This window comes from Diadema setosum, chromosome 12 (assembly GCF_964275005.1).
Source record: "Diadema setosum chromosome 12, eeDiaSeto1, whole genome shotgun sequence".
Taxonomy (NCBI): domain Eukaryota; kingdom Metazoa; phylum Echinodermata; class Echinoidea; order Diadematoida; family Diadematidae; genus Diadema; species Diadema setosum.
In genome coordinates, this window is record NC_092696.1 from 15432991 (window position 1) to 15505079 (window position 72089).

Below are 72089 nucleotides of genomic sequence, written 5' to 3' on the forward strand. Positions count from 1 at the left end.
TAAGTTTAGAACTTTATAAATCAGTGTTTTGTGTCCTACAGATATCGATGACTGCAACCCCAACCCGTGCATGAATGGAGGCATTTGCAGCGATGGTATAGATTCACACACCTGCTCATGCTTACCAGGCTTCACTGGAGGAGACTGTGAGATTGGTATGGTGTTATGTTAATCCTCATACTCAGACCTTAAGCTGAATTCAGAACATACTAACAAGAATACAGAACAACAGCAGTAAGAATTTTTATCTATTCATGTTATTTTTTTGCATTTATTCCACTTGTAGAGGAGCAAGGGAGCTCAAGCCCTTACGGGTCAACTGTGCCATTACAGTTAATATAAACGTGTTTTCAATATAATTATATATACACGCACACAGACACACACACACAGAGACACACACACACATATATATATATATATATATATATATATATATATGAAGAGCTTGCATCCAAAAGGCTCTAAATCCACTGAAAAAAGATGGATTTGGCGCTTTTTGGATGCAAGCTCATCATATGATATATGTATATATATATATATATATATACATATTCATTTCTCCATGATTCATCTCATAATTATATATATATTTTATATATATATATATATATATATATATATATATGTCAGAGCGTATCAAAAAAAAAAGTTACACTTGTGAAAAAAAATTTCATGATTACGTTTCAAAATGTATCGGAGATTTTTTTCATATCTATGGATGCCCAATAGTGTCATCTATCAAGTGCCATCAACAAAACAATTTTTTATTCACACTTGGCTGAACACTGACGCTCTTTGTTCAGAGTGTGAAAAATGACTAGCGCCAAATTGAAAAAAAGATGGAAAATTCAGCCAGCGGTCCAAACAAGTGCTCCCATTCAAACATTGCTCTTTTGCTTGAAAGCTTTATGTTATGAGAGTCTCTTTTTTTTGTCAGCTTTATCGTAATTTTAATGATTTCATTTCTAAATTAATCGGTGAGAATTGGAGTGTGTAAGTACTTCAAAATCTTCAAAGCACAGTTTTCACAATACACGGACACATCAATATCAAACAACAAGGGAAGAGAGCAGTAAGCAGTGGCTATTTTGTATGAACAAAATACAAAAAACCTAAAAAAAAAAAAACAGCCTTTAAGCAGGGGGGGGGGGATGGGATGGGAAGGTGATATTCCCTATGTCGAGCTGTCACTTTAAACATGCATACAATTGTGACTGATTGATCGATTGATTGATTGATTGATTGATAGATCGATTGATTGATTAAATGATTGATTGATTGCTTGATTGAATGATTGATTGATTGATTGATTGATTGATTGATTGATTGATTGATTGATTGATTTGAATGATTAATTGGATTGATTGATTGATTGACTGGATTGCTTGAATGATCTGAGGATGCATTAATTTTGTATTTTTCTTGAGTGACTGGCATGTGGGTTCCATATGTCTGTGCATAATTTGTGATAACTGTGCTTAGAACATCTTGATGTTGTTAATCAACTTTCCATAACACAATGGAATCATTTAAAACGTGACAGAAAATCGCCAGAAAATTCCAAAAGCTATCATAACATAATCAAAACTGTGAGCAAAAGAGCAATTTGTTTGAATGAGATATATAAATAAATGACATTTATTAGTCCAAAGAAATGAAATTTATTTGGACTGCTGGCTGAATTTTCCATCTTCTTTCAATTTGGCGCAAGCCATTTTCACACTCTTGACAAAGAGCATCAGTGTTCAGCCAAGCGTGAAAAAAAAAAAGTTTTGTTGATTGCACTTGATAGATGAGACCATTGGGTATCCATAAATAAAAATCACTCAAATATATTGAAATGCAATTTAGCCATTTTTTTTTTTGTCAAAAGTGTAACTTTTTTTATAAGCCCTGTATATAAAAATATTCAATACACTAATATATGTATATTTCATTCTATTTTTCACGCATTGACGATCTCTTTTGTCCCTATAATTTTCATAAAAATAATCGAATTATCATTCATTTTAGTTTCTGTTTGCGGATGGTCATCGTCGCTTTGATATCAACTATTGCCGTTGATCGGTATTTTCATACTAATTAGGTCTCTAACAGTCAGCGATCAGTCTTTGAGTACGCATGGGGATAGAACACTTCTACCTTTGGATTCAGTATTATTGTCATTTGCCTATTCGTCGTCTAAATTCCAACTTTCACTATTGTGGAAACAAAGCTTGAATTTGAAGCTTGGAATTAATGTTTTTTTCAATCTTGAGAGAGCAAAGATCGATGATTGAAATGAACACGAATAGTAGGGAGAGGCGAAAGAGAGAGCGAGAAAGAGAGGGTGTCAAAAAACCCTTCTCAAAAGACAATTCTACAGTTAAATAAAGACTATAATTAGACTCTCCTTGGCCCGAGTTCAGGAAGGTTGTACAATTACAACTACAAGACTGTAGTTTTGTTTGGGGCGCCAATTGCCTATTTTATTACGAAATCAGTCATTTCGTCAACGAAATGTTAATTACGTTACAAAATGTTTTCATATAAATATGGACTATCCAGCCATATTCTCAGATGGAAATTAAACAAATAAACAAACAAACTAGGCCATTAGGCACACCAGTTTGACACTAGGCATAAAGATGATCATGATCGAGTTCGACATTTCCATCACGGCACCTGATGTGTCTGTCCCTTGGTCCTTTTGGTTTAGTGTCGAACTCGTGGGCCTTGTTTACCAGTCCGCTATGCCCTAGTGTCAGACTCATGATGGGTCTAAATTTGCCAAGACAAGAGTGTCGGATGTTGGTACGGTCGCATGATATATATACTGCAATCATGTTGATTGCTGACCTCATTGAACTTAACAACGTAATAATTAACTTTAGGAGTGAATTCCTCCTGGTTTCTTTTTTTTTTAAATAACAGCAACGTTTTGTTGTAATTAAAATATTGTATGCTTTTTCTCTATACTAGGTGTTACAAAAAAACCCAACATTCCCACTCTTGATCCTTAATAGTTTGAAAACTATTCATCATCTGATAACACTGTCATTAATATGAGTAATATCTGAATAGTGTGTAAAATTTAGTTGAAGGTGATTGAATATGAGAGCATGAGTCAGTTTCGTTAGATATATGATTAATTCTAAGGTTAAGTTCCAGATTTTAGTTCTCTATACTAGGTGTTACAAAAAAAAACCAACATTCCCACTCTTGATCCTTAATAGTTTGAAAACTATTCATCATCTGATAACACTGTCATTAATATTAGTAATAGCTGAATAGTGTGTAAAATTTAGTTGAAGGTGATTGAATATGAGAGCATGAGTCAGTTTCGTTAGATATATGATTAATTCTTAGGTTAAGTTCCAGATTTTAGTTCAAATTTGAACCCTCTGTACAAAATTGCACTTAACACAAGAAACAATCATGTGTATTGAGTGTGTAGCTTACAATGACCCGGAACAAAAGACATGAATACCACGAATGCCCCTTTTATCAGTCAGAACTGTGCTGACTAGGCTTCTGGCCTCTTGCTCCAATTTTCAATTTTCAATTCAATTTCAATTCAATCATAGTTTATTTCCAGTCAACGAAAATCAAAACATAGTACAAAGTATGCATGTCATGAAATGATATTGTTCAAACATTTGCAAAAGATTCATGTAGTATATATGACAACATATACAATAATTACGAGGAACAATGCATTTATATACTTCGTGGGCGTGCGGAAAAATAAATTCAATTATGGAAAATTGTGATCCACAAAAAAAGCAAAGCTTGTGGGACGTGGATCGCTAGATAAATAATGAGCGAACAATATATCATTCAAGTTTTTTTTTTTATAACTGTTGTATTTAATATAAATTATTTAAGTCATTTCTAAAAATAAACATGTATTTGTTATGAGATACGCAGGGTTACGCAGATACACATGAGTGCTTTATTAATAATTCATCACCGTTCATGATGGATTGCCCTGGGCAATGCTAGTCTGAAATGCATGCACATGAAAAAGAAATGATAATAAGCACACGTTTTCATATGTGCATGCATATACTATATTTCAGGATGAATAAAGACTAGCTGTGATAGTGGAATTTCTCATGAATTTGTAATAGAGCATTCCAATCCTAGCCATTGGTCAGGACCATGCACTGTCATGGTGTTAACCACACACTTCCATGCACATCAATAACCCCTGTGCAAAATTAAAATTTTGTACAGAGCTAGGGTTGAAAACAAAGCAAAATCTCCATTTAACTTTAAAAATAAATCTGAATTTAATGAAACTGATTTATGTTAAGATAACCTCCCACAAAATTGTACACTTTTCTGCTATTACTGATATCAATGTCAGTGTTATGTGCTATATAAATAGTTTTTGAACTATTAAGGATCAACAGTGGGAAATGCTTACTAAGCGATTAAAAGTCAATGACATAAACACTAGACACTTTTGGGGATGATGCAGGAAAGATATATATCACCTTGCCCTTCATTCATTACTGTTGCGAAGGATACGGTAATTTTATCATCGTTGTTTGATTTCTTTAATATTGTCCAGAGCTGGATCCATGTGATAGCCAGCCCTGTCTGAACGGAGGTTTCTGCTATAAATCACCGGTATCGTACAGCTACGACTGTATTTGTCTTTCAGGGTACGGAGGAATAAATTGTGAAACCGGTAAGTCCGATACATTTTGGATTTGGCTATTGCATCCACACTCCCAGTTGAATGAAGTTGCACTAGTTTTTGTCACATTTGCATTATCTGCCAGAAAACTCTAGCCATGCATCCTTGTATAGGACAACCAGAAAGGCATATTATGCTTCGATTTAGCATGATATCGGATCTGCGTTTGATACATTGGATTATCTTTATATCTCCGAAAACATTGCATATTTGTGGCTGATTACGTCGACGTAGGTTAATTGTCCAAACAGTTGTCCAAATCGTATAAATACGACCACGCCAAAGATCACGGCAGCAAAGGCCAAAATAATGAAACTGATTTATGCTATCATTTTTAAATACCTCCAACAAAATTGTACACTTTTCAGCTATTGCTCATATCGATGACAGTGTTATCTGATATATAGTTTTTGAAAGTGGGGATTTTTTTTTCTAGGTATATGGCTAAAAGCAGTGCTTTACAAATGTGTATATGTATTTCAGCTTAGAAACACTATGGGAACTATACTGCGGCTAGCAGCCCCATACGCATAACCGCGGCTAGTAGCCCCATACGCATAACTGCGGCCAGCAGCCCCATACGCATAGTGTCATGGGGCTGTGAACTGTAGCATACAGGATCATGACGGATATTTTATCGCGGACAAATATCAACTTAAAATCGGGAAAATTTTTCAATTTGAAGACTTATTAATAAATTTGAAGTATTGTTAACAGAGTTCGTGCAAGGTTTGCTTCTGCAAATAGTTTCTTTCTGTTCAAATTGATGACTAAATGTGACTCGGTCGAGAGGAAACTGGGAGAGCTACACTGAATTGACGGCCAGCGCATGCACACACAGACATCTAATATCCAGTCAATGGATACGAAATTTGTGCGCAGTGATGTGTGCGCCTGCGCTGACCGTCAATTCAGCGTAGCTCTCCCAGATTCCTCTCGACCTAGTCATATTAAGTCATCAAATCGAACAGAAAATGACTATATGTAGAACCAAACCTTGCACGAACCCTGTTGTCAATACTTCAACCTTACTTGTAAGTCTTCAAATTGAAGAATTTTTGTTCGATTTAAGGTTGACATTTGTCCGCGATACTTCTCTGTCATGATCCTAAATGCTACAATCCGCAGCCCCATTACGATATGTGTATTGGGCTGCTGGTCGCAGTTTATAAAATATGGATTTTCGCAAAAACTGCAGGATATTTCGAGGAGAACTTTTTACAGTATATTTAGGATGTACAAAACATCACATTTCCGCATTCAGAAAGTAGTGCCAGTGTTGCTGGAACGAAACCCATTTTCTAAGCCTCTTTTTCAGCTTCACCCCATGGCCTACTGGGCCACCAAGATAATCAGATATAATGGTAGCAGTGAGCAGTTTTGCGACATTTTTCGTGTGTTAAAAATCGTGTAAGGTTCAAGTCTGTTATTGTTGTTTGTTTGTTTGGTCGTTGTTGTTGTTGCTGCTGCTGTTGTAGTTTGGTATAGTTGCAGCTGGGATAATCTAGCAGGTCTGATTGGGTTATCAAAGGTCTTGTTGAATTTGAATGAGCTGTCAAAGTGTGGTGTTTCCTTGGTAGTTATCAGAAGGATGGTAATGGAGAAATTACATAGTGAAACTGAGTAACCACGTATATCCTCTCATGTACTTCATGTCAGTTTTTCGCTGTTTTAATGTCCTCTTCTCCTTTACGTATTTTTTCAAGATATCGATGCATGCATGAGCTACCCTTGCATGAACGGTGCCACGTGCCTTGATGGACCAGGCTCGTATTATTGCATCTGTGCGCTTGGATTCACTGGCGGCAATTGTGTGCTTAGTATGTTCATTAAGTATTCGTCTGTCCAGTAGTACATGTACATCTGCACGTAAAAGATAAAACCTAAAACCGCTGACAGTCAGGAAAAGGCTTGCATATAGGGGGATAAAGATTGTTTTGTTACTTTTTGTTGTACCAAAAAGATGTAGCAGTATCTATTTTCTTCGTATTTACAACCGTGTTTCTATTCACTACAAGCCTTATATGCATGAATAGAAAGGAGGAAAACAGTAGCAATTCCACAACATACAGGTTAAGTCGTCTATGGGTTTGTTTGTTTTCTTCAAACACCATGTTTCAATCATAGTTTATTTCCAGTCAACGAAAATCAAAACATAGTACAAAGTAAACATGTCATGAAATGATACTGTTCAAACATTTGCAAAAGATTCGTGTAGTATATATAACAACATATACAATAACTAGGAGGAACAATGCATATATACTTCGTGGGCGTGCGGAAAATAAATTCAATTATGGAAAATAGTAATCCACTAAAAAGCAAAGATTGTACGACGTGGATCGCTAGATAAATAATGAGCAAACAATATATCATTCAAGTTTTTTTAATAACTATTGTATTTAATATCAATTATTTAAGTCATTTGTAGAAATAAACATGTATTTATTTTGAGATACGCAGGGTTACGCAGATACACATGAGTGCTTTATTAATAATTCATCACCGTTCATGATGGATTGTTCTGGGCAATGCTAGTCTGAATTCATGGTAAAGAGTGAAATGCATGAACATGAAAAAGAAATGATAATAAGCACATGTTTTCATATGTGCATGCATATACTATATTTCAGGATGAATAAAGACTAGCTGTGATAGTGGAATTTCTCATGAATTTGTAATAGAGCATTCCCATCCTAGCCATTGGTCAGGACCATACACTGTCAAGGTGTGAACGACACACTTCCATGCACATCAATCACCCCTGTGCAAAATTAAAATTGTGTACAGAGCTAGGGTTGAAAACAAAGCAAAATCTCAATTTAACTTTAAAAATAAATCTGAATTTAATGAAAGTGATTTATGCTAAGATAACCTCCCACAAAATTGTACACTCTTCTTCTATTACTGATATCAATGTCAGTGTTATGTGATAGTTTTTGAACTATTAAGGATCAAAAGTGGGAAATGCTTACTAAGCGATTAAACTTCAATGACATAAACACTAGACACTTGTGGGGATGATGCAGGAAAGATATATCACCTTGCCCTTCATTCATTACTGTTGGATACGGTAATTTTATCATCCTTGTTTGATTTCTTTAATCTTGTCCAGAGCTGGATCCATGTGATAGCCAGCCCTGTCTGAACGGAGGTTTCTGCTATAAATCACCGGTATCGTACAGCTACTCCTGTTCTTGTCTTTCATGGTACGGAGGAATAAATTGTGAAATCGGTAAGTCCGATACATTTTGGATTTGGCTATTGCATCACTCCCAGTTGAATGAAGTTGCATTAGTTTTTGTCACATTTGCCTTATCTGCCAGAAAACTCTACACATGCATCCTTGTATAGGACAACCAGAAAGGCATATGTTTCGATTTAGCATGATATCGAATCTGCGTTTGATACATTGGATTAAATTATCTTTATATCTCCCGAAACATTGAATATTTGTGGCTGATTACGTCGACGTAGGTTAATTGTCCAAACAGTTGTAATACAAACAACTCGACGATTTATTGGGCTAAATGCAGTATAATCGCTGCGTGCTATTATAGAAGAATTTGAACTACCGTAACACTGACATTGGCTGTCGGAAGGAAGCCCAAATCGTGGCCTGTAGCCCGTTTAGCGCTACTGCTGTAGGAGATGACTTGTCCAACGGAGAGTTTTGCATTTATTATGCCCTTTAGCGAAATAAATCACAGCTTGCCTACCTACCCCTCCCCATTCCTGCCTCCTTCTTGAAATCCAGATTTTAATGCCTGCCGAAGCAACCCGTGTGAAAACGGGGCTACTTGCGTGAATGATGGGAGTGACTATTCCTGCGAATGCCCTCTAGGATTTACCGGAATGTACTGTCAAAACGGTAAGGAAAAAAAAAAAGAACTTTATTCTCTGCTCTGTCTGTCTGTCTGTCTCTCTCTCTCTCTCTCTCTCTCCCTCGCTCGCTCTCTCTAACTCTTTCTATCCAATTGTGTGTGTGTGTGTGTGTCCTTCCTTCTTCAGGTATATTGTTATGTAGAGTTTGTTCGCAAAAACATTATGGACTTATCGGTTTTTGCGAACAAACTCTACATAACAATATTATTTAATAAATATTATTTACCAAAATAATGGAGATATTTGCGATTAAAGGTCAAGAAAATTAAAGAGAATAATAAGAAAATTTTGGCTTCTTTTAACCATAACTTCCAAAATGTACCATAATATGTAGTGACCAATATATCATTTAAAAGGTATAATGTTGTACTTTATGACAGAGACCGTACTTCAAAATCTTCAAAAATGGACCTATCAGTTTTTGCGAATAAAACTTTTCATATATAAAGTATATTCGTATAACACTAATGTTTATGTGTTCTCTCATATACTAGTTTCATTATCGTTTACCTTTTGCATATTAATATTCATCTGTACTGTCTGTATCACAAAGTTTCATTAAAAAAAAGATGTGTCTCGACAGTTGATGAAAAAAAAAACTCTATTTAGCAGAGTTTCTAAGATATCATACGTAATTATCTGTGAAGTGGATTGAATTTTGTCTCGTCAATGTATGTGTAGCGCACGATACATTGAACTTGCGCTGTATACAGCCTTTGCAGTGTTTAAGGGCTATATACATAGGCCTATAGCGAAGGCGTGCTAACGATATAGCAGCCCAGACTAATAGACGCCTGACTGATCAATGACACTCACTATAATCTTTCTAATTTTTTTTTGGCAAAATGCAAAAATCCAAAAAGACTGTCAAAAGTAGGAATTTGACGATGATTATATGAACTTCTATTCGGTTGCCTGTTATTCCTCTAAACATTGTGTACTTTTGTTCCTTGAATCTCTTTCTACATAATCATAATAATTATGCAAGTGCGTTTTCGTCTCACATGGCAACGTGCCGTGTATAAGAGTCAATTTCATGTCAAAAATGGTCGTTACTCGTATACTTTAATACGCGCAGTACACTGCGGTATGAATGACAAAAAAGAAGAGGAAACATGGATGGAGATATGAACAGTTTGTGTGTGTGTGTGTGTGTGTGTGTGTGTGACTGTCACATAATTGTCTACGCTGTTTTAAATCAAGATTGTTATACTCATTACAAATCTGATGGGGATCATTTGCACAAAGTTGCTCTTTTGTTCTTTTACAATGTTAAAAAAAAAAGAAATAAAACTCCCATATTAGCAGCCGAAAACAGGATTTTCATCAGGTGCATATCATACACACAGACTGGAACTTGTGACGCTTATGTTGTTGAACATCATAATGTTTTTGCTATAGTGATGATAAAGCATATATGAGTTTGTATTTGTAATTAAAATACCAACAGTGACGACACTGGAGTCAAAAGGGACCCGAGCTTTCGATCCAAGCAGAATCTTCGTCAGAGGCAAAATGATTGTTTTTCTGCAAGGATCGAAATCTCAGGCCCATTTTGACTCCATTTTACTCCATTGGATAAGCAGTTTTCAGCAGCTTTTTTTTTTTTTTGTTGTTGTTGTTGCAATGAGTACACTAGTGAACCTTCTAGATGACTGTCCTGCTCTACATCTAAACGCAATAATATTGTACTACATGTATAACTATAAGTACTGATTACACCAACATCAGGGACTCTTTCAGTTTTCTCCCCGTTCCAAACTGTTAATTGTATACAATAATAATAATAACAACAATAATAATAATAATAATAATAATAATAATAATAATAATTCTTATATAGCGCATTTGAGATTTAACAGGATTTCAATGCGCTTAACAATACATTCTACCGTAATACAAAATATAATAACATACATTGCAATTTACCAAACACAACATATTCTACAACAACTATTTCTCATACGTGTAAAGGGCCAGAGTTGTCAATACATCTTACAATACTAGACTTAGGAGTTAGACTAGACTGGACTTAGAAACAAATTATGGGATCAGTTCAATTCGTGATCGGAGCCATTGGCCATGTAATTTTTGAGATGTTCATCAATTCGAACTTGGCGTTTTGCGGACGATAAGCTAAAGGTTCTGTAAATAATATGAGATGTATATTGCACAAAATCTAAATGTTCCATTCGAAGCGTAAACTGCAATTTCAAGCAATGTTTTTTTGATAAAATCCCGACATGCAGTCAATAGACAAAGGGCATGTTGCAAAAGCCTAATCTCCATATGAGGTACAATTTATAAAAATCCAGCAGAAATCCCTGAAATGATAATTAAGCTACCGTTCAATTTAGAGAAAGAAAAAAGTCATGCCAACTGGCATTTCGGAGCAAACAACGGTCTATATACCATAAAGATATCATACCATAATGATCAATTTTACAAATGAGTATTAAATTGATTTTCTGCTGACGACGTCATGAAACTTAAAAACTAATAATATAATCGATACACAATTTGATAAGATACAACATTCTGGAATTTTAGGACAAAATTAGTAAAACACTGAATGAGATATGCTCAGATAAAGTTGACGTAATCAAGTAAAAATGATCAAATAGTGCAAGGTTAACTTCAAACATTTTGATTTTTTTCATAACGATGACTTCATCAAAGTAAAAAAGTTATCATTACTTTGACAAGGAATATCGTATGAAGCTATACGCCATACTGAAATCTGGTCGAAAACAAATTCAGAATAACTTAACTTATTTAAGATCAAGTTAAAGATTGACATCATGTACTCGACGTTTTCACAGTAATGACGTCATGAAATTGAGAGGTTGTTACTAAAAGTTCGATAGACAATTATTGAGCTTCACTATAACCAAATTGTGGTAAAAATTAGTCTGGTAAAGGTGAGATTTGCTTTAAACAGTGTCATCTACATTATATATCGAAATCTGGGAGAAATCAGTTCAATTTAGCTGCTACCAAGCTGTCAAAAGCATGCCAAACAATACTTCGGCAAACAATAAAATAGAATTTTATAGACATATAACGTAAAAGGTTTAAATAATACAAGATTAACGTTAATCGATCTTTTCTCACACTAATAAGGCCATAAAAGTACAAAGAAAACAGATGTTGGGTTGTATCATTGCTTAACTTTTGACTGCAACTTTAAGACGTGATTCAGACATTTAATCAAATAAAAAGATATGTTTCTTCCAAATACAACAAGTATTATTATTTCCAAAGAATATTCAACATGTTTCAACGTGCTGCAATTTTAGTATCAACTCGACAAGTTATCAAAAGTTCGAATAAACTTTCATTCTGATGACGTCATTATAAACTTTCATATTTCAACTTCATGCAGGAATTGATACCTTCAAATCGTTTGCCGGCCTTACAGACCCATTAAATGACTCACTATGACTCATCACATTTCAAAATATGTTGAGAGAGAAAAAAAAATCTTATAGTGGTCATCGGCCATCCTAACCTGCTATGATGGATTTACAATATGCATTTTTCACATATGAAAAGTTTTACACCGTATATCGCCATTGACACATACACGGAATTTCAACTTTGACGGGGCCGTACGAGGTTATATCTAGTCGAAGAGCATTGAAAGTTCGTGAAAATATTTTCAATGAAAATTTAAAACCGAATCCAAAAACTGACGGACTAGTTTTATACACAAGAACATTGCTCAGTAAAACTCGTGAATTGAGCCCGGTACCCGTATGTATCTGGAGGCAGACGCGCTACGGACTATACAGCCAAATCACTGCCCAATTGATGATTATCTCACTCTATCACTTTGCTGTACGAATGAATGAAATACTTCTAAGGTCCATGTTTACCTTCATCACAGTCGTTCCCTTGTCAATTCAGTATTACGAACAATGGCTTTCCTCAACCTTAAATATCACTTAGCGTTTGTACGTAGCAGTGTCTCAATCCTGGAATTATAATATGTGACCCCCTGCAACAAAAGGATCCAAAATTTGCTTGAGGATAATTTTCTGAAAATGACATGCTATTATTCCCTTACTCTTCCACTTTAATGTTTAATGTAATTATATAACATAACTCATAAAAGTACTCGGTTGCGGAGATATCGATGATTTTATTAGCGCATGTCGAGTGGTTTAGGAAATCAGCGCTTCGAGAACACCGCCTTCAAAGTTTTCTTTCCGACGCTATCAGGATCAAGGGGAAGCAAGACAGTTTTCACCGTTTGACAATAGAAGGTACGCTCCTAGCAACCTCCGCGATGTTCATTCAAGCTACGCTTTCGGTCTACGCACGACCAATCAGTAACCAGGATGCCACGCACTGACCAATGAGATTACTCCCTCGTTGCTAGGGGCGGAGTCTAGCTGCGCCGCTAAATCCAAATCTTCGGACACGTTTCTGTTCCGTTGAAAGTTGGAAAATCATGGCCCAGAAAAACGCTATTTTCTTGCCTTTCCTGTGATCAGATCAGATGACAGAAGATACATTAGAATACAAAATTATGTCAAAAACAGAAACCCGAACGTTCTGACGGATTTTGATGATCTGGCTTCAAACTCGATTTTTTTTTCGGCTCACCCGTCAACGACTTTAGGATCCTTTTGTTGTAGCGGGTTATGTTTTATTATCTACCTTGACAGATGTCAGCGTTGCTCCATCATAATTCAGAATCAAACTTCCTTTTCTGCTTGTCTACCGAAATCATGTAGACTTTGTTCAAGTCGTTTCCAGCAACGTTCTTCATCCAGGTTGTTCCACTCTAGCGTGATCAAACGATCGACAAGAACCCTTATGGCCTCGGGGAGATTCTCCAAGAGCACTGGATCGAGAAGTATCAGGATCAAACTAGTTTGCTTCATATGGGGTGGTCCAAGATCATCTCGATGGAGGTAGTCACATGCGACTTCCAGAGCCTGCCTGCATCGGGCGTCCATAACGAAAGCCCGGCTAATTACGAACACGGCACACATACTCGCCACAAGCGACTCTCTTAAACCGTTCAATCTCTTAACACCAAGGCGGAAGTCGCGGATAAGCGGCAGGCAGAGTCGGAAGTTGTTAGGATGATTTTCTAAACGCGGTCGGATGCGTTCGTCTACGAATTCCACTTCGTCATCGTGATGGTAGACGGCGGCATCATAAACCAAACGTTCTTCTTGTCCATTATTCTTTTTCCGTCGAAGACCTCGACCTGCGAATATAAATCCTCCTCTCATCAATTTGATGCGCCTAAATCGTATAAATACGACCACGCCGAAGATCACGGCAGCAAAGGCCAAAATACCGACTCCTCCGCCAATCGCGTACATTCGTTTATTGCTGTTCATTAAAAGCAAGGGAACGTTGACGTCTGTCGCCGAAAGGTTCGAGTCAATGCGGTCGTTAAAACAAATATCCCAATATACAGTTTTAAAAGGCTTCCCCCAGTATTTCAATGGAGACGCACATTCGTACTCGCATGTTTGAAGTTTCCCCTTGGTCCAATCCAGTGGTGAAAATAAAACATTATCATACAGAGGCATCAAGTTGCACAAGTGGGAATCACAAAGGAAGGGGTTATGGCACAGTTTAACCTCAGGCCAGGAAGAATTAAATACCCAAGCGATAATAGCATCAGATTCTAACGTCAAAATCAAATTGTCTTCCAGCGACAGAGTGTTTAGATTTTTCATACCATGTAAGAAATCGAGACCGCGAATGTCGGATATTTGATTGGAACTGAGGTCTAGCTCTTGTAAATGTTCGAGGCCGTCGACTGCTCTCGGAATACTTCGGAGCGAGTTCCGACTGAGGTCCAACGTTTCGATCTTTGTAATAGTGTCCAAAACGTTGTCGGGAATATCTGTCAAATTGTTATCATCTAGAGACAGAGTTGTCAAATTGACGAGTTCAACGAATGAATCAACATGCAGACGATATATAGCACTGCCTGTAAGCCGCAGCGTAGAAAGATTGGAGAGTCCGCGAAAGTCACCGTTGCGGATCTCTGTTAGTCCGCTCTGAGAAAAGATGTCCAGTTCCCTCAGAGACCCTGCGACAGGGGCCAACGCTTCCACTGGAATTTCTCGAAGTCCGTTGGAGAAGAAGGTCAATGACTGAAGGTTTGACAGACCATTAAGGAATCCATGTTCAATCGTCTTAAAAGTGCATCCATCAAAGTTTAAACTGCGCACGTGGGGAAAGCGTTTTACCAGCTCGTCATCCATTGGCCATGTCAAAGGCCCACTGTTCTCTGGAGCGTCACGAAAAACTGTAACAGAAACGATATCCGGTGACTCCGGGATATTTTGGAAGGGATCCGATGCATTGAGCTCGCTAGTTAGGCATATAAGTGCCTGCCCGTCGTCCCAGATGCACCTGCACACACTACACTCGACCCCGCCTGACGTCCGTTCATCCTGTTCTCCCGACGATTGGCACCTAGATAAGGCTGTAAAAAGTGCCATAATAAGCAGCATTAGAGCTTGTTGCTTCTGCATTTTGATACTGGGTGCCTTGCATCGACGTTTATCAGCTTATGTATATTAGGCGAGTTTGTGCTTCGTCTCTTTCCCTGTAGGACTACATTGCACTCCGCGCCAAGAATATCTGTACTGAGTCTGTGGCCTTGGAGTAAGTACGCAGTAGGTGGGCAGTAACATACACATCAAACTCATACGACACCCCCTCACACATCCGACACTTCGTGAAAATCAATTATGTCGTATCTGACTGAGCATTTTAAACTCGGCTTTCGATAATGATATCACATGTCACAAGTACTAGTAGGAGTTAAAATCCCCACACATGACTGACACTGAGCACAGCAAAATCCTTTGTGTGGTGAACTATATCCGCTACGACAGGCACAAAGTTGACAGTTTCAATATCGCTGCGGCTGTGGGGTTTTCATTTCACATGGACTTGGTCAGGTGACGAGTTATTGTTGGCAGTTTCATCAATAGAAATCGGATATGTATTGAAAAAAAGTAGTGCATATGAAGAGTTTGTTCGCAAAAACCGATAAGTCAATTTTTAAAGATTTTGAAGTGCGGTCTCTGTCATAAAGTAGAAAATAATACCTTTTAAATGACATATTGGTTACTACATAAAAGGTATATTTTTGAAGTTATGGTCAAAAGAAGCAAATATTTTCTTATCATTCTCTTTATTTTTCTTGACCTTTAATCGCAAATATCTCCATTTGGCAAATATGGACTTATCGGTTTTTGCGAACAAACTCTTCATATATTTACTATCCTGTTCATATTTTGTTGGTGGTGTGGGTCGAGGAGAGAGTTTTGAGCTTGGAACCATGATAAGGAACGTTCTTTCTCTCAAGAGGTCATGAATAGACATAATTGTGGCCGCGAAACCGTGAAAGGGGGGAGGGGGCAGGGGGACTTTGTTAATTTAACATCTCCTCTACACATCCTAATTAACACGATGTTTTAATAACATGAATTAAGAATTGTAACTTTATAAAAGAAACAAATGAAGAGTTTGTTTGCAAAAACCGATAAGTCCATTTTTGAAGATTTTGAAGTACGGTTTCTGTCATAAAGTACAAAATAATACCTTTTAAATGATATATTGGTCACTACATATAAAGGTACATTTTTGAAGTTATGGTCAAAAGAAGCAAAAATTTTCTTATTATTATTCTCCTTATTTTTCTTGACCTTTAATCGCAAATATCTCCGTTTGGCAAATATGGACTTATCGGTTTTTGCAAACAAACTCTTCAAATATACGAATCCCTTAAAGCATAGGACTCTCAGGGTTCCTCTCCCAGATCCCCACTTAAGAACGTGCCCTATCATAGATCCACCCCCCCCCCCCCCCCGACACACACACACACAAACAAACACACATACACACACTAACACTTTCGGTTTGAAAAAAAATGGAAAAATAATAAAGAATCTCAACAAATTCCACTATGACCCGCAGAGGAGTCCACCCAGTGGAACCACCCGGCCCCCTTTTTTTTTCCAACTCAAAATATGTATAGGGCCAACTGTGATTCTTGGTCAGTAGCATGGAAATGTATGGCTTTATCAAGATACTATTCTATTTTGCTTGGCAAAATCACAATCAGGAAGTGCTTTTGTCCTCTCTTGATCGTGTATTTTTACGAAAACGCAATTCAACATTATTATTCATGTTTGACTCTACTGTATAGAGTTCACTCAGACAAATAGAATACCATTTAGGAAGGGAGAAAGAGAAAGACCGACTTAGAGCCGTTCTGTTAGTGACAGAGATAAGGAGAGCTAGAAACTGTTACTATTTTTCCAATAGAAAATTAAATCAGTTACAAAATTATGAAATTTAGCGTAGAAGTAGCCCAACAATAAGTGAGATGATAATAATCATGTTCCAATAAATTTAACATTTCATGACGTAATCACGTATAGAAATGGTTAAATCTAACAATTTCAACTTCAATTGAATTAACAAAGTGGTGAAATCATCGAATGGAAAATGTACAATTATAACTCCGATACAGAATTACAAACTACAAAATATTAAAATCTATCTGAAAATAAGTGTGACTTTTGATGACGCCAAAACGTAAAATGGTAATTTTTTTAATACAAGTTTAACTTTATTTGATTTTCACTATGATGACGTCATGACATTGAAAAATGGAATACTGTGTACCGTCAAAAAAAAAAAAAGGTATAACATACTTAAAACTGGCTTGCCAAGTCCAACATAAGCAAGATATGCTCAAATAAAGGATCATAACTATGTCCTTGCATCAACACCTAGAACAGACAATTTTATTGGGTTGACTTTCATCAATTTATTCACAGTGATATAATCATCAAATTGAAAAGTGAAAAATAAAAATTTTAAAGAAAAGGGGATATATGACCCAAACATTTGAAATGTGTTATTTTTCTTCATGAAAATGAAACAAGTTTGTAGACATGGTTTTTACATTCAAGCAAACAAAAAGGGGGCAACAAGTAAATAGCCTAACGCATCAGCTACAATAGAAGATTTTGTTTGCAAAAACCGATAAGTCCATATTTGTCAAATGGAGATATTTGCGATTAAAGGTCAAGAAAAATAAAGAGAATAATAAGAAAATTTATGCTTCTTTTGACCATAACTTCAAAAACAAAACTTTATATGTAGTGAACAATATATCATTTAAAAGGTATTATTTTGTACTTTATGACAGAGACCGTACTTCAAAATCTTCAAAAATGGAATTATCGGTTTTTGCAAACACACTCTAGGTCATTATCGCCATCTTAGAGAAATTCGTAAGTAGGTAAGGACAAACATTGCGAGTCATTGCACTAGTAACACAGCCACATAAATTGGCATACCGAAAAGCAAAACAAAAACAAAGCAAAACAAGCAAACTGTAGCCTGACTATGACGTCATCATATGGCTTTTAATCAGAGGATAATGACCAAAAAATTATGTTGAAATTACGTTTGACATGGAAACTATGACGTTTAAGGTGATTTTGCAGATGGCCCCTTGATGACGTAATGATTTAGTTATATGATAACCTCATAATATGATAGCTGTTAACTATAAGAGAACTGAAAGATCGAGGTTCCTCACATTCTTATTTTTTCTGTTTTTGAGTTTTGTTTTCTTTTGTTTGTTTTTTCACTTTTGGTGAGGTGTAACAAATGGGTGAGAATTAATTGGTTTATGATGATCGTCTTATAACGTGTATTTTGAGGTCATTTTAAAAATTATCAAGCATCTGCTAATAATGCTAAATTGAAAACGTTCTCTTGCATTGCTATGACACTTAAAATTTGTCTTTTGAACAGCATGTACGTTAGATCCTGTTTTATTTCAAACTTCAAAGACACCTGTTCATATATATTTATTTTGTATTACTATGAATAACTGTGCTGTACATTTCAGTCAATAATTCCCCAGTCCTGCATGTTTTTATGGGTTGTTTTTTTTTTTTTCTCTGATCAATGATCCATTACTTACAGCAAAATTTCCCACGTTATCGAATGCACCACCTTCAAATTTGCCTACTATATAATTTCTGGTGAAAATCCTGGTTTGGCGCCCATTTGTTTTGTTTTGTTTTTGCTTTGTTTTGCTTTGTTTCGTTTCTGGTGTTTTTTTCTTTGTGTGTGTGATTACTTTTTGGGGGTTGGTGGTTTGTTTGTTTTTTGTTCTTTTCGTATGCCGCGTTTTGTACCGTGCATCCTTTATTTATAATCATTAATCATTGATATAATGATTAATAATCAGCACTTAAAGAGCAATGAACAGTGTATATAGATACATGACAAGAAAATCAAAAAGGTTTGGTTTTCTAGGCATATTTCTGAAAATCATATTGTGTCAAATGCATACATGAGTACCACCTACAGTGGACTCCTGTTATAATGACGTCTTTGGGACCGGCAGTTTTCTTTCGTAACATGGAAATTTCGTTAAAATCGAACAAAAATAAACAATGAAACAAAGAGCATACAACAATGCGGCCTAACTTTTTACTTCGTTGTAACAGCAATTTCGTTCTAACAGTGTTCGTTATAACGGGAGTGCACCGTATAGGACTAAGAGTGCATGGTGGTCATATCATTTTGTTGTTGTTGTTGTTGTTGTTGTTGTTGCTTTTTCGACACAAAAGAAATCAGATTTGTAATGAGCATGCAAGTTCGCCGCTTGGTTTAGGAACATATGTGACCGGGGGGGGGGGGGTATATAAGACGTACATTTGTTTTATTTCTTTTTCACTTCTATGCATTTTGTTTTGTCATTTCATAATGATGTACATTAGTATTGGAGTGACAAAATGCTGAAAATTCACTTGCATAATCAGTAGAAAGAGTATCTCTTATGAATCCATGGTACAAAATGTTTAAAGTATATCATGGCGGCTGTAACTCATCATGCGATTATATCATGTGCAAACTCATATCTTTCGCTGCCATATTCATTGGCATTTCGGCGAAATTGATCGAGTTTATGCAAATGGCATCAATCGGATTTTGATTCAACAACCTAAGCTCAAATTAACAAGAAAAGATTAAAAAGAATGTGACCCTGCGTCATAAAAATACCCTCAAAGTCGCCAGACAAGGAATTTTAGTTAGGGGCAGATTCCGTTCGCAGACTCTTCGTACACGTTTACTTTAATATTTAATTAAAATGGATCTTTCTAACAATGAAAAATGACCAATCTTGAATTTGTAATATTTTCTGAAAGATCTAGTCCTTTTCTATATTATATCAAAGTTTGGTATAATAAAACAAACAGGAGCTTGTTTTTTCGTATCTTTTTTCTCAAACACTTTTTGGTGGAAGTGTGTTAAAGTGTTTCTCATAAAATCCTCTTCTCATATCTCAAAAACCCTGCCCATACTCTTCACTTTCAACTCCAATAACTTTAGGAAGAATGATGCTACTTCATTGAAAGTTAGCATTAATCATCTACAGAATAATGATAATGAGGCACGCTCAATTTCAGTTTAATTTGATAATCCCTTCATTGTTGTTGCTCTGGCTGTCTGGTGGTCAACATCCTGTCTTTTATTCCGTTCATCCCACAATGGCCATGGCTTGGAGTAGATAAAGCGCTTGAATACACCTTGTACTTTAGAGCCAGTTTTCTCAGTTTACACTTTCCAGAGTGTGTGCTTTCCATCCAATAGTTAGATAGGTTAGGAGAGTCCATTTGAATTAAGTAATACATAAATTTAAAGCTTAGAGTCTGATATTTCAAAATCTGCTCTTAGCTAAAAATCCATGTCTGGCGACTTTTTGTTGGTTTTGTGATGTTTGGTCACAACTGATCTTTCAGAAAGTAATCCCTACGTTTAAAAACTAAAGATTGACTACTTTGACCCATTTCACCTGCATATTATCAGGACGTATTTTAGGCCCCAACTAAAATGGAGGATAGAGCCTTTCCTTTGGTTTTCTGATGCATTGCCATATAACCTATCCCAAATCAAGATTAGGTAAACCTTTCATTGAGCCTAGTCTCCAGGCAATACATATAAAATAGTACTTTTTAAAAATATTTGGCGCCACATGAGTCCCTATTATATTGCACTGCCTGCGTGAAACTGCGTACCTTTGTCGCTGTTCGTACTGTACACAGGTAGCTAGCTAGCTACAACTTGTAGCTAGTTCTGGCTTGCCTGTAGGGTCAAACTTCATTGATAGCTGTCCCCAAACTGAGAAACCAGCGATTTCTAAGGTGAGTAACAATTGATTCTTTACTAAAGCTTTTTGATTTGTGCTCACAGTAGGCCTATTATATTAAAAAAAAAATGTAGATTTGCCTGAATTTAAGATACTTCAATATCAATGGAAGATTTCTTTTACAACTTCGGGCATTCATACGGCAGCCTGGTAAACAACGAAGAACAGTGATCCGAAGTAATATGGATAGATAAGTTATGTTGTATAGACCTTGCTTTTGAATATATTGTATTATGCTAATCGAGTATAACGTAGCAATCCTGTTGAAATCTGGCGTACCCTCTAAATTCAGTTTCACATGCGTCTATTCACTTTTTTATTTATGCTAAAAAAAAAATCAAGATTTCTTGTGAATGTCTACACTCCCTGGGTAGGCCTAGGCTCTAACATAGATCGAGTTCCTATCCTAAGACTAACGTTAATCCCACCCTTAAAGGACTAACTATAACTTATAAAAGAGAAATACCATTAGACTCAGTGCCCGTGGGTTAGTAGATCTGTCTCTCCATGTCTTATCTGACTTATCTGACTTATCTGGTCCGCCTTCTTCCCTTGAAGGTCCAAGTCAGTGTCAAGAGAGTCAAGTAGGGACCTAAACTAGTGTAGTGTAGTGTTTAATGAGACTGAAATTCTGATTGCCGAATGTCATGTGATTGAAATCAGGAGGAAGACTTCTTAACATGTTTGACATAATTTAGACGCTCCTACTTAGTTTTGAGACTTGATTATTGACAGTGTAAGCATAATTATGATTATGGGAGAATACATAAATCAAAATTTAAATGTGTTTCTTTGTAACATCCCCTTTAATTTTGACCCTTGTATATATGTAAATCTTTTTACTTAAATATTCTTTCAGCTTTACCTTGTAGGTGAAAAGGAGACTATTAACTATATCAATGTGTTGAAAAACAATAGTTAATTTATTGTTATTAAAGGGAGAGTGCAATTTCGGTTGGCATGAGACCTGAAGTTTCCATTTTTGTTTTTTAATGATGATTGTTTGAGATAATGAGAAACCTCAAATGAAATATATTATGAAACAGCATACAACTTTGACAGGAATTCAAGGTTCATTTGATGGACACTGGTTTTGAAATGGCCGAGATATCTTTAACAAAGCCATCATAATGAAATGTGGGACCAGCCTTTCATTATGATCGCTCGATCTCTTTGTTTTCTTTTGTAGTGTTATCTCAGCCATTTCAATACCGATTTTCATTAAATAAACGTTGAATTCCCTTCAGAATCGTATGCGTTTTAACATTTCCTAAAGTAACCTCCCAAGTATCTCGCAAAAAGTTACAAACTGAATTCTCACCTCAACAAATAGGCCTACTATAATTATCATCCTTTTAACAGCTCACCTAAAGGAAAGGCAGATATCGACAGGGTCTGTGGGTGGAAAAGATCAAGCCGACATCGTGGGTGATACCTTGACAGGGTAGAGGGTTCAACTGTTATGGACATTCTGCGAGTTCAACAAGAATCTACAGTTCATGGAGATATTCCCTGACCACTTTCTAGATCTCACGACCCTCGTGTTCTACCTGCTGGATCATTCTGACGAGTAAGAGAAAAAACACGCCAATACTTTTATTTTGAATTAAAGTCAGGAATGAAGGGGTGAGGAGCCCTGCTGCAGCTGAAAAGAACACAGTGTCCCACAGTGTGAGAAACACAGCGTGAGCACAATGTGAACACATTGTAAACACAGTGTGAAATCTATTCACACTATCAAATTTAAGCGTTTTAAAGGGACTGTACAGTACTGGTTGAGGTGGGGATTCATGTTACCTGAGTGAGAGAATGAGAAACCTCATGAAATATGAAAGAGCATGTAATTTCAAGAAGGATTCAACGTTTATTTGATGAAAATCGGTTTTCAAATGGCTGAGATATCCACAAAAAAAGTGATAATAACAAAAGGCGACAGGCCACGATTTTTATTGAGATCTCTTTGTTTCACCTTGTTTTTGGGTTTCTCAGCCATTTCAAAGCCGATTTTCATCAAATAAACTATTGATACCCCTTAGAATTGCATGCTACACTCTTTAACATCTCATAAAGTGGTTTCTGAATATCTCGCAAAACATTAAAAGCTAAATCCTCACCTCAACCAGAACTGTACACACCCTTTAGCAGTGTGAGCAAAATTATTGTGAATCATTAATTTCGTGTTGCACAGAACATTACATGTGAACACTCGTGAGAACCAAACCACAGTGTGTAATCATCCCCAAACTGTTAAATTCGCGCGTTTTCACCTAGTCGACTTTGTAACCACACTGTGAACACATTGTGGGACACTGTGTTCTTTCTAGTAGGGAGTGAGTGTATCTCTAGGAAAAGAGAAGGCATGAATCATGTACATACATGCAAAAATATACGGTAAAATATAAATAATTAATATGAATACAAATGGTAAAATGACTCATGATCCGAATTCGTTTCTTGTGTTTTATCACTTCCCGCCATTACCAACAACTCACAGGTATGAGCTGACATGGAACGAAGATGGACTTCCCCGGAGACAAAGTGATGGTGAAGCATTTGTATATACGAGGATGATGATGGAGTGACCTTCAAGTTAGTGGTGCACGTGGTAATATCAGCTATGCCGTTGTCATTGACCTCCAGAACAACCAGGACAGTCTCATTTAACCAGGGTTGATCGATCCCCACCTTCCACCTTGATGTTGTCTCAAACCTCGATCGAGGTCTCAGATAGAGGCCTTGGTTTCATTCTCATAGAGATTAGTGAACAGCACATGTAGTTGTTATGTGTGTGTATGTTTTTTTGTTTTTTTTTAATCATCAACGTACCCAGCAGAACGACACACGCATAACAGGAAATGTTCACACACGCAAGTTGTGGTTGAACTACCTACACAAAGGCGCTATGATCAATACTGATTGCATGAAAATATTGAAGGTAACAGTTACTGAAATAGTACTAATAACAAAATAAATAGTCATAATCCAACGTTAAGTATTATATTGAAATCTAAGTAACCTTACTTTTCCTCAATACACGGTCTTTAATATGTACAGCTGCACAATTAAATAGCTTATTCGGTCACTAAGCAAAATATCATTTTCTTTTGCATTACAGGCAAGTTGCAAGAGGAGGTGCGTCTCTACATTCGGTGACTATGAGATCATCTCGATGATGTATGGTTTGACAGGATCCTGTGGTGAGTTTGAGCATGACTTATGTGAAGATAAAGATAATTTAAGTTGAAAGCTGTGCAGGCCATTTTCTTCAATTTCAACATTCTTTCAGTGCTATAAAGGGATCATTTATATAGTACTGGTAGAGATGAGGATTGCGCTTTTATTTTTTTTGAGAAATACAAAAGGACCACTTATCAAATAGTGCAGAGCATACCATTCTGAGAGGAATTCAAAGTTAATTAGATGAAAATTGGTTTTGGAATGGCTGAGACATCCAAAAACAAAGTGAAAAAAAGCGATCCTAATAAAAGTTGGGTCCCTTCTTTCATTAGGATTGTTCTGTTCTGGATATGACATCCATTTCCTAACCAATTTTCAATAAATATACGATGAATTCTTCTTGGAATTACATGCTTTTGTATATTACATAAAAGGTTTCTCATTATCTCACCTAAAATTGTAGAAATCTGCCGTCAGTCTGAACCAAACGACCTCTTAAACGGAACACTTCTACGTTAATTTTCTATTTCATTTGTTACCTATATGTTTGTTTGTTTGTTTGTTTGTTTGTTTTCCCCCAAGGCCGTCAGTGCTGCCTTCACTGTACATCAACAAGGCACAAGATAACGACGAGCACCCTTAAGAGAGGAAATGCATTTTACCACTCTCACAATGTCTAAGGGATATTCCCAACGAAGTGAACATTCTTTTTTGGTCACACAACTAAGTCTATAAAGTCATAGCTTCTAATTAAGACATCAAATACTCATGCACGTGAAAGAAACAATGGACTCCCGTTATAACGAAGTCCTCGGGACCGGCAGTTTTCTTTCGTTATATCGGAATTTCGTTAAAACCGAACAAATAAACAATAGAAATACATAGAGTTGATGACACTGCTGCCCAAATGTTTACTTCGTTATAACCAGAATTCCGTTATAACCGTGTTCGTTATAACAGGATTGCACTGTACCTCACCATAAGCCTGGATGTGACCATGAAGAAACTGCTTCTAAGCCTCATATATTCTTGGAACGTTACGTTAGGAAGAGACTTTATATTATTTTTATAAAGTCTCTTCGAAGTAAAAATTTCATTGTTACATTGCAATACACTACTTCAATGAAAGGAGGTATCCATAATTGTTATCCATTTTCATCGATATTCCCTGAATGATAGAGCTTCCTCGAATGATGGAGCCCTATACACTTCCCACAAGCCTTTGCTTTTCAGAGGGCTCTTCGTAAGATTTCACGTCAATCATGTGTTTCGTGTAGATTTTGTTTAATTCCATCTCAAATTGGTTGTCTTGTATTAAACTCGAAATCAAATGGAATGTCAAATAAGTACCAAAATGTGGAATACATGGATCGTAAATGCATATATCTGGCCAGATTGAATTTCATATCATTATCTCCATGACAAAGCGGTCATTATTTCGCTTTCTTTTACTGCGTTTGTGTATTTGTTTGTTTGTTTTGTCTTGTTTTGTTTTCGTTTTTTTATTCTATTTTATCTTATTTTGACCAGGTCTGTACCACCCCCCCCCCCCGCCTTCACATCTGACTTGACACCTTCCTCAATCAATGCACCGAGCAACGCATGCCATGCACCTGACCTCAAGATCGGACCTCAAGATCGCCTAGAACATAACATGTAACTCGGATGACAAACTTGCTGCCATCATGTCCTGCTATGGGAAGCCTTTCGTCTTCTACTCGAGAAGCTAGTGGTGTGCTTGTCAAAGTTACAGGAGCTCAGCGCTGCACCACAAACCTCCAATTCAATCGTGTTCCTGTGTGGAAAACATCATCACGTCTTCATGTTGCAGAATATGAATGCATTCCGTTAACTGTTTTTCTCTGCGTATCTTGTCTCTTTCATGCTCTCTATCTATACCTCTTGAACAACATTATTTTCATGATATACATGATAATAGCATTATTGTAACGCCAGTGAATTGAATTATTGACGTAAAAATACGAATCTTCAATATTGTTCATTACATATTAACTTGTTCAATATTCAATATTCAATATTCAAACTTTATTTTCACTCTTTTTTCAACAGAATGTACAAAAAACAATATGATACATTTGGCATGCGAGTCTTTGATAATATACATAGTAAGACAGGGATAACAACATGTTCATGTCTTTATGTTTAGTACAAAAAGAAACATTTATACACTCTGTGAAAAAAAGTGGAGGTACCCACTCAAAAGCAACTTGTTTAACGTGGCTTTAATGAACATGTACGCTCAACTGATTGAACATTTTGGTTTTATAACAAGATGACATGGTTGTCGCATTTCCCTTACTATATACATGCTGATTAATAATGATCATGAGGTGATAAATGGTGCTCACTAATTTTGATGATGAATAATAATTGCATTCACAGAAGTATTATTTTAATCATGGCAGTAAGATGACACAACTATGGAGTCTTTTAATTATTATTGGTAGCTTTTGATATCTTTGCAATAAAAAAAACAGCACACATTTGGCCATGCGTTGTAACTAAACATTTAAATATCGACCTAGCCCAAGATGTTATCGTTTACCTATTCCCATGAAATACAGATTATGACTAACTTGCGAGGACGAATCCCATTCGGAAGGAGAATGTGTAACTGTGCAATATGAGTAGGTTGAGTAGCAAAACTATGAATATGTGTGATATACATTGTGACGTTAAGCTTTCTCTTCTTAGGCTAATCTTCTCCAGCATCTGCATGGAACTGTTTGTCTTTGTTTCAGTTATTCCGTTTAAAGATTTACTTTACTATGTACAAGACCACGAATCAGGCCTGCTTTGTAATAACAAAGTCATAGACCAAGGTATATACTGACATTAGTTACAATGAAAATATTAAAAGTGATATTACGGTTCCGTTACGAATGATTATGATAAATCACGCCTGTTTTCCCGAAGGCTACAGTTGCATTATCATGTAAGGGAAAATCTTAACTGCATCCATGGGTTTCAATTCCTACGGGAGCTTGTGGGAGTAATGCATAATTAAAAAAGAATGCTTAGGTGCAATTATTTCTTTCAAATGTTCCTTGTTGTTGGTATAGGTATACAGTACTACAGAAGCATAAGTACTTGTTCCAATGAACAGTTCATTCATGCTTTACAACCTCTTGATTCCATCGTACATATTACATTTCAGCTTCAAAAAGTCGTTATGATAGCATGTTCATTGGTATATTACTTCCACATACAAAAACCTTATGTACAGTTTTTAAGCCTACAGTGTATATCCACTGATTCAGGTTTTCACGACCATTCAAATCTTTTATTTGTAGGAATAGATACATGCAAGTTAAATGAAATTAAATTTCCTGCAAAATTCAGTTACAGTATGCTTTGCTTTAATACAAAACGGCCAGTTGTCATATTTTATTATGTTTTTTTTCAATTAATTTTGTAGAACAAGGACTTATTCATGATTATTATCTTAAAAGTCAATCTGACATTTTCCATTCAGCTAACCCTAAAACGGTGGTGACTCTGAAATCTATTAGACACACTAAATCTTTTCTTTCCTTCTCCTCTTTCGTCTAACCATTTCTACACAAGTCACTCCTCCCTTTTGTTTTCTTACTCACTGTATCTCTTTATTCATTTACGCATTGTAAGATCAATGGATTTAAAATTTCTCTGTAAGCAATTTTTCTTTTTCTTTTTTGCTGCCAACAATGCGCGTACATAACCATTGTGTAGACACAATACAAGTCACCAGATAAAGCCAAATCAAATCTAATCCTTCGCACTGTTTACTTCTGTATTGAATGTGACGGTTGATTTATCGTCTTATCATCGTTATAAATATAGGCCTACATAGTTTATCGATTTGATTACGTCAGAGCATCTTGCTATGTCATACACCGCATTGTCCTTTCCTTTGAAGTACCTATTAAAGTGATCAATGAGTAAAATGACAATTTATGTTAAACAAGTGAAGATCATTTGGATGTAAAGGGGAAATCAAGTCCAAATATGAGTTAGTCTGCTAAAAAAACGAGTAAGATCTTTCAAGTTCATTGGTAATATTAGTTTGACAGAAATCGGATGAAAAAGGGAAATTGTAAAATTTTGAAGTTTTTTCTAATCTCTGAAGAAGTTCTTGTACCGTGGATATGAACATACGAATGAGTGATGAGCTGACCATGTCATAACTTCACAATTTTTCCATTGATCGTGTACAGAAAAGGACAAAAATTCAATGTTTCTGTCTTTGAAGTCTGAAGTATGATGTCATTCCTGGTTGAATAACTTTGAAAAAGTGCTCAGTTACATATACTAGGATTTGAGTCTGTTAGCATAATTGCGTTTGAAAGAAAAACTGGTAATTTCACAATTTTATGCAAATATTATATGGAAAGTAGTGAGGGGATGACATGCTCACTTATTTTCAACTTTCAAGAACTGTTTTATTGAAAAATTTGCGAAACTTCAAAATCTCATAATTTCCTTTTTTTCACCTATACATTGCAATGACATATTACCGTTGAACTTGTAATATTTCACTCTTTCTTATCAGACTTACTTATATTTGAACTGGATTTTCCCTTTCAATTCTTCTTTACCTCAATTCATGCAAACATATTTGTGTGTCTCCTTTAAAGTATCTATCATTATTGAAAAATGATAGTTATGTCAAATTATTAAACGCAAAGTGCGTCATACGTGTACGTGTATTTATGTTTTAATAATAATAGACTTCATTGTGGATACCTAACACCACTGTTCCACCGGGTACTAGAGTCTATTGAGATGTACCGAGCGGGGGAAGGTGTGGGAGGTGCCCCCCCCCCCCCCCCCCACGATAAAAATTCAAAATTAACATCTAAGTATTTCGTGCATTCTTGTGGAATGTTTGGGAAGGATTTTCTTAAAAGATATTAATGGCTTTAAATCATCGCATCTGGGCATGGTCACCTCTTGTTCTGCGTGTGTACCTTCACCGTATAAATATGTCGATCAAGATGTTATCAGATTCATAGTTGTAAAGTTTTATAATTAAGATAATAGTTAGCTGGAGTGATTAACATTTAAGAAATGTTTGATAGATTTGATTATCAAGATATTCAAGATTATCAAGGCATTCATATACCTTTCATAATTATTACTAACACTGTGAGAATTACTCACCCCAAAGTGCTCTCATGTCTTGGTAATCATGCAATAATGATTTCGTATCCCTTATAAAAAAAAACAAACAAACATGGTTTTACAACCGTAACCATGGTATATCCATGGTTATGGACGGTTTTACAATGGATCGATGGTAGTCCATGATTTTTAATTCATATCCATGGCAAATGTGTGGCGAAAGTGTGGTAATGCCATTGTTAAAATACCATAGTTATGATAACATGATAAAACTTTCATTTTACAACGGGTTTGAAACCATGGTGAAAAAAATCATTGTTATACCACAGTTTTAAGAAATTAAAAAAAAACAATGGTGAGAAAACCACGACAAAACCATCGTTCTACTTTGGTAAAAATAACATAGTAATATAACACTGGTTGTAACCATGGTTTCACAATAGTATAAAAACAATGGTTAGGAAACCATGGTGTAACTCTCGTTCTACCAAGGTTGAAAACCATTGTTATTAAACCATGATTTCAGCATGGTTTTATGATAGTGTAAAAAAGATAGTAATAAAACCATGATTTTAACCATGGTATTATGATAGCACAAAAACACTAGTTATAATACTATGGTTAAACTTTCGTTTTACAAAGGTTAAAAATGATGGGTATTAACCATGATATTAACCATGGTTTTATCATAGTTAAAAAATGATGGTTATATAACCATGGCTCTAACAGTGGTTTAATGATAGTGTTTTAAAACCATGGTTAAAGAATTATCGTTATGCCACAGTTTTAAGAAATTAAAAAAAAAAAACAATGGCGAGAAAACCACAGCAAAACTATTGTTCTACTTTGGTAAAAACAACATAATAATATAACAATGGTTGTAACCATGGTTTCACAATAGTATAAAAACAATGTTTAGGAAACCATGGTGTAACTCTCGTTCTACTAAGGTTGAAAACCATCGTTATAAAACCATACATGATTTCATCATGATTTTATGATAGTGTAAAAACGATAGTTATAAAACCATGATTGTAACCGTGGTTTTATGATAGCATAAAAACACTAATTATAATACCATGGTTAAACTTTCGTTTTACAAAGGTTGAAAACGATGGCTATTAACCATGATATTAACCATGGTTTTATCATAGTTAAAAAATGATGGTTATATAACCATGGGTCTAACAGTGGTTTAAGAAAAGTGTTTTAATAAAACCATGGTTAAAAAAATTATTGTTATACCACAGTTTTAAGAAATTAAAAAAACAATGGTGAGAAAACCACGACAAAACCATAGTTCTACTTTAGTAAAAATAACATAGTAATATAACACTGGTTGTAACCATGGTTTCACAATAGTATACAAACAATGGTTAGGAAACCATGGTGTAACTCTCGTTCTACCAAGGTTGAAAACCATCGTTATTAAACCATGATTTCATCATGGTTTTATGATAGTGTAAAAAAGATAGTAATAAAACCATGATTTTAACCACGGTATTATGATAGCATAAAAACACTAGCTATAATACCATGGTTAAACTTTCGTTTTACAAAGGTTAAAAATGATAGGTATTAACCATGATATTAACCATGGTTTTATCATAGTTAAAAAATGATGGTTATATAACCATGGCTCTAACAGTGGTTTAATGAAAGTGTTTTAAAACCATGGTTAAAAAATTATCGTTATACCAAAGTTTTAAGAAATTAAAAAAACAATGGCGAGAAAACCACAACAAAACTATCGTTCTACTTTGGTAAAAATAACATAATAATATAACAATGGTTGTAACCATGGTTTCACAATGGTATAAAAACAATGTTTAGGAAACCATGGTGTAACTTTCGTTCTACTAAGGTTGAAAACCATCGTTATAAAACCATACATGATTTTCATCATGATTTTATGATAGTGTAAAAACGATAGTTATTAAACCATGATTGTAACCGTGGTTTTATGATAGCATAAAACACTAGTTGTAATTCCATGGTTAAACTTTCGTTTTACAGTGGTCGAAAACGATGGCTATTAACCATGATATTAACCATGGTTTTATCAGTTTAAAAAAAAATGATGGTTATATAACCATGACTTTAACAGTGGTTTAACGAAAGTGTGAAAACAACGGTTTTAAACAATCGTTAAAATTCCATTTTAGCAAGGAAAACGATGGTCATAGCTACACCAGGATTTGAACCATGGTTTTATCATAGTGTGATGTGCAAAGGATGGTTATGAAACATTGATTGGTTCTACGAACCGTGGTTTCATGATAGTGAAGAGGCGGTTAAAAAGCCATGATTTTCACCATGGTTGTATCATGGAGCTACTAACTAGCTCCATGGTTTCAACCGTGGTTTCATGCTGATCAGATACAGTGCAGAAAAACCATATTCTAGAATTTCTAACCATGGAACCTGTATGATAGCATAAGAACAGTGGTTATTAAACCATGGTTAACTTTTTGTTTTACCAAAGTTTAAACCACGTGCACTATGATTATTGAATGATGTCGATCACAAAAATCAATATGAAAACTCATACTTTGATGGCCGCAATGCCAATGCAAGTCATGACGGACATTCATCTAACGCAACCACCCGTTTGGCTTCAACAGGATTATGTAAACAAACAGTAGTCTTAACATTGCAAACAAAAAGCTGCTTCACTTGGTTGATTTACAGCATTCCTAAAATGCAACATCTATTCACTACGGAATAAAGCACGTAAAAAACCTTAAATGAGATTACATACTCGTGAAAAAATAAAAAAGGTAGTAACCCATTGCCGCCCGTTCGTTCCCCGTAGCTTTGACATGTACACACAACAATAGAAAACTATATGAATGCAATCGGCGTGTAGAAAATTGTGTACGATGAATGGGAGATCCGGGTTGTTGATATGAGGCTCGTTCGTACCAAAGATCACAACAAAAATATATTTGAAAAAATATGGAGCACAAAAAATATTGACACAAAAAACAAAAATTTAATTTGCAATAAAAAAGTTTTAAACATATATTTTTTTTATTTAAAACCAAAAAATTAATGATTACAAGTTTTCTTGATAATAATGTAACGTAAGAGGTCATGTGCGTGTTGCTGTTGTTGTCGCTGATTGAACCTTACGTGTATGTACTGCTGAACCGTTAGTCCGAGACCGCTCAAAAAACACTCACACGGTACGGTATACGATTCGCTGTTCAATTCATTTCAAACGCTTGTTCGTGATGATGATCTCTGACCGGAGTCAAACATCTCGACGTACGAACCATCTGATATTTTGAGAAATGGCTAGCAAACGGCTCCTAAGAAAAAGAGGAACTTCTCCTTTGGGATTCTTCGAGGAAGGTTGGTCAACGTAACTTTTAATACATTATTAGTAGACCTAATCTTAGCTAAAATAATTACCAGCGAGATTTGCATTGAATTGTCCCGACCGACCCGGGGCCGGCAGCGGCCCTGCTGTGCAAATTTCGCATGATCGTATCAATATTGTGAGCTGATGGGGATAACCAGTTAGACTGTTCTGTATCTGAGAGTGTGACTGAGTCAGTGAGTGTGAGAGTATGACATGAGAGCTCAAGAGTTTGGAATGAGTTGTTCTAACTCAGCTACTGATGTACTGAACTGTTAGTGTTACTGTGTCACGTAAATTCTACAAGACGGTATACGGTAACTAACGTTAGATTCTATACACAACCCAGTCGCTGTAGACAGTGTAGTATAGCGACAGGATATAATTTATTCGCACAGCACAGCGTACTCTAACAGCGTCTGGTCGGGCTAACAAGACGGTAGTCATGTAGTCGGTAGTTCTAACTTGTTAACCGTTAACAGTTAGGCGTAATCCCTAGTAGGCATAGGCCTACCTCATATTGGGTGGTGATATCAGGTTCGGTGCAAGGTACATCAACAACACGTACTATTTTCTGCTAGGACTTCTAACGTTAGTGGTAACTGCTCCAGTGAATCAAGAGTATCAGTAGAAGCTACGCTAAGACACGAGGGCTTACTCCTGCGAACTAGTACGCTCATGGGCGAAATACGGACGCCATTCCGCCATTGAAAGCAACAGACCGATAGATTGATTAGAGGGCGTACTGTATATTACGCGATCATGATGATCAGTGCCGTATCACTGGGCTCTCGTATTTCTGTCTCCCTTTCATTTTTCCCCTTTTTACTTTAGGGGGCATACAGGGAAAGATATGTACCGATGTATGTACTTAGAATCTTGTTTTGTCGTAAAGAAGTATCATTCCTGTCTAACCATGAAATGTATTTTGAAAAAAATGTCATTTAATTTCCAAAAGTTGCGAGAGTACGCCCTCTTAGCTTCTATACTCTTTGATTGTGTCTCTGCACTAACTTTAGCACTGGCAGCCACTGGCACTGGCGATAAAACTGAAGTGAACTTGAAGTCCGTAGGTGCTGGTAGGATGACCTCAAAAATAATTTTTCTTATGTCATAAATTTCTGGTTGCTGGTGCTCGGCAAACTTGTGAAAGATTCGTCTGTCCGGAGGAGGAGTCTTTTATTTTTTTTTTATTTTTTTTTGACGTTACTTATGGCTCTCTACCTCCGGACTATGTCTATAGGAGGGGATCCGTAAAGCCAGAATCGGATGCAGTCTCTGCTCTGTGGAACATATCCCCGTCGACGAGATACAGACCAATATTTCGGTCAAGTGCTGGGCTTGGTGTTGAAATGAAAGAATGTCGTCTGCTGAACCTAGCTCCGCCATTTCATAGTGTAAGAGTTAGGCCTGTATATAGCATGTACATTTTATGCTAATGCAATGGTCACCCACGCCACGAAACGTAGGCCCTACACAAGCATGTGGCTTCATAAATCTGAGCCTGGAAGCATAAGATTAACTATTAAGTTAGTTGTGTTTTGAAGAATGGTTGAAATTTGGGGCATTTTAGTCTGTCTTCCTCACTTTGTGTCTGAAAACTAAGCAGTCCTGCATCTTTTAATATTCGAGTGTAATCATGCGCCATCACTTTTCGTCGTGCTATTCTCACGGACCTCGCGATGCTGCGATTCCAACACCTATTGCTGGGGATCAATAACTTTGATCAGTATCGCTTAGTTAATCCGACCGTCGGTGTTGGAGCTCAGTTTAAGTCAGTCATTTGGGAGCTAGCACTAGCACTGATCTTGAAATCCCCCAATGGCAAAGGATGCTGTATTTTGTAATTTGTATGTTATACCAGTATTATCATTCACCTAACGGATTGTTGTGTGATTTTTCTGGCTAACCTTATTTTTCTTCTCTCAATCATTAATAGGTGTATTATTGTTATGTGGTGTGGGTTTTTTTTTCCTCATCAGAATCAAAGATTGACTGTGCAGGTGGCTGATGTGAGAAGGTGTTTCCATAGAAGACTTGCAGTCCATAGAAGACTTGAGGTCCATCCATGACCATTGATCGTGCTGTCCACTAGCTTGCTCCTTTCATGGGTACAAGTACATGATGCACATGCAGCGCTGATTTACATCAATATGTGTACATGGCATCCTCCTGGCTGAATTCTGGTGCAAAGAAGTGGATCATCTGATGTCATGTTTTTTCCCGTTTGACCCTGTCATCAAGGAGCAGGTATTCCTTTTTCTTTGTTTCTTTATTTCAATCCAGTATGGTTCATTAGGAATTTGAGCATATCGCTGTAACATACCAAAATTCTTGTGCAACATCCTCAAAAACCAGCAGCATGCTATGCGACATTGTAGAATATTTGGGAGTCTTTTATTCCAGCAGTCATTTGGGAGCTAGCACAAGCACCAAACTTTAAATCATCCAATGCTGTATTTTGTATGTTACGTCATTTTCCTGTGTGATTTTTCTGCCTAACCTTATTTCACTTCTCTCAATCATCACTATTATCGTTATGTTGTGTTATTTTTTTTCCTCATAAGAATCAATGATTGATTGTGCCAGTGGCTGACACGAGAAGGTTTCTCCATAGAAGACTTGAAGTCCACCCATGACTATCGATCAGGCTGTCCCCTAGTTAGCTCCTTTCATGGGTACAAGTACATGCAGTGCTGATTTACGTCAATACGTGTATGGCATCCTCCTGGCTGAATTCTGGTGCAGAGAAGTCCATCTACTGATGTCATGCTTTCTCCCGCTTTTCCATGTCATCAAGGGTAAGATACTCCTCTTTCTTTCTTTCTTTGTTTCTTTCTTTTTTTCAACCCATTATTAGTGTGGTTCATGAGGAATTTGAGCATTACACTGCAGCATACCCAAATTCTTGTGCAACATCCTCAAATACCAGCAGCATGCTATGCAGCATCCTAAAATATTGGCAACCTGCTTAAAATAGAATGTGATCAATTTTTGAAAAACATCAAATTACTCTAGGCAATTTGTGCACAATACACGATATGGAATGTTGAACGTAATGGCTTCACCTGTATGCGGCACTTAGGGGTTAAAATGATTGTAAAAGTACATTGTATTTTAAACAGTATCTCGCCAGCACATTAGAGTGATGAAATGATTGCTAGGTGTACCACATCAATCTAATCCCATTCTTCATATGTTTTTTGCAAGGTAGCTATTCTGTGCAAGAATTTTGTGTGTTGAGTATTTGAAGTAGAGTTTAACACGTACTACATGTTATTATTATTATTAAAAAAAAATAATAGCGTAATGAATAAATTCTCAGTTCGTTGCAGGAGTGATCTTCCCCAAGAAACTTCTCACGGCTCACGGTTGCAAAAGAAGGACATCTCAAGGCTCGCTCCACAACGACAAAGGGCACACTCACCAAGCTATATCAAGACCTAGTTCCTGCGAAGCCTCATCCAGAAGTTGCACCAAAGCTTACTGCTGGATAGTCTTGGACAGTAGAAGTACAAGGACAGTTTTCAAAGCATGTGAAGTGTGCCTGTATGCTCTCATGTCAGGACTGTTGGTTGCTAGATATTTTTTTATGCTGTTTTGTTCTGTTGTCCAGTGCTCCTGGTGTCACTTAAGTCCAAATTTGCATTATCTATACAAAGCTACAAATGATCATGTACATCAAACATGCACTAATGTATGTACACTATAATTATCCAACTAATTCTTTGCAGGTGATATTGTTATAGTTTTAAATCATGTGACTGGCAATAAGCCATACCTATGTACAGTCAAGATGCTGCTCATGAAGCAATAAAAAGCTACTTTTCAATCGTAACAGCAAAGTGGGCAAATGTGCATTCTTATGTCTTATTTGTTGACTGAGGTTCAGTAAGAGTACATTGTCTTCATTGCTTTGTTTACATAAACCTACAGTTTTGCAACTGGAAATAATGTGATATTTGTATGATACTTTGACTTCTCACACCCAGCTGCTGAAAAATAACTTTTGAATGTATAATCATAATTGACTGTTTCTACCCTTGTGTACTTTCTTATTTTAAAGGTGCCCAGACCCGGTAGTTGCTGCAGCGCTTTTGGATGAGAGTGCCGATCACCATTAGCATTGATACAAAGACTGCCGAAATTGAGCTGTCGTCAACAGTAAAGCGCGTAGGTGTTGCTAAGTAATGTTGCCTTCATTGTCTTCTCTGCGTGTCAGACAGTCCGTAGAATTTGAATGCCAGGGTGCATGCTTCTTTGTTTGACTTCAGAGAAAAAAAAAATATTAAAGCTGTCATCATCAGCAGTGGATTGGACTTCTTCGGACTCATTTAAATGGGTCAAAGCGTAAGCGCTAACGATAAAGAGGAGTCGATAGCATAGGTCTCTCAAGGAAGCTTGTGCCGTGCGCCATGTACGCAAGCAAACCACCGGGTCTATGTGCCTTTAAATGCTAATGACAGTACAGTAAACTCCAGTCAGTCAGTTTTGACTGAAAAAGCGCATCAAATTGGGCAATGTTTGACTTCTGCATGTTCAGAGGAATACACATGACTAAGCCATAAAAATTGGGACTTTTTGGTTTCCTCAATTTGGCCATAGTGTATTCGATATACATGTATGTTTTGGGGAGAGCTTTGGCTGTGTGAGAGTCAATGCTGGTAAGAGCATCAACCTACTCGTTGCTACATGTAGCTTCTTTTATCAAACAGTGAATCAATTAACACTTACATTCTGCACCCATCCACCCAACACACACATGGAAGTCAGTTTTTAAATGCATATTTTTAGACTATAGCTAGAAGGAAAATAATAGAGAATTGGTGTTTTCCTGTTTCAGAGTCCAGGTTCATATACATGTTTACAAATGCACTATATCATAATACATATGTATAGGAATTGTAAGAATTATTATTCTGCTCCAGGTAATTTACTGAAAATATTTTTATTTCATCACTTTATGTGAAGACTCTATTGTGCTATTTATTGATCATTATTCATCAAATAGCAAAGCAATTGTGGAAAAATATATTTCTCCAACCAATTTTCCCCATGGTTTCTCAAAGTACTTGTGAAATACAACTGTAGTTGAAAATACATTTTTCTACGATATTGCGCTGTGGTTAAATAGTGGGTTTACTATGTACAATGGATCATGTTTGTATCGTGATTTGGGTTGTAATTCTGTGGTTTGGCAGCTGTAAAACCATGGTTTCAGCTTTTCCTAACTAAACTTTCACCTTTACGTAACCATGGTTTTACACTTCCTTAACCCATGGTTTCACTTTTTCGTAACCATGGTTTGGGCACGGTAGAAACACAGTAGTGACCATGGTAAAACCACAGTAATGCCGTGGTAAGTGCGTTCCAATTTACCACCTTTAAACCATGGTTACCATGGTTAACCCATGCTAAACCTATGGTTTAACCGTGGTTACCATGGTTTAACAATAGTGCACCATTGTTTAACTATGGTTAAACTATGGTTTAACACTAGTGCACCATGGTTTGAGCATAATTAAACCATATTGCACTATGGTTAAACCATGAGTTTATCATGGATTCATATTTTCCTAACCGTAGTTTCACCATTTCCTAACCATGGTTTTACACTTCCTTTACCATGGTTTCACTTTTTCTTAACCATGGTTTTGGCTCGGTAGAAACACAGTAGTGACCATGGTAATACCACAGTAATGTCATGGTAAGTGCGTTCCAATTTACCACCTTTAAACCATGGTTACCATGGTTAACCCATGCTAAACCTATGGTTTAACCATGGTTACCATGGTTTAATCATAGTGCACCATTGTTTAACTATGGTTAAACCATGGTTTAACACTAGTGCACCATGGTTTGACCATAATTAAACCATATTGCACTATGGTTAAACGATGACTTTGCCATGGTTTCATCTTTTCCTAACCATAGTTTCACCATTTCCTGACCATGGTTTTACTTTTTCTTAACCATAGTTTTGGTACTGTAGAACCACAGTAGTGACCATGGTAATACCACAGTAATGTCATGATAAGTGCGTTCCAATTTACCACCTTTAAACCATGGTTACCATGGTTAACCCATGCTAAACCTATGGTTTAACCATGGTTACCATGGTTTAACCATAGTGCACCATTGTTTAACTATGGTTTAACACTAGTGCACCATGGTTCGACCATTATTAAACCATATTGCACTATGGTTAAACCATGAGTTTCCCATGGTTTCATCTTTTCCTAACCATAGTTTCACCATTTCCTAGCCATGGTTTTACACTTCCTTAACCATGGTTTTACTTTTTCTTAACCATGGTTTTGGTACTGTAGAATCACAGTAGTGACCATGGTAATACCACAGTAATGTCATGGTAAGTGCGTTCCAATTTACCACCTTTAAGCCATGGTTACTACGGTTAACCCATGCTAAACCTATGGTTTAACCGTAGTTACCATGGTTTAACCATAGTGCACCATTGTTAAACTATTGTTAAACTATGGTTAAACACTAGTGCACCATGGTTTGACCATAATCAAACCATATTGCACTATGGTTAAACCATGGATGGATCCAATGTAAAACCATGGTTATGCCTCATAGTCAAACCATGGTATTTTTTACAAGGGATACCAGAGCAGAGCGGGCTCTGAAAAATTCGAACGAGCCTTTAGTTTGATTCGACGCGGTACCGCGACAATCAATATACACGTATTATACGAAACCGTTATTGCATGATTACCAAGACATGAGCGCGCTTTGGGGCGAGTAAGTCTCACAGTGTTAGTTATATGAAAGGTATTTTAACCTCAAACACAAACTAAGACAAGGAAACTCGGGGAAAATTTTGAGGTACCAAAACTTTATATTATCCTTACCTTTTTTACATCGCTTGTTTGCATGAATGTTGCAATGTAAGTTATGTGCGGTTTTTCAATGAATATGCCAAGATCCCCCGAAATGTGCTTCGAGGGCGGGCGACAAGTTGTGTCGTCAGATCCATGCATAATTTGTTGCCTGTTCCAGGAGGCGATAATTTGTGTCGCATCAGGGGTCATTGTTTATTAGTAGGAGCTTTTATGGATTTACAATATGCATTTTATTGTTTACACATGACAAATTTTGCACCGTATATCGCCATTGACGCATGCATGGAATTTCAACTTTGACGGGGCCGTATATCAAAAAGAATTGAAAATTGGCGAAGTATTTCCAATTAAATTGAAAACTGAATAAAAAAAAAGAACGGAATGCTTACACAACAATATCACTGCCCAATGACAGATCTTGATAATAAAGATATCAATTTGCTGTTGGGATAAGGGAAATAATTCTAAGGTCCTTGTTTACCCTCATTACAATCGTTTTATTGTTAATCCAATCCTGCAATTTTTCATATTTTAATCATGTAAATACATTGACCATTCATTACCAATGTATATGATATTAATGAAGTACATTGTTTGTTTTGTGGAATTCTGAAAGAGATAAAAATGAAAACAGCGCTTGTAATGAAAGGTGTTTTAGAAGGTGGTTTAGGACTGATTGATTTAAATGCAAAAATAAGTCACTTAGGCTGTCTTGTTTCCCGAAATTATTAGATACTTGTGATAAATCTTGGTAATATATATGTAACTGTTGGATAAAATCGGAGGGGTTTATCTGTGCTTACATTTTAATTGTTCAGCTGCAGATATGATAGTATTGTGTAAAAGATATAAATTACCGGTATCTTATTCTAATCTTCTTTCTACACAGGCAAACACACATTGCCGATGAATGATATATCAAGTACATCAAGTTTATGAATGAATATTTATTTAACAAATACTGGGTTGAAAAGGTATCATTTACTTTAAACAGTTATTAAACAGTAGAAATAATCATTGAGAAATTATGAACGAATATAATATATTATGTGGCCCTGCATCACAAAACAAACAGACAGTCGTCTGATATGAAATTTTAGTTGAGAACATATTGTGAAAGAGCAGACTCTAACCTTTAAAATGACGTATAGCTCAAATCAAATGGACTCTCATAACCGCGATCTAAATAATGGAAAGAAAACACACACTCAAGAAAAGTGTCAACTGAGAAAAGAGCTTTTGAAGTACAGTGTATATTCTAGCGCTTAAAAGGAAGCAGTCCTCACGAAATAAAAAAAAAAAAAGAATATGTTGTTGTTGGTACCTCCAATGAACTACTTTCACCGAAAAAAAAAAACACTTTCAAATCACCAAATAAGCTCGTAAATTTTGGTTGAAAAAGTGTGAATTTGCATGGTGAATATGCTAATGAGCAAGTCCTGGCGGAGAGTCAGACGTCACCGAGGCACAACTCTTCCCAGCCGTGTTCAGCTCGTTATCCGTACGCTCCCTAGTTACCCGGATGCACGAAGACGTCGGTGGCTACTACTAGTAGTCTGGCAGCCAAACCCTGATTTTGGGGCTAAGGTTGCATTGGAATGTTATAGTTTTTTCTTTTAAGTGATATTGAATGCTTAGACCTTCTATTTTATCAATCCGCTTGCTGGAGCTCTGTCAGCATTGAGCAATTTGAGATATACGCAGAAATCCAAGATGGCCGCCGGCGGCCATCTTGAAAATGCTATTTACTTACTTTTAACCCCCCCCCCCCCCTAGCACATCCAAAATGGGCATTAAAGGTTTTTAGGGATGGAGAATTCAAATCTGAGGTTAGTTTCAGGATATTACTATGTTTTGATATCTTAAAATAAAATGGCGTCCATTTTTCAAGATGGCCGCCATCAACATGCTGTAGTGTAGACTTTATATGTAGAATCGCGCAAAGACCTGACTTATCATTTAAGTTTTCCCCTTTTTTGGACAAGGGAGGTGCATAATGTAAAAAAAAAAAAGATATGAAGATTAAGGCCTAAAGCTTAGATTCATTGATAAAAACAATACAGGTTAATCCTGTTATAACGAAGTCGCTTATAACGAATGACCGCTTACAACGAAGCAATGCTAGCTGAAGTCCCGATTCTCTGTAAATACAACCGATTCGCATACAATGAAATCCGCTTATAACGAAGTATTTTATGTGATCCCAAGCATTTCGTTATAACAGGATTCGACTGTAGTATTATCAGAAGTATTTCAAAATAGTCATGTTGCTTTTCTGTATACATTGGTATACACATAATTTCAAGGTATCTTTTTGATATGATTTTTTTTGAATACTTCTGTTCTGTAACGGCTCATTATTCCTGTCACAATGACCAAATGAGAGAGGCAAGAGATATTACCAGCCATCCAGAAGAAACAGATGAAATAGATGCATAAACAGTATCTTCAGGAAAAAGACTGATATTCAGGAACATGATCCATACATCTGAACCAAATAAAATAGTAGATAAACTTAAATATTTGGTTCTTGCTAGAACAGAAGATCTGTTTTATCACCTCTGCCTGTAGCAGTATAACCAGTGGTGACACTACAAGGGAACAAGCACTTCATTCAGGTAGGATTGTTGAATTGTTTCACACTACTCTTCAGCAAGGACAGATCCTCCAACAGCAGGGTGATGTAAAAAAAAATCTTCAACCGTCATTAGGGTTCCAGTTTGATCATTATATTGTATCACCCAAAAGAGATCACTTTCAAAACAATCAAGAAGTATTTAAAAAAAATCATATCAAAAAGATACCTTGACAACGTTTTTCAGTTGGGGGGGGGGGGGGTCAAGGTCATGCCACCCCCCCCCCCCCTTCTTGGGGGGGGGGGGGGCGGCTGTATTATGAGGGAGCGAAGCGACCGAGCCGAGCGAGCCGAGCGAAAAGAGAGGGAGGGTGTGTCCCCCTCCCAGGGTGAGAACTTTTTGCATTTTTATGTTGTAAATGGCGCAATTTGATGCATGTTTTTGCGCGTCTTATCGACTTGAAATGGCCACACTGTCTTGTTTAATTAAGGTAGCAGGATATTTAGATGTGGATTATTATTGAACAACTTGCCTATATGATGATAAAGACATTCGTGGTAGCATTTGAATAAACTTCTTGTATTAATTAATGAATTTCATGAACGCTGTCTCTTGTAAAGCAATCAAACAGAAAAGGCATGCACACGTCGAGGGTGTACATAAGGGATATTTCTCCTTCCACACTGAGGTGATTTTACATTTTCAGACCTGAAATTCAGCGATCTGGTGCAAACTTTTGTTGCAATACTTGGAAGTTTTTCTAGCTCCCCCCCCCCCCCAAAAAAAAAAGAAAAATAATGGAAACAATTAGGGCTTTTTTCAGGGAAGTGTTAATAGCAAAATCACAGGATTTAGCTATTATTCCGCATGTGCATCACCTGTGTGTATGTACAAAGTCTAGAGGGGGAGGGTGTGGGAAGGGGATGCCCCCTCCCACTCGACGGAACTATTGAGTTTTTAAAACTGAAAAAAAAAAGCGATCTGAAGCACACTTTTTGTGGGAAATTCGGAAATTGCCATTCCCCAAAGTGTACTTAGTCTATAGAGGGGACCAATCAACGGGAGGGTGGCAAGATACCTCTCCCATATTCGAGGGAGGTTTTTTTTTTTTCATTTTTAGAACTGAAATTCAACAATCTGGCGCACACTTCTGTTGGCATATCTGAAAATTTGTCGAATAGAGAAGTGCAAGTCTGCAGAAGGAGACATAGCAGGATGATGTGGGAGGGAATAAGCCCTATTCTACCTCCTACATGAGGGAGATTCTGTATTTTCTGATTGCAGTTAAACGTTTTTGTGTACACATTTTGTGGTACACGTATATGTGACCCGCTACAACAAAATGGTCCTAAAGTCGCGCACGGTCAAAGCCGTGAAAATCGAGTTTGAAGTCAGAGCATCAAAATTGGTCAAAACTTACGATTTTCTTAATTTGACATGCTATTATAGTCTGACATGTCTTCTATTGTCTGTCGAAATTTTGAAGCAAAATGATCAAAGGAAAGACCAAAAAATAGCGTTTTTCTGGGCCATGTTTTTTGGCGTTTCAACGAAGCAGAAACGGGTTCGAACATTTGGATTGAGCGCCACAGATAGGCTCCGCCCCTAACAACGACCAGAGTGATCTCATTGGTCAGTTTGCTGCTTGCCGCTAACCGAAGCGTGAAGCTCGCACACTGCCTAGTCGACTGGTGCGTGCTGGCAAGGTGCGCTATGCCCAGCCGCTCCTCCTGGCATCCTGGCCACTGATTGGTCGGTGAGGAGACCGCCGACGTTGTGTTTGAATGAGCATTTCGGGGGTTGCTAGGGCTTACCTTCTATTGTCCGGAGGTGAATACTGACTTGCGTGTCCCTTGATCGTGATTGCGTCGCAAGGAGATCTTTTAGGGCGCTTTTCTCGAAACAGTGATTTCCCAGACGTCTCGACATGCTCTCTTTTAAACATCGATATCTCCACAGCCGATTATTTTTATAAGATGTGTTATACATCAATTTAAAGCAGAAAGATTTAGGGAATTGTGTCATGCAATTTTCAAATAATCGGCCTCACCCGACTTTAGGACCATTTTGTTGTAGCGGGTCACATATGTTTGGAAAACTCGAAGTGTTATAGCCATAGTCTACTTGTTTGCACGGGAGGGGGGGGGGGTGGGCAGAAAGCGTGGGAGAGTGCTATCCTCACCCTCCCCGTACAGGGAGCTTTTGCCTTTTTAAAATTGAAATTGAGATCTATATTTCGTATACGCATATTTGATGGAATATTTGGGAAAGTATTTTATAAAAAATGATAGGGGGAACCGAGAGAGGAAAGGGTTGATTAAAAGGGGATATTCCCCTTGTACATGACGGAACTTTTTATTTTTTCGGAATGTAATTGATAAGTCTTGTGCACTCAGTATTATTCAGAATCTTAAGGGGGCGACTGCCCCATCCCCCCCCCCCACATCTTTTGCTGTGCTGGTGCTTAGACGGGAACTTTATGTAAGGGCGGAATCTTGGGATATTCATATTCATGGGTATTTTGATTTTTTCCCGATTTTTTCCCGATTTTTTTCTTTCTTTTATTTTTTTTTCACGAACCAAAAGTTTGTGTGTGTGTGGGGGGGGGGGGGGGAGGAGGGCTGCAGCCCCCCCCCCCCCCCCCGTTCCGTGGCCCCTGTAATACTACAGTCGAATCCTGTTACAACAAAATGCTTGGGATTACATAAAATACTTCGTTATAAGCGAATTTTGCTGTATGCGAATCGCTGTGCTATAGGTTTGTATGTACAGAGAATCGGGACTTCAGCTAGCATTGCTTTGTTGTAAGCGGTCATTTGTTATAAGCGACTTCGTTATAACAGGTAACCTGTATTATTTTTATCAATGAATCTAAGCTTTACAGGCCTTAATCTTCATAAATTTGTTACATTATGCACCTCCCTTGTCTAAAAAAAAAAAGGGAAAACTTAAATGATAATTCAGGTCTTTGCGCGATTCTACGTAGTCTACGTTACAGTATGTTTATATGGCGGCCATCTTGAAAAATGGCCGCCATTTTATTTTAAGATATCAAAACATAGTAATATCCTGAAACTAACCTCAGATTTGAATTCTCCATCCCTAAAAACATTCAATGCCCATTTTTGATGTACTAGGGGGGTTAAAAGAAAGTAAATAGCATTTTCAAGATGGCCGCCGGCGGCCATTTTAGATTTCCGCGTATATCTCAAATTGCTCAATGCTGACAGAGCTCCAGCATGTGGATTGTTAGAAGAGAAGGTCTTAACAGTCAATATCAATTAAAAAAAAAAAAACTATAACATTCCAATGCAACCTTACCCCCCATGGCTGCCGGACTATAGTAGTATTTGACATTGTTTCTACGTTGTGTGTGTGTGTGTGTGTGTGTGTGTGTGTGTGTGTGTGTATTGTGTATTATATTCTCACAGTACACGTGTGGACGGTACAACTAGATCTACGGTAGATACCCCGTACGCGGTTTGCCCTTCACACTTTTCCAGTCTATCACAAGCGCAGCTAGCTGCAGCCCTGTCGCCGCTCATAGTATGCATGTTCTAGTACGTACAGATTGTAGGTAGAAACGGTTCTACACAGCTACAGGCCTGCTAACTAGTACACTATAGGGGCGACCGCATTCAGCGTCGTCTGGTCAGGCTATCTTACATCAGTAGTTTTGCTCGAATCGTGCAGAAAATTTCCCTGGAAAATCCTTTTTTTCCGTCCCAGACCCACAAAAGTATCGTGAAAGGTGAGCTGTATAGCTTGGAAATATCTGTACAACGATGCCGAACATAAGAAACTTAGGGCCTACAAAATCTCGATATCGTGTTGTGACCTACCTGTGCGTGGACCATATGAGAAGCGATGTTTTTACGTGGACCGGCAGGCTGTAGCCCTCGGTTATAAACCGAGAAAACTCCTGAAGCCAGATGCAATCCCGATCATTTGCTCACATGAGTTATAAAACAGAAACACCTCGAGCATCGACTTCGACGAGAACCGAGGGAAAAGGCGTAGAGAGGTAAGAAAAGTGGCTAGCTATGTTTCATTTACCGTGGGGCTGCAGCCGGGGTTGGACTGCAGTACAGTGCCACTGAGCTAGCTGCTGCCAGTTCCGACTGGACATGCACGGCAAAGTGGAGCGAAATAACATCCCTATATACGACCCCCTTTGTTTACCCTTCCCGGCTCACGTCATAGTTTTTTTTTTTTTTTTTTTTTTCGAGGAAAGGCGATATCTGACTACTTACAGAAATATTGGGATACAAACAATATTTTCTTTGAAGAATTCGACTCTCTCATGCACAGGTTATCTTCGGTAAAATCAGCTAGACGGAGTACTATACATTATAGTATGGTAAGAATTCGCGCGCGAGCGTGGTTTCTACGCTAAGAAGTATGCAACACGGACGGAAGCTAGAAAAGGACCGTGCCTATTTGATGTCAAGTTCATGGTATATTTGCTTTAAAAATACATATAGATTTATGTTAACAATATTAATTTTTCATGAATTATATATATCTAAGCTTGAAATATTTTGTTTGAAATAATAAAACCACAAACTTTCACATTATATGATAAAATTGCAACTAATCATTTCAACAATTAAATCGGTTTTTAGATGCACGGCTGTCAACTTGGTGAGTAGGGCATGCATGACGTACCATCTTTTTGCCGGCTCTTACACTATCACTTGCAGGAATCATTTTTTAAAAATCGCGTACGCAGACAGTTTTTTTTTTTTTTCACGCGTGTAAACTGGTGAAAGTTTATGTTTTTTACTCTTCTAATTATTTATCATTACAATGAAAATCTCAGGACTGCTTCCCTTTAATCTTTACCATGCCGTGCTGGCTTTGCGATGAATTGGACAGAAAGCAGGATGTAAACCTCCGGAGAAACAATGAGGGGATAATCAAATAAAACTGAAATTGAGCATGCCTTATAAAAACATTCTGTTCATAAATAATGCCAAATTTCAAAGCAGAAGCATCATCCTTTCAAAAGTTATTAGAGTTGAAAGTGAGTACAAGGTTTAAAGAAATGAAAAGGGGAATGTAGAGACGCACCAAATCACACTATTCTACCAAAAAAAAAAGAATAGAGATAAATTGCTTAAGAAAACACTGACTCACTTTCTTGCCCGTTTTATGATCCCAAATTTTAGCGAAATGTATCTGAAGACTTGATCTTTTAGAAAATATGAAAACAACAAGATCGGCTAGGTTGACCAATATCACCTATTTTCAGTCTTCACTCAAAATCAGAGTGTGCGACATTTTGTTCGTTTTGTGATGCACGGTCACATAATTATATGAAATAATGAATTTGAATTCGTTACTGATATTGTTTCAAGTTTCAAGCTTGTATAACATTTATTTTCCATCTTTTTTTTTTCATGTAGGAAATCACATGCATGGAATTATTGTACAGGAAGGCAGAACCTCTTCTTTCAATAAACTTTATGACAGAATTAAGAAGGCTTTGCCATAGGTGTGGTTTGATTATTTGTTGTGTAAAAGGCAATGTACCCGAGATGTTTTGTCGTATAAAGAATTGTTTCAGATAAACACCGGGATATAATTGACTTGATAGCTTTAGAGACAAAACAGTTTTATTGTTTACTGCTGGATGAAAAGAAATCAAATCTGAGCTAAGTGTGACAAACTTTTGGACAAACATATGATGTATATTATAATTATATACCTCCAGAATTTGATTGAAAAGTGTTGATTGATTTCCAGTTTGTTATCTAATAATGAAATACAGCAATATAGTTTGAAGTTATTGAGTAGAATTTTTACCATTTTAAGAAAATTTAGGGAAATTGAGATTTACGTCTGATATGATATGTAAGAACTGATACGAAGTTGAATCGATTTGGCATGTTATGTTATATTGCCCAGATACGAAGTTATATTGGGAAAAGTATCAAATTTATATGCGCTTATTTTCATATTCAAATGCTGTAAATGACCTAATAATATTAATAGAAATAAATATGAGATAACTCTTTGATGTTGTCGAACTTGATATCAATTTTTGCCCAATATACGATTTTTCGTATGTTATATACAATAGCAATTATACCACGTATGCAACGAATGTAATACATGTATACTCATTATTGGCAGACTTTAAAACAGAGCTCATTATGAATTTGAAATTTTGGTTAAAAAAGCTATTTGATTTCACGAAAAGGCATCTTAATCAATATTAGAGCAGAAGTTGAATCATAAAATTACATTTGATTGGTAAAACTGTGGATGCACAAATTAATATGTTGAGATATTATCACACCCATGAAGTATCTTGGATATTATTGGAAGTATACTTTTACTAGAGGAATCGAAATTCATGTGATGATATGATTTTGACAATTAATTGTTCGTACCCTTATCTTCTATGTTCGTATATCACGCTCTCTGTATGTTTTCTGTGAACGTTTTTAGATACGGTGTATCTGAAGTGAAATAAAGTCCCTCGAAGGAGGATAAAGAAAAAAATCATTAAAAGATTTCAGCGCTGCTCAATCATCATTTAGAGTTAAGCGTCGTTTTCTACTTCTCTACCGAAATCATCCAGACTTTGTTCTAGTCGTTTTAAGCAACGTTCCTCATCCAGGTTGTTCCACTCTAGCGTGATCAAACGATCGACAAGAACCCTGATGGCTTCGGGAAGATTATCCAAGAGCACTGGATCGAGAAGTATCAGGATCAAACCAGTTTGCTTGATATGGGGCGGTCCAAGATCGTCTCGATGGAGGTAGTCACATGCGACTTCCAGAGCCTGCCTGCATCGGGCGTCGAGAACGAAAGCCTGGCTGATTACGAACACTGCACATCTACTCGCCACGAGCGACTCTCGTAAACCGTTCAATCTCTTAACACCCAGGCGGAAATCGCGGATCAGCGGCAGGCAGAGTCGGAAGTTGTTTGGATGATTTTCTAAACGTGGTCGAAGGCGCTCGTCTACGAATTCCGCTTCGTCATCGTGATGGTAAACGGCGGCGTCATAAACCAAACGTTCTTCTTGTCCATTATTCTTTTTCCGATGAAGAAGACCTCGACCTGCAAATATAAATCCTCCTCTCATCAATTTCATGCGCCTAAATCGTATAAATACGACCACGCCGAATATCACGGCAGCAAAGGCCAAAATACCGACTCCTCCGCCAATAGCGTACATGATTCGTTTCGAATCGATGTGGTAGATGGAACAAATATCCCAATATACAGTTTTCAAAGGTTTCTGCGAGTATTTCTGTGGAGACGCACATTTGTAGTCACACGTTTCAATCTTTCTCTGGGTCCAGCCCAGTGGTGAAAACAGGATATGACCATACACAGTTATCAAGTCGCACACTTGGGAATCACAAAGGAAGGGGTTATGGCACAGTTTAACATCAGGCCAGGAAGAATTATTTACCCAAGAGATAACAGCATCAGAGTGTAACATCAAAATAAAATTGTCTTCCAGCCACAGAGTGTTTAGATTTCTCATACCATATAAGAAATCAAGACCACGAATGTCGGATATTTGGTTCGAACGGAGGTCTAGCTCCTGCAAATGTTGAAGGACATCAATTGCTCTTGGGATGCTTCGGAGCGAGTTCCATGTGAGATCCAAAGTTTCGAGCTTTGCCATAGTGTCGAAAACGTCGTTGGGAATATCCGTCAAGTTATTAGCAGCTAGAGACAGAGTTGTCAAATTGACGAGTTCAACGAATGAATCAGCATGCAGACGATATATAGCATTGCCTGCAAGCTGCAGCGTGGTAAGATTACGGAATCCGCGAAAGTCACCATTGCGGATCTCTGTTAGTCTGCTCTGAAAAGAGATTTGCAGTTCCCTCAGAGACCCTGCGACAGGGGCCAACGCTTCCACGGGAATTTCTCGAAATCCGCTCGCCAAAAAGGTCAATGACTGAAGGTTTGACAAACCATCCAGGAAGCCATTTTCAATCGTCTTAAAAGTGTATCCTTCGAAGCTCAAATTGCGCACTTCGGGAAAGTGTTTTACCAGATCGCCATCCACTGGCAATGCAAAGGGGTTGTCGTTCTCTGAAGTGTCATTAAGCACTATAACAGAAGCGATATCCGGTGACGGCGGGATATTTCGGAATGGATCCGATGCATTGAGCTCGCTAGTAAAGCATAGAAGTGTCTGCCCGTTGTTAAAGATGCACCTGCACACAGAACACTCAACCCCGCCTGACGTCTGTTCATCTTGCTCTCCCGACGATTTGCACCTACATGATGCTTGAAAAAGTGCCATAATAAGTAGCATAAGAGCCTGTTGCTTCTGCATCTTGATACTGGGTGCCATGCATCGACATTATCAGTGCATGTAGGCGAGTTTACACTACGTCTCTTTTCCTGTAGGACTACAGTGCACTCCACAGCAAGAATATCTGTACTGAGTCCTGTTGCCTTGGAGTATAGTAGACCTATGCAGTATAGGTGGAAAGTAGCATACACATCATCTCACGCGACACTGTGACCCTCACACATCCGACACTTCCTGATAATCTATTTTGCACGTGATTGAGCATTTTAAACGCGGCTTACGATAACAATATCGCATGTCACAAATACTAGTAAGAGCATAGGGCCTTAATCCCTACACGTCATGACTGACACTGAACGCAGAAAAAATCTTTTCGGTGGTGAAGTTTGTCCGCTACGACAGGCAAAAAAGGGGGGAGGGGACCAAGGATACTTGTTACTTTAATAGACTGCATGCTCTCCGTACACATCTTCATTTTCACGATGTTTTAGTACCATGAATTAAGAATTACAACTTTGAAAAAAAAAAGAAACAAACAAACACACGAATCCCTTAAAGCACAGGACTCTCATCGTTCCTCTCCCAGAACCCCAATCGAGGACGTGTCCTAGATCCACCCCCCCCCCACACACACACACACACGCACATAGATGTTTGGTTTGAAAAATAATAGGAAAATGGGGAAAATGATGAAGAATCTAAAGAAATTCCACGATGACCTTTAAAGGAGTCTGCCCGGAGTATTTTTTTTCCGACTCTAAATACAGATAAGGCCAATTGTGCTTCTTTGTGAGTAACCTGAAAATATGTGGCTTGATCGAGATACTATTCTACTTTACTAAGCAAATCGTGGAAACCACAAACAGGAAAGGCTTTTGCCCTCTCTTCACTGTGTCACTTAAACGCCATTCAATATTATTATTCATGTTATACTATACAGAGTTCACTCAAATAAACAGATTACATGATGATTCATTTATAATAGATTCAACATGGAATAATATTGTTGCAAAAAGGAAATGAACTTTGACCCCGCGAGAGGGGATGTTTCCGCTCCATAGTATTTTTTTGTTTGTTTTTTTGTTTTTTGTGTGGTTTTTATGTGTTTTTATTTTTCCGCCTGTTGTTGTCATCAATACGGCTGTGATACAGAGTGAAACAACCATTCGGGAAGGGAGAAAGAGAAAGACCGACTTACAGCCGGGGGTGTTTCATAAAGCTGCTCGTAAAGTTACGAACGACTTACGAGTGACTGGTGATCAGTTCTTGTGCTGAATTATGGAAATTCTGATATGTATAGCACATCAGAACTGATTACCAGTCGCTCGTAAGTTGTTCGTAACTTTACGAACAGCTTTATGAAACAGGGCCCTGGTCTGTTAGTGAGAGAGATAGGGAGAGATAGAAACTGTTACTATTCCTCCAATAGAAAATTAAATCAGTTACAAAATTATGAAATTTAGCGTAGAATTAGCCCCCAAAATAAGTGAGAAAATGATAATTATGTTCCAATAAATTTGTCATTTCATGATGTAATCAGGTAAAAATGGTTAAATCTAACAATTTCCACTTCACTCGAATCTTCATAATGGTGAAATCATCAAATGTCACCCTGCATCACAAAACCAGAGCAGATGAGCAGATTCTGAAAGAGCAGACTCTAAGCTTTAAGATGATGTATAACTCAATTCAAGTGGACTCTCCTATCTAGATATCGGAAAGAAAGGACAAACTCTGGAAAGTGTGAACTGAGAAAACAGGCTCTGAAGTACAGGGTGTAAAATTCAAGCGCTTAATCTTTACCAAGTCATGCTAGCTGTGGGATGAATGGAACTATTTAAAAACAGGATGTTGACAACCAGACCAACAACAATGAAGGGATTATCAAATTAAGCTAAACTTGAGCATGCTTCATTAACACATTTTCAGATGACTAATGCCAACTGTCAATGTAGTAGCATTATTCTTTTCAAAGTTATTGGAGTTGAAAGTGAACAGTATGGACAGGGTTTTTAAGAAATGAGAAGAGGGTTCTGTGAGAAGCACCAAATCACACTATTCCATCAAAAAGTGTTCGAAAAAAAAAAACTGCTGAAAACACAAGTTCATGTTAGTTTTAAGATCCCAAAGTGTGATATAATATTAAAAGATCAAGATTGCTTCAGTTGACCCATTTCACCTAATTCCGGTCCTCACACAAAATCACTGCTTGCGATTTTTTTTTTTTTTTCGTTTTGTGATGCACGGTCTCAAATGGAAAATGTACTATCTGTTGTTTTTATTTCCGTCATTAACATACATACAGATATAAAAGACAACATAAGGTAGACGGAAAAATAATACATCACCCATAAAATGAAACGTACATAGCAAATGAGTAGTCTTACATATCATCGATATACGAAAAAGAATAGAATGTAAGATTAGAAAACGGCCGGATAATCCATTATCAGCTGCACTTTTCTGTTGCCGTTGGTCTTCCATTGGGACCAGTTATGAAGAGGTAAGAAAGAAAAAAAGTAAAGGATTACATATTACATAGATACAAAATTATAATAGTCTTAAAAAATATTGTTTTATACTGCAATATTATAATACAAAATCTCACGGCAATATGTACTAATTCGGGGGGGGGGACCGTTTAAGACCCTTCAGTGAGGTGAAGTTACGGACAACATGCGGAAGGCCGTCATATAATTTGGCTCCCCTGTAGAAAAATGCGCGTTTGCAAAAGTTTGTCCGAGGTTTGGGAAGGCTGAGGCTACGGTGCCGAAATTGGTAGTGTTTGGGGTAATAGATTTTTTTTTCCTATAAATAGTACAATGATAACTCCGATACAGAATTATGACACACTTAAAAATTAAAATCTATCTGAAAATAAGGCTGACGTTTGATGACGCCAACATGTAATATGGTCAATTTTTTATACAAGTTAAACTTTATTAGATTTTTCTTTACAGTGACGACGTTGAAAAATGAAATACTGTGTATCTTCGAAAGAAAATTTCACAAGGTATAACATACTTAAAACTGGCTAGACAAGTCCAGAATGAACAAGATATGCCCAAATAAATATAATAACTATGTCATTACATCAACACCTAAGATAGACAAATTTATTGGGTTAACTTTCACCTATTTATTCACAGTGATGAAATCATCTTATTGAAAATTCATTATCATAACTTCGCTAGAGGTTTCTTAATCTTCAACATACAAAGTCCGGGTGAAAAAAAAAATGATAAAAAAGGGGGAGATATGATTCAATTTTAGTTAAGGGCAGATTCAATTTTCAGACTCTGCGTACGCTTTTATCTATTCAATGAGAATGGATCTTTCTAGCAGTAAAAATAATTGAAAGAAAGTACACCCTCTGAAAAATGTATAATGTTTGTGAAGTTATGTGTGTAGCCTTTAAAGTGCTGATTTTCACACAACCAGGTATTCCGTGCGATTACTAGGACGAAGCAAAAACAAAAAGAAGGAAAAACAGGATTTAGGCTGTAACGACGGGATCATTTAGCTGAAATTGTGCATACTCTGTGAATACATTCTAATCAAGATTTTTTTTTTCAAATCTGTACGCCATCATCTTAATTCAGAGCTCATTTGCAGAGGGTGGAAGATGAAAATGAATAGCTTGCTTAATTGTTTTCAGAAAAAGGATAAAGGGGCCTCTTAGACATGGCTATAATCACACTTTATTCCATTTTTAATGGTTTAAGAAAAATACAATTTCTAATTGCTTTTAGATTTAACACCACGGTCGTTAAATCTAACACCGATCAAACTTCAATAGAGGACCACACCCACAGGTGTTGAAAATGCACTGTGATGGTGTTGAAAAGTGTTCACCTGACACTTCGTGGTGTTAATTTGACAATGTACCTGGTGTTATTTTGACACTGTACTGGTGTTAATTCAAAAATGACACCACATGGTGTTGATTTGATATTTGTTGGTTTTAATATCAATGGTTTAACACCCGTCCAGCTTCAATAAGAGACCACACCAGCTGGCGTTACTGTGGTGTAAATTTATTTTCACATTTTTTCAAAAATCTAGTATTTTAATGTAAAATTCTTGATTGTCTTGTTTAACTTAAAAATCAACAAAAAGTGCAGTTACTAAGAAACTCTTCAAAAAAACTGTTTAAGATTTGAAAATGACACCCGGAGGTGTTAATTTAACACCATAAATGAGCACCGAAAATGTAACACCAGTTCGGTGTTCACTATTTAACACCGGACTTTTTGCAGTGTAGAATAATTGATCTTTCAGAAAGTAGGCCCTACGTATAAAAACTAAAGATTGACTACAAGGTGCACCCATTTCACCTTCATATTCAATTCAATTCAATTCAATTCGTTTATTCATCTCAATCATCATTAGAAAAAATACATTGTGAGGTCAACATAGCAAAAACAAATATTGATGAGGAGAACGGGAACTACAGAAAGTGAAAGCTTGAAAAGGCGTAAAGCCCCCAGATAACAATGGTAAATAGAATGCATGTACATGACGAAATGAAAAAAAAAAAACACTAATGAAGTATAATAATGAACTGCTTGAAATTGTACATAAAACAAAGAAAAAATACTACACATTGAAATGGAGAAAATGAATAAGGAGGTCTAAGCCCAATGAAGTACGACGCCTCCTTCCCCCCCCCCCATGAATACAGTCACATGCAGACTGCATAATTATATTAACCTCTTGGTAATAAAATTCATGGGTAATATAATAGCTATTGTAAATACATTTGGAGTTCAAATCAAATAAATTATTGATCTTGGTTATTTTCATTATAAATATTTATTAATCAAAAGATTCTTCAATTTAAGTTTAAAAGAAGTTATGGTTGAACAAGAAACGATGTCATTTTTAAAGGTTGTTCCAGATACGGGGACCGGTATGCTTAACAGATTTTAGTCTGGAGTGACTATTAGCTACAGAATAATTGAATTTAAAACGTGAGCGAGTATTGTATAGGTGAACATCTTTATTGTAACGAAATGCATTAGAAATATTGACTGGTGCCAATTTATTATCAACATAAAACATTAAGTTAGCTACTTTGAATCTATAAATCTCATATATTGTTAAGGTTTTTAAACGGAAGAATAAAGGCTGAGAAGGGGCAAAATAAGCAGAATTAGAGCATATACGTAAAACTTTCTTTTGCAATTTGGGTATGGGATCTAACTTAGTAACACCAACATTTGCCCATGTAATGGTGCAATATTGTAAATATGGGAGGACAAGAGAATTATTCAACATAAATAACTGCTTTTCAGGAAGCATAATACGTAATTTACATAATGAACCAATATTTTTAGAAACTTTGTTACAAATCAAAAGACGGTGTTTGTTAAATCTTAACTTTTCGTCAAGTATGATACCTAGAAATTAAACTGATGTTGATATGATATAATTGAACATTATTCATCTTAATGTTGACTTCATCTAGAACACGAGATATTGTGGGTTCACGAAAATACATAACGCTTGTCTTTACATAATTAACAATTAGTTTACTAGCATCAAAACCAATCAGACACTTTATCAAGCTCGGTATTTGTTTTAGAGACAAGATAATTAAAATCACTGTGAGAGGAAACAGTATTGGTATCATCGGCAAATAACACAAATTTAGAAAAGGAAGATACATAACATGAATCATTGATATATAAAAGAAACAGGAGAGGGCCCAGTATGGATCCCTGGGGGGCTCCACACCGGACCCTAGAATATGACGAACTACAGTTATTGTAGAAAGTAAATTCGTATCTTTCATCTAAATATTACTGTGGAACCATTCCCACACTGTACCCCCAATTCCAAAATAAGATGATTTATACAAAAGAATATCATGATAAATCAAATCAAAAGCTTTAGTTATTAAAAAAATCAAGAAATTTCCGAAAGAGTAATTGCTGTTATTGATATTATTCAGAAGTCTATCATGAAGGTCTATTAACGCATGCTCGCATGAATGACGTGCCCTGAAGCCGTATTGGGAATTATTTAATAATTGGCGTTTGTCTATAAAATGAAAAAAATTAATCTATTATAAAAAACATTTTTTTCTAGAATTTTTGAAATGCAAGGCAACAAAGCAATCGGTCTGTAATTAAAAAAATAATTGTTTGTCTCCCCTTTTAAAAACAGGTGTTATTTTAGCAAGTTTAGATTTTTGGAACCCTTCCACAACATAAAGATAAATTAAATATATGTAGTAAAGGGGAAACAACTGAATAAATTACCTTTTTAGAAGGAAAGTACTTAGTTCAGCGAATCTTGTGCGGTTACTGTTTTTGAAACTTTTTACAGTATCAATAATTTCGGATTCATTAGTTGGAGCAAAGTACAGAGTTGTTTAACAAAAATGTTTAAGATAAGAAGAAAAGTGAGTCATGGAAGTTTTATTCAATTTTTCAAGAGCAATTAATGCAATATTTGAAAAATATTAATTAAATTCGTTTACAATGTGCTGGTCATCACTATTTTTTTTTTCATTCTTCTTTACAGAAAAAAAAAGAAGGGAAATCATTTTTATTTTTCTTACCAATGAAACTATTAATTATTGACCAGACTCTTACTAGATTATTCTTATTCATCTGAAATAAATCACCAAAAAGTTGCAAAGTTGCAATTAATTATTTTTTTACGGTATTTCTTTAATTTCAATTCGGACGATTTGTCGCGTTTAGCGCAAAATATTTTATAAAGTCTGTTCTTTTTATTAATGCATTTAAGTAGAGATTTTGTGATCCATGACAGGTGCATGCATATCAGGACGTATTTTGAGGCCTCACCTAAAATGGAGCATAGAGGCTTTCCTTTGGTTTTCTGATGCATTGCCACATAGCCTATCCTAAATCAAGGTTACGTGCACCTGTCATGGAGCATAGTCTCTGGACTATATGTGACCCTGCACCTCAAAACAAACAAAAAGTCGCCAGACATGAATTTTTAGTTAAAACCATATTCTGAAAGAGCAGACTTTAAGCATTAAAATGATGTATAACTCAAATCAAATGGACTCTCCTAACCCATCTAAATATTGGAAGGAAAGCACAAACTCAGGAAACTGAGAAAAGAGGCTCTGAAATACAGTGTCTATTCAAGCGCTTAATCTTTGCCAAACCGTGCTGTATTTTGACCCAATTGACATTATGTGAGCATCATAGAAGGTTCAGATTTGATGCAAAAAGCATGTTTGTGATGTCAGACATACTGATACACCATTTTGTAATATTGTAGATAGCTTTGATACAATTTTTAGGCAGCCATCTTGACATTCAGAATGGCCGCCATAGCTAGATATATTTTTACCCATACCTCAGGTTGTAAGCATTATGTAGAGAATAAATTTGGGGCAAAAAGCATGCTTATGATGTCAGTCATGCTAATATATACATTCTTTTTTTTTAATTTAATGATGGATCATTTTCCTTAGCGGCCATCTTGAAATTCAAAATGGCTACCATAACAAATGTAATTGGACCGCTATCTCATATCGTATGCATTGTGTAAGGTTCTAATTTGGGGCACAGAGCATGCGTATGTTGTCAGACATTCTGAAACATCTTTTTCTGAAACAATGGTTCATTTTGATATTAAATGTGGCCATCTTGAAATTCAAAATGGCCGCCATACCAGAATGTGTATTTTGACTCATATCTCATGTTGTACGCAATACAGACAGTTCACATTTCGGGCATAAGCCGGGCTCATGATGTTGAATATTCAGATGCACTTTTCCCCTCCCTGAAATTGCAAATCACTTTCAAGGCTGCCTTCTTAAAGTTCAAAATTGCTGCTTGTCAGCTAATATCTCTGGTTACAAGCAACTTTTAGACATATAAATGTTTATGGTGGCGTACAGTGTACATTATTTAAAACACACACACATATTGGGCCTACACATTCTGTAATAAGTGATTGTTTGTATTGGTCGCCACTCTTGAAATTCAAGATGTATTTCGACCATATTTAGTGCTGTAAGATCTTTTAACTGCAAAACCCAAGCATGGTGAAACATTCATGTATAAGTCAATCACTTCATTGAATATTGCGTAAGCGGAAGTGTTTCCTGTCCTGTAGGTATACTGTTGTGTTGAAATGCAAAAAGGCTGCCATATGAAACATTCCTTTAAAAGCATAGCGTTTGGGTAAAATTTTTGAATGGGAAATCATGTGATTTGGATGTTAAAAACAAATGACTTTAAAAAAACACCTCTTAATTAGCGGGTGACTAAATAATGCCCCATTTAGATGATTTGGTTGTAAGAACTTGCAATATTGGCCCTATATAAGCCTACTCTAATAATTCATGGGATAGTCACTTAGATTTATTGAGTCATGTAAACAAATGACGTGTATCTAAATTTCATTTGGAAATGTACTGGTTACATTGTACTTAATTTGCTTATATGAAATTGTCATATTGTATGTTTTGGCCGGAAATGAAATAAAAATGAAATGAAATGAAATGAAATGAAATAATGAAATGTTTTCTAGGCTCATTCCCTGCACATGTTTTTAAAGAAACACTGAGCACTCTAAAGCTGTACACAGGGGAGAATTAGTTCTAAATTCTTCCAGAAATAATGCATTTCTTGCTTTTGAGCATGATAATGAATTCTATGGCTGCCGTTGGTGTAGGCAGCTCGAAGCATTTTATAATAATTGAACAATTTATGCATACCCTTTGGAAATATCTATAATCTGATATAGTATATCATATTTATATGTAATAGAGGCACAGATTAGGTTGTGAGAGTTTACGAGGTTCGTTCTCTTGATATATTGTATCATGTCTTTACGAGGGTAAAGCGGGAAATTGTCCTGGTTGAAGTCATCCACGCCAAACTTCTGGAAGGCACGGACTTTGTCATAGGACATTCTGCATGATTCAAGGTTTAGATACTTCTTGGTCCATCTGCTCTTGGAGACATCCTCAAATTTTCAACTTCAGCCAGCGCCATGAAAGGCATGAAAAGGCAGACCTTTAGTTGTTCCTGTTTTTTTCGCAACAAACTGCAGAGCATAATCTCTCAAAATTGTACATTTATCATTTCCTTTTCCAGTGATGGAGCAGACAACATGCAATACAGTAAGTGAAGCAAACCTACAAGATCCATCAGGATAATTGAAATGTTAGAGTCTACGAACTAATCATCGATATCTCTGATTTTCCCGTTGCTCTAATACATACAATGGAATGAGGCTATCTGTTGTGAGTGACGGGTGACTGTATTTAAATCCCATGAAATCTTTGATGAACTATTTTTTTTTTTCTTTCCATGATGTGGTCTCTGTGGCAGATGGAATTGACTGCTCAGTATTTCAACTTTCAAGATGATTATTTGGCTCATTTTTGTGAGTTTCTAAGGCATTGGGTAGGAAAAATGAACCTTTAATAGTGAGAATGAGGAGAAGGCCATGAAACAATGAGATGAAGAGTGATTGTGGAATTGCTTAGAACTTATACCTTTCAATAATTGCATCGTTCAGCAATGGCTGTATAATGACAGGTCTATCAGGCTGTAGAACCGATAGAAATGTTATGAAGAATTGGTGATCCCGTAAGCTTAATGACTTTGGATCCAATCTTCCATGGTGTTCTTTTTTTTTTCTTCTTCTTTTTTTTTTCTTTTTTTGCAACGAGCTTAATGTCTGGCCTTTCTCACAATATTCAAGAAATTAATACATTTTAATTCTCTCAGATACAAAAAAAAAAAAAATAGTACAGAAAATTAAACTGCCCATTTCATCTCTTTCTCGAGCATCTCCCTTGAATGTTTCTGATACCTGACTGCCAAACACCACATTTGTCAGCTTCAAGGCAGTGACTATTTCTTACATTACCCTCGTGTTATGATCTTCTAAATTGTGGAGGAATTCTGATGCATGTAAAGTGGCACAGAACTAAGGTATTATCGCTCCTTTGTTGTTTGAGAATCATTGGCTGTACAGCAGTAAGCATCTTGGAAGTCTTATTAACTGAAGATGACCCACTCAAGGGCAACCAGGAAAAAGCCTACTTATTCCTTCTTCATTCTGTGTTATTCCAGAAATATATCTAGCAAACCTTAAGTGTTTCAGTTTATGACCAACAAACAAGATTGTGAATGGGATGCCTGGAAGGGTGACCATCAGCATTTCTTGCCATTGCGAGACTTTTCTTTGTTTGTCTTCATTCTCTTGACTGAGGCAGCATCAAGTTTTTGAAGTTCCCCTTCAATTGCATCAATGCTTGCTTTTGTACAAAAATTCATTGATTGGGATTAAATATAATCATTAACAAGGTTCCACAACGCAAAATAACGTGTTGCCTGAGAGACAAAAAAGAAGAACCGTTTTAGCGCGTTAAAGTGCATTAAAGTGTTTTATGAAAATTTGATGCTTCTACAATAATTGCAAACTGAGATATGGGTAAAAATGCTATGGCGGCCATTTTCAATTTCAAGATGGCGGCCTACAAACTGTACAAAACAATCCACAAAGTCAGAAAATGATATATCAGAGTGTCTGACATTATAACGATGTATGCACCAAATTTGAGGTTTCTACAATGCTCACTTTATGAGATATGGGTAAAAATACAGCTTGCTATGGCAGCCATTTTGAAATTCAAGATGGCAGCCTACAAATTGTATCAAAACAATCCACAATATCAGAAAAAGATTTATCAGAGTGTCTGACACCACACCCATGCATTTTGCACCAAATTTTAAGCTTCTACAATGCTCACTTTATGAAATATGGGTCAAAATACAGTCTGCTAGGGCGGCCATTTTGAAATTCAAAATGGCGGCTGAAGACGTGGTCAGAAAAAATGGAACCAAAGTTTTTTTGATTCAGCACCCCGAAATTGACAAAGTTAGAGAAAAAATTCAATTTTGGCACAAAAATCTCACGGGATTACATAGTAGCCTCTACTATTTGCAAAAAAAAAAAAAAAAAAAGAGAAAAAGGTGGCAGAATCAATCGAGGCAATAATAGTCTAGTGGGATTTCTGAAAAAGGGCTCTCTAAAAAGGTGTTAGAGGCATTTTTGAGTAAAAGTTGGGAACCGGTCTATTTTACCTAATTTGAGTATGCTGAATCCGAAAAATCCGGTTCCCAAGCGAAATTCACTGATCTTGACCATCTAATTTGCATAAACAAAATGGCTGCCCAACCACAGAAATTGTCAGTTTCAGACACGCATTTTCTAGAAATTCTTTGCAAACAAGCTTGAAAAAAGTGATTTGAAATCTTGATTTGAAATTCAGAGAATAGAATTAGCAATTTGAGTGATAAAGGTTTCCCAGGTGATAAATGGTATATTTCTTTCATAATTATGCAAATTAGGACTGAAATATGCATATATATATATTATATATATATGTATATATATATATTAACACTGGAAGAGTAATTTTTACAGTTTCCTTTTTCTTGAGAGGCAAGTTAGGCACTAAATATGTAGACTTTAAGGTTTTGAGGGTTAGGAAAACTCTGGTTCCCAAGCGAAATTCACTGATCTTGACCATCTAATTTGCATAAACAAAATGGTTGCCCAGCCACAGAAATTGTCAGTTTCGGACACGCATTTTCTAGAAATTCTTTGCAAACGAGCTTGAAAAAAAGTGATTTGAAATCTTTGTACAGAGAATTGAATTAGCAATTTGAGGGATAAACGTTTCTCAGGTGGTAAATTGTATATTTTATTCATAATTATGCAAATTAGGACTGAAATATGCAGATATATAAGTATATAATAACACTGGAAGATTAATTGTTACAATTTTTCTTGAATGGCAAGTTAAACACTAAATATGTAGACTTTTAGGTTTTGAGGGTGAGGAAAACTCCAGTTCCCAAGCAAAATTCACCAATCTTGACCATCTAATTTGCATAAACAAAATGGCTGCCCAGCCACAGAAATTGTCAATTTCAGACAAGCATTTTCTAGATTTTGTTTTTTGCAAATGAGCTGGAAAAAGTGATTTGAAATCTTTGTACATAGAATGGAATTAGCACCTTGAAGGATAAACATTTTTCAGGTGGTAAATAGTAGGCATATATTTCTTTCAAAATAATGCAAATTAGGACTGAAATATGCAGATGAATATATAATTATTAACACTAAAGAGTAATTTTTACATTTTTTGTGAGAGGGAATTCAAAAACATTAGATATGTAGACTATCAGGTTTCAAGGGTTAGATAAATACCAGAATCCCTTCTCAGTGGTATCAAAATAAATTGCAAATATTGTAATTGATATGCACATCATAATGTATGCTTCATGAGTTTTTAATTTGTGCATGCAGTTAATTCAATAGCCTATATACCCTGGTGGGATTTTATTTTTCAAATCCTGTAAAAAGGTCCTTTTGGATTTTTTTTTTTTTTAGAATTCAAGTTAGGAACCCGATTCTTAACCAAAATTGATTGCGCTATGGCAAGAAAACAAAAACAAAACAAAAAACAAAACAAACAAAAAAGGGTCTTATTCAAGAGAATGAACCTTAACATCTAATTTGCATAATACATACAAAATAGCCGCAATATTGCGTAGTACATCGATAATCGCAAAACGAATTCATGAAAACTCTCTCTACGCGGATCATGACTCAACTTTTTATGGAGGGGTGGAAAAATTTCATCGATCAATGCCATCGTGTTCATATGCAACATCCATTATTGTATTGTTCCAATATGCAAATCTGTAGCATCAGCACAGAAATTCTATTTATTCTATTTATTCATTATTCTCATATATGATAACATATGATTATACATAGCAAGCATTCGTCTATAGGTTGAAATGGGATAGGTGGTTTTATAGTATTTTCTCTTGAGGCTTTTTTTTTTCTTGCAAGTCGAAGAAAAACATCTTTAATATCACAACAAGCATTACTGATGCCCCAATGAATAAACAAAATATGTTGTAAGTCCGTTAGATGAAATCATATATATATTCTTTTTAAAGACTGGAGAAGGATCCATTGGGAAGTTAAGCTTGTAGAATAGCCGCGATCACACACTGGCAAAAGATCAAAAAGTTTCAGATCGCGATCTCCAAGATCTCAAAAAACGCGGTCAGATTGGCAAAATATCGAAAAGTTTAAGATCGCAATCTTTAAGATCTTAAAGTTTTTCAAGTGCGTGTGACTGCAAACTTTCCGCGAAACTTCCCACTACAGGGATATTTCATTTTATAATGCCGTCCTCGCCAAACTTCTCGATCTCTTGCCAATGTTACCGGACAACAAAAGATCGCGAAGACTTCACGATCTTAAACTTAGCGATCTTTTGCCACTCTGACCGCGCCTTGTCATGATAATCTTAAATAACGATGTTACAATAGCAGTGAGGGAGAGGAAATGAAAAAAAAAAAAAAGACGTGTGGCATACATCTACCTAGATTTGATCCTTCTACATCTGTTCAAAGAATGTAACTTAGTCAACTTCAAGACAGTTTGAACTCTGAAATTGCCTCGGCCAGTGCAATCTGCGAAATAAGGGGTTTACACCTTCCTGGTCCTTTTTTATTTTGTTTTCAATATGCGTGGATAACATACCGCCAGTGATAACCACTAGGTATTGATGCATTTCAATTTATTCTTAACTGGACGACGCCACGTTCCCTTGTGTGTCTGACTTCTGATATATTTCACGAAGTGTGATTCAGATCATAGAAATGACATTCTTAGCAAATAGGTCTCTAGCTTTAAGGACCAGTGGTTTGTAAAAACTAATGAATACTGAATACTCATTAGGAACCATGTTACATACAAAAGATTCCACTTCGTATCAGACGTAAATGGTCGCCATTTCGCCTCTCATTATATGCTTTATCAAGTATAGTTTTTGAATATCCATGTTGTCACTTGAATTTCTGCCCAAGAATTAAGATATTGATCTTTTTTATGGAGGACCTGGGTTTTCCACCACCTTGCGAACATGAGGTTACTTTTGTTCCCTGGAGAGATAACATCGATCCGATAGCTACCTCAAAGAGACCTTTCTTCCGTAGATGCTGGAGTTGTGTTTTTTCAGTCAGACTGATACTGACAGTAGCACTCTTAGTAAAGCAAGTGATCAAGGACTCACAATCATTAAGGATGCTGCTTGTACGAGAAGAAAACTAAAGGATTTCAAGACATGGTTGTTATCAGTCGTCTTTATAAGAATAAACTTATATTCTATTCAAAAGATGCATCACACAAGCTCGTTTGGCACAAATAAAAATTATGTTCCGCCATTTTACCAACAAATGTAAACTGAACGCTCGCGGAAGCAGATCAACGACAATACTCCTGTATAAAAAAGAAAGAAAGAAGAAAACCTGCTCACTGTGCCAGACCTGATCTTTCTTCACCTTTAGATAATGGGTGGGAACGTTTTGATCTGACCTACAGCCTGTACAACTGATATATCTAGCTCCAATCCTGCAAAGTTGCCTTGAGATGATTTCATTTGCATGCGAAAACAATGCAGAACGTTTCGATGCAAATGTCACAAATCAGGCCTACGATGTTCAGCAGCGCGTGCATGTTAGCAACAGTGTGATGATGCAAACCTTGCATGAATGTATAGATCAATTAAGCTCGATTGAGAAATAGACTTTTCGACTCAGATTATGTTTCTTCGACAGCCAAAATATAAAGGCGTTGATGACTGAAGAATTACAAAGTCATCCTTATTTTCTGTTTCCGACACTGTCCGGAGATACCAGGATTTTTTTTTTTTTGACCCTGAAGAATGGGTGTAGAGATAGATAAAAAAGCCATAAATTATGTTCGCAGACGAGATTTATGAAAGTTGCCAGACTTGCAGATTGAAACTGCAGATTGAAAATAATTATAAACCAATTTATCCAATGAAAACGACAAAGTACAGGGAAGGAAAAAGTGACCTTGCACTAATCTATAGGGTAATGTATATTGTGATTGCCCGATAACTAAGATAGCAAAAACTTGTTTTTTGGTAAATATGGACAGAAATGGGTAAATATTTGCATAATTTATTATGCGAATGAGATAATAGAGGTTTGTTGGTTAGTAGTTGCAGTTAATTTTTGTATCTCTTAATCACACCAGGAATCATTAACAGGCCTTGATGTAATCTGTTATGAAACATATTCATATATTGCGGCATGCGTTGAAGAATCTTGAAACCTGCCTGGTCTACGGCCTCTTGAATACCAATTTGCAAACATATTTCCGTAAGTTATTCAGTTCTTCTTTATTGATTGATTCCAGTACTTGATTTACCTCGGACTCTGACGACACTATGATGTGCAACTTGTTTGCCCGATAACTTAGCTGTATTTCAGTACACCAGGTACATTTTGATAGCAAAACTTTGTTTTAGGGAATATATTCATAGAAATGGCCAACTATTTGTATAATTCATTATGCAAATTAGATTATTAGGGCATTTCTAATAGCCTTTTTTTCTTGTATCTCTTTGTCACAAAAGAATCATCAATTTAGGTCTTGATATGATCACTATAATGATTGAGATTCCTATATCGCGGCAATGTGTTGGGGAATCTCGAAGCCTGTCGTAGTATAGCCTCTTGCATACCAATTTGCATACGTAATTGCAAATTTATTGTTATATTTTTTTATCTGAATTGGTTGATTCCAGTGCTTAATTTTCCTCGGACTCTGATGACACCATATACACTTTGTTTGACCGATAGCATATCACATTTCACTACGCCAAGGTACATTTTGATAGTAAAACTTTGTTTTAGGGGAAAATATGTTGAGAAAATGGAAAAAAAAAATTGCATAATCTATTATGCAAATGAGATGCGTGTTTTATTTTAATACTTGAAGTTGGTTCTTGTATCTCTTTATCAGACTAGGAATCGTGAACCGGTCGTGATACAATGATAACTATCATCAGAATTATGATTCAGATTCATATAATTTATTGCGGCGATGCGTTGTAGAATCTAGAATCTTGCCAGTTATGTATCCTCTTGTATACCAATTTGTATAGATATTTGCATAAGTGTCATTCAACTCTTATGAATTGATTGATTGCAGGACTTGATTGGACTCTGACGACACCACGTACTTTTTGTTTGCCCGATAACTTGTTAAAATGATTAAAAACAGAAGTGATAGGGCTACTATGCATATGCGGTAATGCATTGCTGTATCAGCGGCAACTCCTAATTTGCATATTTCACTTCTTAATTTGCATATTATAAGTGATAGTTATGAACAATAACGACTTAGCTATTGTCTCCGCACCTTAATTTCTAAAATTATTACTATTTCTGCATGTCTATGGAGATTTCATGAAAATTAGATCATCGAAATACCTTAAAAAGCGATGAATTGGCGGCCATTTTGTTTATGCAAATTAGATGCTCTTAGACTCAAAATTCCGCTTGGGAACCGGAATTTTTGGATTCAGCGTACTCGAATTATACAAAATGGACCGGTTCCCAACTTTTACTAAAAAATGCCTCTAACAGTCATATTTTCTCCAAATCCCACTAGACTATAACAGAAGAAAAATAAAAGCCTAATAGAAGCAATATTGGGAGCACAAACTGGATCAAACTGCTAGTTGCTAGTATAAATTATGGATATCTATTGGCGAAATCCATCGCTGATACCCCACATGCTGAAATGGGTATTCCATATCCCTCACACGTTACACACTGGCCCACGACGTGAATATCTTGTGGGCAGGTAAGTAACCCCATCATGCTTGTACACAGCTCAGTGTTGAGAGATGGTGTATTACAAATACCACACATTGTTAGATAATTTACACCAATTACATTATGTACTAAACTTTACATCTTTGTAATACCTTTAGTGGTATTTTGCCTTGAATAAAGAGATTTAAAATTACATAACATGGAGCACCTGACACTTAGGAAGTTCAGAATAAACCAAATGGCAGATAGAAAGCAATACCCAATGTGTACATGCAGCCACGCAGATGAATAATACTGTAGATTTTGTAGGGCATATTTCAATATCACCATGACATAGAATTATCAAAGTCATGACTTACTGCTCCGTGAATTGAGTTCCAGACAAAACAGGCTTTGTTGTCCTTTATCCAATTCATATAGGTCCTATATCTTTAAGATATCATTTCTGCTAAAAGTTATGTAAAATTTCTTGCAATTCTGCACAGAAAAAAAAAAACACAAAATATATTAGAAGAGAATAAATTAATATAATATTGAAAGTTGTCTATTTTGCTATCATGCACATTTTGATAATGGCAGTGTTTGGTATCTATAAAGACGAAAAGGCGTCAGTGATTACAATTAAGGTACCATCCACCACTGATAGGGGTTAGCTGTGAACAGGATAGATGACAGTGTACTTCTCGAGATACTGTGCCTACACTAGCAAAAGGGTTAAAACACACAAAACCTACGGATATTTCCACATGTACAGTCTGTACCTGCAATCTTTGTGAACACACCTTTCATTTCAATCTGTTCTCATCTTATAAATACGCATTTTTAATTGACACTCTGGCTTACATGCACTAGCAGCTATTGCTAGGTCATGGATGCTTTGGAGCCAACTTTCGGCTGTCAGTAACAGCTTATATTCTTGAAGTATGTATATGCATGCTATTCATTCAAGCAGACATTTCTATTGTAGAGGCTTGTGAATATCAACGATTTCATTTTTGCTTGCTATAGCCATTCTGTCGCACATAATGACTTCTCAATATTGACCACTTTGCATCTCTGGTCAAGCAAGAGTCATGTTTCGGTTGCCCCATCAGGCCACAGGGCAAGTGCCATAGAGTGCAGTTCTAGCAGTCCTGGTCTGTCGTTGTGACGCTGTCTTCAGTACTCGAAGTCGTAGACACTGCTCTCCATGGGTATGGTGCAGAAGCGTTTGGAGCTCGGGCCGGCCGGTGACCGAACGAGGTTCGTGGCCGTCTGGAAGCCATGCTGGGTTGGTGGAGGGCCTCTGGTGGGGCCCCGTCCCCTCCCTCTCCCCCTTCCCATTGGTGTGTAGCTAAAGGCAGGCTGGTAGAAACATAAGAAACATGAAGAAAGAACAATGGTATTATGTTACCGTACATTTACATGGATTGAATGCACGTAATAAGGTGAAACACCACCTCATGACCCTAATTGCAAAATTAAGGGAGATTGGTAGAAAAGACATCTCATATAACTATCTACATGTAAATGTAAAGACATCACAGTTTAATGATGGGACAGCTAGCTTTTTGTCTAAATGTCAGTGTTTTAAAACTTTCTAAGATTTAAAAAAAAAACTTGTTTTGCTTTTCTTCTTTTTGAGAGTAATTCTTTATATTACAATATTTTTTAGATCAGGCCTATTCATGGGTTTGAAGGTTTACTCTCTTGCAATGTTGGTGGTACCTAAATTTGCACAACTGATTTTTGCCAAACTTTGTTGAAAATGGCAGCCCCTGCTTCTTTAACATGTTGTTGGTAGGGGTGTTTGGTTAAAAACTGAAGCAGGTTATGTGTTATTAGAAAACTTGTATGAGATTGCAATTTTACAAGATTCTATCCAGAACTCAAGTCTTAAAAACCACTTGTCTGTGCTTTGATGTTGAATATATCTTTCTTTCTTTTTTATTTGGAGTACTACTTTTCTAGTTTTTCATAAGGTATATCAAAGAAGCTTTCATTTTGGGACATATTGTTCATACTACTACAACACTTGGTTGCAGAGTAATATAATGCCTTTAAACTGCTAAATATGCATTTGATTCTCCACTAACAAGTTGTACCACAGTTTATTAAAGATTAAAATGAATTTTGTTGTCCAAAACTGCTATGTTTAGTACCAATTTGCTGAGTTTGATTAGTTCCAGCTAACCTTTTTATTCAGTATATTTTAGCCAAGTCAAGTTTATTTGAACAAAATAAACAGTTCTGAGGAAAACTAAGCCCAGGATTTGAAGATCTTAAAGACAACGTCACACACAGAGTCCTGCAGAGATCATCATAATAACTGAAGACAGTAAGTGTTGATCTCTCATCTCTAAACCCACCTGAGCAGGTTGTGGTGCGCGTGATCGTCTGGGCTGCCTCGTCGATGTTGTGCTCCTGGTCAGCAAGCTGACGAGACTTGGGGTCAGATTAGACTTGGCTAGGAGAGGGTTGAATTTCTCTGAGATCTCAAGCTATCGAATATTAATTTAAAGAAGAAAATATAACTTGTTTATTTTGTTTAATTACATTTTGCTGCTGATTTTACGAAATGTTCTTTATCTTTTTAGTAACTTCACAAATTAATCTCTCTTCGCTTTAAGAGAGGTTGTACAATGTAGGAAGAGGATTCTGCATTCGGCAATAACTCAAATAACTCTAGATGAACTAAGTTTGCTACTCCTCAAAACCCATTCTCTTCTCAGGCAGTTGAATTCACATTCACGTTTATCTATGTATCTTTTTAAAGCAAAGATATACTGTACGAGATTTTGGTTAGGTTTAGATTATACAGACAATACAGAAGACATACAGAAATTAATGGCAGCATAATTATGTTTCAGTTTGTGTTTCAGTTAACCTTACTTCAACACAGCTGCTTACTTAAAGCAGAGACTGTTACCCAATTAATTTGTGAAATTCAAAAGCACAATAAAAAATTATATTCTAATTTCCCCCTTTGCATGAAACTACAGAGTAACGTTTGCAAGACTCTCTCGGTCACATGTGTTTCACATGAAAAGATCACAATCACAGAAGCAAAGTGCACAAAGTTTTTTTGTTTGTTTGTTTCTTTCCTCATTTTTCATCTGATTGTTTAATCAAACAAAATTAAGAAATCAGAATCTGAAATAATATTGCAAACTATCAGTGGTTTAAAGAAACAAACAAACAAACAAAAATCTTGAGGTCTTTCCTGACATCACCTGGTCCAGGTATTCTGTGACCATGGCGACCGCATCAGAAACCGGTTTCTCTGCCACAGGCTGGAAGTCACCTGGAAGCATCAGCTCGCTGGTAGCAACTGGCTTGATCAGCAGAGAGAGAGCCAGGGAAGGGAAGATGAGGAAGTGTCCCCTGGGCTTGGGGATGGCTGACAGGCTGCTAGCGGAGTAAGGATAGTTGGTCACCTCGTTGGGGTCAAGACGAGTCAATAAGGCCACTTCCTACAAGAGAGAGATACAGATACAAAGACCACAACAGAATCACACAGAGACGGAAAAGGCAGAGATAGAGTGAGAAATAGAGAAAGAAACAGGCAGACAGAGGGAGAGAGAGAAAAAAAAAATGCCACTGAGGATAACTGCCATGATTTTTTTTTTCTAATAAAGAAAGAGGTTATGAAGTACAGTATTACAACAGAATTATCATTCTTATTGAGATCATGGTGATGCAATCTAGCATCAGACAAGAGGAAAATGTAGTTTGAGGCAGGCTTCTACTTTCCAGTGCTAAGCCCAGGGGGATATAGAAAAGAATGAGAAACAAAATAATACAAAACAAGTACCACCATCAGATAAAACATGGGAAGAAAATATGAAGGCATACATGGGTCAATACACATGAAACAGAAAAGTCTTGATGGCAAAAATACCATTTCAGTTTAAAGAGACTGTCCAGTAGTGGTTGAGGTGAGGATTCAGCTTGTAACGTTTTGTAAGGTATTTAGAAACCACTCTAAGAATGTTTAAAGAGCATGCAATTTTAAAGGGAGTCAAAAGTTTGATGAAAATCGCTTTTGAAATGAGTAAGATATCTAAAAACAAGGTAAAACAAAGATATCCTAATAAAAGCAGTGACCTGTCAATTTGATTAGGATTGCTGTTTTGGATACCTCATCAACTTCAAGGCCAATTTTCATCAAATAAATGTTGCATCCTTCTTAAAATTACATGCTCTTTAATATTTCATGCGAGATTTCTCATTATCTCACCAAAAATGATATAAACCTGAATCGTCACCTAAACCAGTACTGTGCAGTCTCTTTAAAGCTAGAATCCCAGAGTCATACAGTAGATGCAGAGAGACTGTTACAGCACCTTTTCATGGAGTAGGTGGCAGAGGGCATGGAAGTTTTGCTGGTTGGCGTCTAATTCCTCCCAGTCCAACTTCCAACAGGATGTTGCTCGAGCTATGGCCGGCTGACCAAAGATCTGACCATCATGAGAAATGCATGGTCAAAAAAGTGATAGTTTTGACAATAAATGTTGTTGTAGTGAGCTTGGCTTTAAATTGCTAAGTGCAGCTACAAAAAAAAAAAGTGCAATGAGCATGAGGAAATGGAAAAAGAAAGGGGAAGAAGGAGACGAGAAGTAGAATAGAGAAGATTGAGAGTTCATCTAGAAAGACAAGGAATGTTTAGATTTATTCAAGAACAAATTAAAACATGATAAAAGGAACAAGAGACATGACTAACACTATACCAGAATAAAGAACTATTGAGTTAAAAGGAACCAAACTTATACAAGGTGGAATGAAATACTTCAAAATGACAGTGGACAGAAGCAGACAAGTGTCAAGTTGAAACCTGCCATACTTTCATTCTTTCATTTATTTTTTCCATCTCCAACAGAACTTGTAAATACGATTTTTTTTCCAGATAAGATATAAATACATATATATGTCAATATTACATATCAAATATAATAAATTACATTTATGGCTATACAAAAGAAAAACAGGACAAAGAACATTCTGAAGTTTAGCAGATGCAGGAGATGGAGAGATACTTTTGCATTGAGTCTTAAAGCCTTAATCCTCTTTTGTTTTGAAATGAATTGCCAAATTGTCTGTTTAAAACTTAGCCCAATCCCTCCCCCCCCCCACACACACACATATATTTTCTATCAAAATGCATAAAACATGCTAGATTGAAAGAGGATTGTCCTATAATTTAAAGGAGTAACAG

General features: G+C 36.5%; 3 protein-coding genes and 1 long non-coding RNA gene across 4 annotated transcripts in view; 1 reads left to right on the forward strand and 3 right to left on the reverse strand.

The window, feature by feature from the left end:
* Window positions 1–13278: 13278 nt before the first annotated feature.
* LOC140235745 (toll-like receptor 6) lies at window positions 13279–15087 on the reverse strand. Its single transcript, XM_072315758.1, has one exon. The coding sequence runs from the start codon at window positions 15085–15087 to the stop codon at window positions 13279–13281; it is 1809 nt and encodes a 602-aa protein (XP_072171859.1).
* A 17216-nt stretch (window positions 15088–32303) lies between these two features.
* LOC140236230 (uncharacterized) lies at window positions 32304–36259 on the forward strand. The gene is made up of 4 exons (XR_011901765.1): window positions 32304–32462; window positions 34452–34719; window positions 35037–35270; window positions 35795–36259. It is a non-coding gene; the product is annotated as an uncharacterized lncRNA (long non-coding RNA).
* A 12202-nt stretch (window positions 36260–48461) lies between these two features.
* On the reverse strand, window positions 48462–50243 carry LOC140235746 (uncharacterized). Its single transcript, XM_072315759.1, has one exon. The coding sequence runs from the start codon at window positions 50241–50243 to the stop codon at window positions 48462–48464; it is 1782 nt and encodes a 593-aa protein (XP_072171860.1).
* Window positions 50244–66131: 15888 nt separating this feature from the next.
* The window catches only part of LOC140235999 (meiosis 1 arrest protein-like), a 12634-nt gene continuing 6676 nt past the window's right edge, over window positions 66132–72089 (reverse strand). The window contains exons 9-12 of the mRNA XM_072315985.1: window positions 71221–71334; window positions 70108–70347; window positions 69244–69375; window positions 66132–68239 (exon numbers count right to left, since the gene is read on the reverse strand). Coding sequence (XP_072172086.1) covers window positions 68054–68239; window positions 69244–69375; window positions 70108–70347; window positions 71221–71334 — 672 coding nt within the window. The 3' untranslated portion in view covers window positions 66132–68053. The remainder of the gene's footprint in view (window positions 68240–69243; window positions 69376–70107; window positions 70348–71220; window positions 71335–72089) is intronic.

Coding starts and splice junctions, on each gene's coding strand:
- LOC140235745 (XM_072315758.1), bottom strand. CDS start 15,087: ATGCAGAAGCAACAAGCTCTAATGCTGCTTATTATGGCACTTTTTACA.
- LOC140235746 (XM_072315759.1), bottom strand. CDS start 50,243: ATGGCACCCAGTATCAAGATGCAGAAGCAACAGGCTCTTATGCTACTT.